The 72,089-nt window shown below is 34.1% G+C and overlaps 4 protein-coding genes and 1 pseudogene across 13 annotated transcripts in view; 3 read left to right on the top strand and 2 right to left on the bottom strand.

The window, feature by feature from the left end:
• The window catches only part of LOC113709204 (pterin-4-alpha-carbinolamine dehydratase 2, mitochondrial-like), a 6,955-nt gene extending 5,683 nt beyond the window's left edge, over positions 1-1,272 (bottom strand). For 3 of the 6 annotated variants that reach the window (XM_027231908.2, XM_072066396.1, XM_072066393.1), the window contains exon 1: positions 1,091-1,272. In XM_027231908.2, the coding sequence (XP_027087709.2) occupies positions 1,091-1,097 (7 nt within the window). In that variant the 5' untranslated portion in view covers positions 1,098-1,272. Of the gene's footprint in view, positions 86-1,090 lie in introns of all 6 variants that reach the window. The other 3 variants (XM_072066395.1, XM_027231907.2, XM_072066394.1) reach the window with 3 other exon arrangements.
• Positions 1,273-30,004: 28,732 nt separating this feature from the next.
• On the top strand, positions 30,005-34,455 carry LOC113710752 (coatomer subunit zeta-1). The gene is made up of 6 exons (XM_027233876.2): positions 30,005-30,144; positions 32,033-32,192; positions 32,615-32,762; positions 32,913-32,990; positions 33,933-34,017; positions 34,112-34,455. Exons 1-6 carry the CDS (start codon positions 30,142-30,144, stop codon positions 34,169-34,171), a joined length of 534 nt encoding a protein of 177 aa, XP_027089677.1. The 5' UTR covers positions 30,005-30,141; the 3' UTR covers positions 34,172-34,455.
• A 3,344-nt stretch (positions 34,456-37,799) lies between these two features.
• LOC113710181 (uncharacterized) lies at positions 37,800-42,615 on the top strand. The gene is made up of 3 exons (XM_027233034.2): positions 37,800-38,067; positions 39,125-39,926; positions 41,804-42,615. The coding sequence occupies exons 2-3, from the start codon at positions 39,580-39,582 to the stop codon at positions 42,279-42,281; spliced, it is 825 nt and encodes a 274-aa protein (XP_027088835.1). The 5' UTR covers positions 37,800-38,067; positions 39,125-39,579; the 3' UTR covers positions 42,282-42,615.
• Positions 42,616-42,847: 232 nt separating this feature from the next.
• On the top strand, positions 42,848-45,238 carry LOC113710106 (cell division cycle 20.2, cofactor of APC complex-like; annotated as a pseudogene).
• A 7,495-nt stretch (positions 45,239-52,733) lies between these two features.
• On the bottom strand, positions 52,734-67,650 carry LOC113710182 (uncharacterized). 5 transcript variants are annotated; one of them, XM_027233038.2, is made up of 8 exons: positions 67,452-67,650; positions 64,849-65,557; positions 58,836-59,024; positions 57,658-57,749; positions 56,052-56,111; positions 55,901-55,970; positions 53,849-54,052; positions 52,734-53,259 (listed from the first exon to the last, which is right to left on the bottom strand). In XM_027233038.2, exons 2-8 carry the CDS (start codon positions 65,554-65,556, stop codon positions 52,873-52,875), a joined length of 1,710 nt encoding a protein of 569 aa, XP_027088839.1. In that variant the 5' UTR covers position 65,557; positions 67,452-67,650; the 3' UTR covers positions 52,734-52,872. The 5 variants fall into 5 exon arrangements, with proteins under 5 accessions (XP_027088839.1, XP_027088836.1, XP_071921470.1 ...); XM_027233035.2 differs by having other exon boundaries at positions 64,849-65,779; positions 67,452-67,649; XM_072065369.1 differs by having other exon boundaries at positions 64,849-65,680; positions 67,452-67,649.
• Between the last annotated feature and the right edge of the window lie 4,439 nt (positions 67,651-72,089).

Raw genomic sequence — 72,089 nt, 5'->3', positions numbered from 1 at the left:
GAAGGTCCTAAAGCCATTATGTATGTGTTTAAAGGATGTAAGTTCCTCACGACCCTGAAGTTTCTGAGCTACTTGAATATTTGAGCTGTATATGAATGCACAGGTATCCCAGAATACATAATTATTCCATAAACTGGAGAGTTACACTTCACTTATTGGATGTTACTTGAAAGGAATATGAAGTGGAAATAGTTAAAGGTACAAAAGAATTGTTATATTGTCAGTCAGAAAAATAAGAAAACGCCAATCAAACGGAATTTAGGACTTCTAAATCAACTGAGAAGAAGTCAATATCAGTATACACAGAACCGATCGGATTTCTGGTTTTATGACCTTATCTTTTCTTTCAACTATTACTTGCTCAAAATAAAGAATTGATCAGAAATTGCAAAATTTACAGGACAACACTCAATTATAATTTGAAATCATAGAAAAAAAAAGAGTAAATAGCTCCAACTAAATTTGCAGCAAGTTGTACTTGAAGGTGATGCACTCAAGATCACCAACATTTTGCTAAGCTTCGAATCAAATGATTTTCCATGTGGAGTCTTAATTGATAATATTTTAGCTCTTAATCAGAGTTTTAAAGATTGGAATGTTTGCTGGGTTCCTAGATGTCTTAATCAGATTGCCCATCTTCTTGCTAAAAATGCTTTATCACCTGACGATTCATGTACATGGTTCAATGTAACTCCAAACTTTATTCTGCCTGCACTCCAGGCAGATTTATGTCCATTTTAATAAATTCATCCACTTTTCTAATCCAAAAAAAAAAAAGAGTAAATAGCTACCTAAAACCAACATAACTTCAGTCCGCTGAAAAAAAAAAATAAATACATTGTTTAAACCAATCACACAAGTACAAACACATTAAATGCTACAATTGCCCACATCTCTTTAAAGAGTAATATGTACCCATGATTAAAAAACACCAAAGAAAAATAAATAAATAGCCACAAAATTGAATTCAAATTTCAAAATTGGGAACGAATTAAAAACAACCTAACCCTACATTCTGAGGACAGGATTTTTGACTAATTTAAGAGGAACAAGAAAACGTGATTGAATGATGGGTTCTGCCTGAAATTACCGTCCATGGGGTCTGGTGAAGCTTTTGGGCAGACCTCTACGCGAAGCCTGAAGTAAATTTCAAGCAAATAATACTACAACTGTATTAACAAAACAGCAAAAACTTGCAATTTTGACGAGTTTGATATCTATAAAACAATTTATAGACATTGAAATAACTAGATGGAGAGAGGGGAGGAGAAATACGTGGGCCATGGAGAGAGAGAGGAGACGAGCTTGAAATTGAACAGGTGTTCGCAACATGGACTCGTGTCACTGTGGCTGGCACCGTGGCACGTAATCAGTAAAGCGGCAAAGAGACAGCTGCTACAGGGAAGATGACTTCGGAGCTGGGAGTCACAAAATACATAAATAAATAAATAAGTTTTATTATGTTTAGTGTTAATTGAAACTTGCACCCGTAAGCTTTATCAAGATTGTATATTACCCCCTAAATTTCTAAATTTAGCAATATACTGCCTTACACTATCAATTTTTTGCAACTTGCACAAATCAACTTGATTCGCTCTATCAATGAAGGAATATGACATCTTTATCCTTTTCCAACGGAGTAATATGACTATTTTATCCTTTCTTTTTTAAGATTTCAAAAGATATACTTTTTCTCTATATTATCTCAGGAAAAAAAATCGTATTGGATTATTATCCAATGCTATGGCAAACTCCCTTACTCTAATTCCGTTTTTCTTTGCGCCAATCTCTACCAATTTAAAAATAATCCTCAATCAGTGAATCTCCAAATTCTGAGAAAAGTTTGATGGCTTACAAAAAAATTACTACAATAATAAAAAAAATTCTTGTATCATGCTTTACGTGTTACAAGGTTCTGTCATTCGTGAGTAAAAATTCACAAAAATAATGGCTTGTGGATTTGGAACTGGGAAAAAGTCATCACGAACAATGAAGGTGGAGGGAAAAAGGGGATTGGGGACTAGGTGATATGAAACCCCGATCTAGACAACCAAAACACCATGGCTTAGGCAGCGGAAATTTGACCCAACTAATCCCTAGAAGTCACGAACAATTTTGATATTATCTCAACCCGTAACTACTCGAATTAACGAACCAAATTGGAGATAGTAGAACGCCACAATCAAGGAGATACTCGATTGATAAGTTCGGGTGAATAATTTGAGAAGATTCTCAAGTATTCAAAGGCAACTCTCTTGCCAAAGAGAAAGTGAAAACTCACTAATTGTATTTAATAATCAAAAACTGATCCCAAACAAAGAGGAAGTGGGGCTATTTATAGCCCTTACAAGCATTAACCCTAATCCAAAGGTTGACCAAACTACCCTACATACTTAAGAAAGATTTGGGCCTTACTTACTAACAATGGACCGCAATTAAACTATCTTAATTACCTAGACTTTTTAAAACGAGAAATAACCAAAATCAACGAGGAAAATCAAATAATCCAATTAAACTCAAGCATTCGTGCAATCAACTAGTCTTCACTTGAATCTTCCAATTCCCCATGTGCTTGAATGAGTCTTGGTCTTTATATTCTCATCATTCCCCTCCTCTTAAAAGCAATTTGCCCACAAATTGAAGCACGAATGGTGACAAAACGAGTTACATGCCTTCGACTCAATCTTGTTATGATGGCTACAGATGGCATCCAATGCAAAGCTCATGTGCTAAGTTGGAAAATAACCCTCGTCGAACCTTGAATCTCACAAACCATCTTCAATGTATGCTCAACTTTATTGTTTGTGGTCATGAGGTAAGGGTCCTCAAAGTGGTATGAAGTGTATCCCGTGAAATCGAACTCCGGCTCGAACACACTTGCAAGGCACCAAGGCGGATTTGGTGATGTTGGAGCTGCATGTGGACTAAGAGCAAGACGAAAATCATAATGGTCATTGAGGTACTTGTTCTTTAAACGAACCCTTGGTACACAACCATCCCTAAAAAATGGAGTGTTCCCTTCAAGATGAACTCGAATCAACTCCCCTTTGGTGTGGACTGATTTAAGTTGACATTGTTCCATGAATGGATACCAAGGGGGTTTAACTCTTGGAGTACCAACTCCATGGAGGCTTGCAACGTCTACAATTGATTTTGGAATGGAACACACCAAGATCAGCTCAACTTGCCTTTGCTTGATATGTATAAAAGAAGAAACACTAAACAAAGCAAAGGTAAGTTTGTTAAGAAAATAATAGGCCTTCACCGGGTTGCTCAAGATCAGCCCACTTTCTCTTTTTTCTTCCTTTTTACCACCCATCTCATTAGATTTTTCCATCTCTTTTTCTAGTTCAACAGCTGACCCTTTTATCTCATTACTTTCAACTTTCTCTGCAGGCACAATTCCCTCATCTAGCTTTTTCTCCATTCTATAACGCTCAAGCTCACTTTTCATGCATGCTAGATCAATACAAAGTTGGTCATAAGTAAGTGATACAAGTGCAAGATGACGACTATTAAATAAGAAGGAATACTTATTAGTATGTCCATCAATTTTAACTTCTCGCCTCGACATCCATGCTTTGCCCAACAACACATGTGTCACTTGAATTGGGACTACATCACACAACACCTCATCCACATATTTGCCGATTTGAATAGGTACAAGTGTGTGCTTAGTAACCCAAACATCCCCATGAGTGCTCGTCAACTTGTACGGTTGAAGATGATCAATGGTTGGAAGATTTAATTTCTCAACCATGATAGTACTTGCAAGATTGACTTCACAACTACCATCAATGGCCAAGCTACAAATTTTATCTTTGACACCGTAACGAGTATAAAACCAACCAAGCAACTGAGATTTGACGAGGTCCAATTGCTCATCTACACCACGTAATGCCACTTCTTTGACTCTCTTAGGATCAGGAAGACAATGTTGTGGGCTAGCTTTTATGCGTCTTATACTCGCCATGACGTATGAGGGAACCTGCAAAAAGTTAGCAACGAAATCGAAGATATTGCCTTTCACGCTCCCTTACGTGTATCCACTCGCACTCGTGTATATGGATGTCACTCTAATGGACTTATCAAATACCTTTACCTGTTGGGTTAGGTAGTTGAGAAATGCTGCTCAAGTCCAACAACCGTTACCAACCTTTCCACAAGTGTAATCACAAGAATGTAGAAGAAAATGTAGGAAAGTGTTCCTAGAATCTAGGAAGAGAATATAGGAGAGTTTCCTAAAGTGGATGAGAGAATATAGGAAAGGTCCTAAAAATGGATTAGAGAATTTTAGGAGAGTTTTCTAAAAAATGGATGAGAGAATTTAGGAAAGTTTTCAAAAAAATGGATGAGAGAATTTAGAAAAATTTCCTAAAAATGGATGAGAGAATATAGGAAAGTTTTCAAAAAATGGATGAGAGAGTTTAGGAAAGTTTCCTAAAAAGGTAGGAGAGAGAGTGTCCAAGTAAGTACAAAGAGTTATTCAAGTGCTTTACTTAATTTCCTAATTGATTTTGGAAACAAGTTAGTTTTTGGAAACCTTTTGAAAATCCTCTTTCTCTTGAACAACTTTTGGTAACCTTCTTGAAACAACCTTTGGTAATCTTCTTGAAACAACTTTTGGTAACTTCCAAATTCTACTCCAAGAAAGATTGCACAAATCAGATTTGGTTCCCTATTCAAAACAATTCGGTTGCCACTTTCTTTCCTTTCCTTTTTTTTTTCTTGCCAACCGATTCCTCTTTTCTTTCTTTTTCTTTTCATTTTTGTTTTCTATTTTTTTTTTCTTGACTACAACTATCAATCACGACACAAAACAAGGAAGTCCACAAATAATAACAACCAAGAACTCCAAGATCTTTCAAGAACGTTCAAGGAAGTTGTCAGGAACTTCAGAAATTTCAAGATTGTGGTCAAGAATTCAAGAAGCTCAAGATTATTGTAAGTTCTCTTCAAGATTCACAAAATTCCAACAAGTTTTGCCAAAATTCAGATTTGAAAACCAAGTAAACAAGTTGGATAACACAAACAACAAGGCTGGACAGATTTGTATTCGGATGAACAGTAACTATGAATAATAACGATGAACAGTATGATGAACAGTAACGATGAACAGTGTCGGTGAACAGTACGCTAAACAGTAATATTTTTTTTTTTTTTTGTTCTAAACAAACGAACAGATTGGAATAAACATATATGACTCGAAATAAACGAAAAACAAAACAAAACAAAAAAAGATATAACCTGGTGGTTGTCAACTAGCTCTGGTACCAACTGATGTGAAACCCCGATCTAGACAACCAAAACACCATGGCTTAGGCAGCGAAAATTTGACCCAACTAATCCCTAGAAGTCACGAACAATTTTGATATTATCTCAACCCGTAACTACTCGAATTAACGAACCAAATTGGAGATAGTAGAACGCCACAATCAAGGAGATACTCGATTGATAAGTTTGGGTGAATAACTTGAGAAGATTCTCAAGTATTCAAAGGCAACTCTCTTGCCAAAGAGAAAGTGAAAACTCACTAATTGTATTTAATAGTCAAAAACTGATCCCAAATAAAGAGGAAGTGGGACTATTTATAGCCCTTACAAGCATTAACCCTAATCCAAAGGTTGACCAAACTACCCTACATACTTAAGAAAGATTTGTGCCTTACTTACTAACAATGGGCCGCAATTAAACTATCTTAATTACCTAGACTTTTTAAAACGAGAAATAACCAAAATCAACGAGGAAAATCAAATAATCCAACTAAATTCAAGCATTCGTGCAATCAACTAGTCTTCACTTGAATCTTCCAATTCCCCATGTGCTTGAATGAGTCTTGGTCTTTATATTCTCATCACTAGGAGAGGCAAATTTCAAAGAGGTTGGATAGACCATGGGAATATGAGGATGTAGGGCTATAGAGGAAAAGGTTTCAAGAGGGAAAAACTAGTGATCTTTCTAGGATGCAGGTGACTGTTGTCCTTATCATGAACATGTGAACTATATTAGGAACTATGTTAGGATTATCTGATAAGTATAGCCATCTTGGATGACACATACCATTCAAGGTTATTTATGTCTTCTCAACTTTTAATACTTTGGAGAAATTAATTGAATTTCGGCTGATTTTAATTGTAGAATGAATTGATACTATGAGGTAGTATGTTGCTACAATTCAAAGTTTAGGGGTGTGATCTACAATCTAAGAAAGTTTCAAGTGGTAAAGTGCAATTAACCATTATATTTTTTAAAAATTCTTGGTAAAAAAGAGATTGACTGCATCATGTAATGTTTATTTTAGGCAAATGATATTTCCATGACAATTTTTTTTGTTAATTCAACAAGAAACAAATTTTAAAATAGTAATGATGACATTCAATAGTCTAAGCCTTTTAGTTCTACATGATTAGTATGCCACTTGATTTTTTTTTTAACTTTCCTGTACTTTATTTTGTTTAATTTAGCTGATTTTATGTATTTATTTTATTTATTTTGCAAAGTCTAAGCATGACACTACTTATTGCAGATGACATACTAAGTTAGTTACAATAAGTCTAATAATGTGATCTATTACCCTCGCATCATTGAAGGATTTAAGTTTCAAAACTTTGTGGTAAAGATTGAAACTCTAATAACTATTTTTTTTGGCAGAATGAAGCCCTAATTAATTGGAAATTGTCTACATCAAACTTACAAACTAATGAGAATTGTAGAATGAATTGATACTATGAGGTAGTATGTTGCTACAATTAAAAGTTTAGGGGTGTGATCTACAATCTAAGAAAGTTTCAAGTGGTAAAATGCAATTAACCATTATATTTTTAAAAAAATTCTTGGTAAAAAAGAGATTGATTGCATCATGTAATGTTTATTTTAGACAAATGATATTTCCACAACAATTTTTTTTTTGTTAATTCAACAAGAAACAAATTTTAAAATAATAATGATGACATTCAATAGTCTAAGCCTTTTAGTTCTACATGATTACTATGCCATTTGATTTATTTTTTTTAACTTTCCTGTACTTTATTTTGTTAATTTAGCTGATGTTATGTATTTATTTTATTTATTTTGCAAAGTATAAGCATGACTCTACTTATTGCAGATGACATACTAAGTTAATTACAATAAGTCTAATAATTTGATGTATTACCCTCGCATCATTGAAGGATTTAAGTTTCAAAACTTTGTGGTAAAGATTGAAAGTCTAATTACTATTTTTTTTTGGCAGAATGAAGCCCTAATTAGTTGGAAATTGCCTACATCAAACTTACAAACTAATAAGGCATGTATGGTTTTTTTTTTTTTTTATCAAACGGCAACATCTAATCTAGCCTACTTCTACTCCTATTACTATTCTAACCTACATTAGGGGGAAGGCCCAACGGGGTTTAGAGAAATCAACGGGAACTAAACTACCATCAGATTAGATGAGTGCGTTACGCACCTAGGGATGGCAACGAGGGGTGCCCGCCCCACGGGAGGAATAATGGGGTGGGGGATGGGGCCGGGACGGGGACAGGGACGGGGGGAATTTTTCTCTCCCGTTTTAAATGGGGCGCGTCCCCCGCTTCAACTTATTAATATAAATAAATGTAATATATTATATAATATAATAATAATAAATTTAGAATATTTGGCAACTAAACATAACATTTATCCTACTTCTATCCAAATTCTTAATTGATATTTGGCACAAATATGTTACGTGTTCTATGAGTATTCCCAACTATTATCTGTACAATCCAATTGAGTTTTTTAATTTTCTTAGTGTTTTATATCAACACTTTTCTTGTTTCATTTTTTTCACTTTTTTCAGATTCGTATTTTATTTTATTCTTTGAATTTAGTTTTGATCTATTGAATGAAAACTTCTAGAAAAAAAAACCAAATTATCACCCGCAGGTGAAGCGGGGCGGGGGTGGGGAGAACGGAGGCGGGGGGACAGGGGAGGGATCCCCCACCCCAAACCCGTCCCGTTGCCATCCCTATACGCACCCGTATGGATTTAGAAGAAGTCACATATAGTGGCACATTGATGGGATGCAAGATTTAAACCATTGACCTCCTATCCCACCAAAACTTAAAGTCTTTGGCGGTGACCAACAACCCAAAGGACCGTTAGTTATGTATGTTTTGTTGATGACCCAGGAAAATTAGGGTCTAGTTATAAAACAGTTTGGTGAAATGCATAGAAAACTTTTAGGATATGTTTGGATTGAGGTTTGGATAGATTTAATTTGAAACTTCTAGTATGTGTTTGGATGTAGGGAATTGGATAAATTTAATTTGAAGTCCTTTACCTAAATCCCCTTGGCAGTTTGAATAACTTTAGGACAATTTGGATTCGAAATTCACTCAAATTTTTTTAGTTCAAAGAACTGAATTTGAAATTCTCCTTCACATAAATCTATCTCTCCTTTCAAGAACCAATTTTCTTATATTTGTGAGCTGAAGAATAGGCCAAAAACTGACTTGATGCTGGTCATTGATGGTTGTAGCCTAGTATCATCAAGTTCCAGAAGAAGAAATTGGAGTAAGAGAAAGTGTTAAACAAGTTTTCAAATTTGGTTTAAGATCTATCTTTGTAATAATGGAGAACATGAAAAATGTATATTTTAATTTAACTCCTAAACTTTTTAGATATCTAGTTTTTATCCCCTATATTCTTAATAAATGAAAATTCCTTTTATAGCATTACAACTGATGCCAAAATGATATATTTGGATTAGTCATGAATTCTAAATTCCTTCATTTCAAATCCACTCATGTCAAATTTATTGTTGAAATCAAATCCGTCGATCCGAGCACACCTCTATAGAAATTTGGAATTTATTTTTGTATTGTTACTTAAATTTCGTCCCTCCATGATTGCCTAATTCTTGTTAGCTCTCTAAATATTGATCAACTAGGGATTAATACCTTAGTGATAAATACCTATAAATTAAAAATATCAAGTTCCACATATTTAACTCCATGATATTTGATGTTAGGTATTTTGATACTTCACAGTGAAAAAAAAGATGGCTAAGCAATATTAATCCAAAATTTTACTTTTGTGTACTTTTTAAAAAGGATAAATGCCTAATTAGATATTTTAGGCAATGTTTGGATGAAGAAAATGGAAGGAAAGGAAATGAGAGGACTCTAATGGAAAACAAAAGAAATGAGAGTAAAGGAAAGGAAGTTTCATCCATCTTGTTTGGATTAAATACGAAAGTAAAATAAAGAAAACATGGAAAATTTTATTTGGATTAGGCAAGGAAAGGAAAGGAACAGAAACTATTACATGTTAGTTAGATTTTATCCATAATTTAAAAAGTCTAATTTGTAAACACATAAGTTTTTAAAGAAATATCCAAATTTTCATTAATCTTGGTTTTATTTTCCTTCATTATGCTCACTTTTGGATAGAAAGTAGGCAAACAAAAAATAATTGGACTTTCTCCCCTCGCTTCCCTCCCTATCCTTCCCTTTCTCTCCTTAAAAATCAACCCAAATATAAAAAATTTTAGCCCTCCATTACCTTTCTTTTCCTTTCCTTCCTATTCCCCTAAAACAAAAAATGCCTTAAAGTTTTTTAAGGTTCAATCTAAATTCTGATATTTTACAGCTACCAGTATATTGAAGTTCTTTCACGTGTTAAATTGCTTGCTAATAATTAGTTAGTCTATGCTACATTTGGTGAAGGAATATGATTCTACTAGAGTAAAGTGTCCTTAATGTTGAAGGGTTTATAGTATCAATGTGTCAAACATGTTGCACCATGACCAGTTTGATACAATAGGAGAAATTCCAATCTATTACAAGTTTGATAAAAGTTTATTTGAAATTATCTTGAGTTCTAAGGATTTGAAGAGATAACTTGAAAAGGTTCTTGCAGGAGTTTTTGGCGCAATAGAAATAGGTCGCACTTTGAAGGTGCTATTAACTATTTGTAAGACTTTTAGAAATGCCATGCCTAGACCTCTAAGACAAATTGCAACTAGCTCTTCAATAGTAACTCATGGTTGAAATCCAAGCACGACTTTTTCAATGCTAATTTTCCACATGGTGCAAACTCCCATCATATCGGTTCATCAAGCACCAGGGTAGTTATATAGGATTATAATGGTGCATTTGTTGCTGGTCTTGCTAAACATATTTTGGAAAATTTAACTCTTGATGCCATTGAAGCTTACGCAGCCAAGTATGGCTATTCATTTCTTGCTAAAGATAAAACTTCAGTGTATTGTCATTGAAGGTGATGCTCCAAGGATCATTATTTCCCTTTGTGCTATCCACTCTTCATACAGATCGTTCAATTAATTGATACATAAGGAATTTTTCATTAAGAAAAAAACTTGGTTATTAAGGCACATGATACACTGTGGCACAAGTAATATTTTGTATACAAAAGTTCAAAATTTTGACTTAAAAATGTATTTAAAATTAAGGGATACTAGGATTATATCATGGTGGACCCAACACTTGCCTATCCTTTGCCCTCAGGGCATAAAATAGAAAAAGGCAACTTAAACGTATCACAAATTCGAATGAATAAGTTTCATTGCCAACGGCAAGATTTGTTGCTCAGTTTTATTTTTTAGCATTGGAAATTAAAACTTTAGCAAAAGGGCTTGTTGGAATAATCATCTTCGTATTGTACCCAAAAAAAAAAGATGGTCGAGATAATTGTGCAATAGTCAGTTTGTAATGAAAAATTAATTGAAAATCCAATTTTTTTGATAAAATATTATACTTTCATTATATCCGAACTAATGGCAGAAATTATATCAAACATACACAAATATGACATAGATATGAAGAATAATAAATAGATACTACATATCTAGAGAATTGATAAAAATTAGACAGCAAATGTCCAAAAGTACTCAAAAATCAATGTAATAGATATAACACTTGTAAACCTAACATCAGTATATGCTTCAATCGCTACATCTGCTAATTTACTATTTAAAGTTTTGATATTAATGTTGAGATTTTTCAAGATAGACCTAAAAAATCCCATACTTGACAACCAAATTTTAAAAACTTAGATCTAACAATAAAATAAAAAAACCTACCAAAAACTTTCATTAGGAATCCACAAGATTAATTTCTTTCTAGTAGATGTTAGGTCTTGACTTGCATATTAGATTTTCAAAAATACTATTACGCTTCATATTACCAACATTCAAAATGAATACGATATATCATTCAACTTCTTCATTGAAATTATCCATATTAATTCACTTTTTGATGTATATTATTATAGTGACATCCGTTTGGATTAGCTGTTTTTTAGGGTATTTTTGAAAAATTTTACTGTAGCAAAATTTTTATAGTATATTTTGGGATATTTTTAGAAAATATTTTGAGATATTTAAGAGTAGAAGAATTTTTAGAATATTTTTTGGAATATTTTTTAAATATTAAAAAAAATTAGACTACTTTTTAGAGTACCTTTTAAAGTACTTTTTAAAAATTTTAATAGTATTTGAAAAACTCAACAATCCAATCAAACAGGCTTAGTTGTTTAAAACTTGAAGTAATGTATGAGAAACATCCTACTTCAATCATTACATATTAGGATTGTGTAATTGATTTTGAAGTAGATATACTATTTGGTAGATATATCTTAACAGCATAAAAGTGTCTATGAATGAATAAACAATGAGGAACACTGACCATGAACTGGTTATAATATGATTTGAAGTTAGTCATGGACTATTTTGTCACTTAGTTTGGATTGGAGGCCAGGGCAGTTGGACTTGTTGTGTTTAGGGCTGTTGTCGAGTCGAGTGGAGCTCGAGTCGAGATAAAATAACTAAGCTCGAGCTCGTCGAGGTTTTAAAATTCGAGCTCGAGTTCGAGTTCGACATCAATTTATGGTACTCGAGCTCGAGTTCGAGCTCGAGTTTAATTAAATATAATAAATTCAAATCAAGCTCAATCGAGCTTATTCGAACTCAATCAAGCCTAATCAAGTTCAAATAATAAAAATTAATATTTTATATATAATTTTAAATAAAGGATATTATTGACATTTCACAATAATAAAAATTAAAATATATATTATAAAAAGTTCGATAGAGCTCGTCGAGCTCTCGAGTATCATATATCTAAGATCGAGCTCGACTCAATAACTCTAACAAGCAGTTCGAGCTCGAACTCGAGATCGAGTTTGGTCAACCGAGCTCGATCTCAAGCTGCTGACCAAGTAGCTCGCGAGCTCGAGCCGAGCTACTTGGTTCAGCTCCACCCCTAGTTGTGTTGTTGTCCAGTCAATGGCCTCGATTCGTCTGCGGCATGTTGATGGACCAGATCCACGAGAGTTGGGAGTAGCTGACACGACATCATTTTATGGCCAAAAAAGTAAAAGAAAAATTATCTAATTTCTGAACACTGTTGAAGTTTTCCATTAGGTATGAACAAAATTATTTATTAAACTTAAAAGCCCTGCACAAACGTCAATACAGTAGTTGTAGAAACCTAAAGAGACATCACCTCGATTCACCAAACCACACCGTTCCCAATTCAAAATCAAAACTAGAGCAATGAGAGAGAAAATAGAGGCGAACAAAAATAAAAGAAAAATAAGAAGAGGTTGCAACAGAAATAAATATCAACTACGAATCCATTGTTGTGACTATGTATGAGAAGGAATTAGAAACCAAAGAAGAAGAGCGTCTAAAAGTATCATTTTTTTGAAGAGAAGAATGAACCTATGATGATTACATTGCAGGTGTGTGTAGATTACATTAAGATAAGTCATGCATGGAGATTGGAATGGATGGTTGTTTTAATTTGCAATGTTTAATTGAAGATCTTGAATATTATTGTTATTAAGTTACAAAGTTGTTAGCAAGCTTTACTTTGCTACCATGATCTTGCTCCATTTGTAAATGATGTGAGAATCTATCAACCTATCAACTTTTGGGTATAAAATCGGTACAAACAGATTTACACAAAGGGCTAAGTAGAAAAAGTAAGAGATGCATAATGGTGATAATATTCGTAGTACACAATCATAGGAAGTCTAGAAAGAAAAGAAAGAGGAATTAAAATTGGCCATGACAATGTTTCCTTATCCATTTTTTATTTGTTTATTGTTAAAAAAAAAAGAAAAAAAAGGAACACTCTCGAGGCAAGATTGTTAGAAATAATTGGTTGGAGGCGTAGAGCAAAAAGAGATGAATGAGATGATTATTAAGGTAAGAAAGAGTGGTGGACAGAGGTGATGATGGTGGCTATGGTGGGTTTTTTTTTCTAAAATTCTAGGCCTTTTTGTATTTCTTCCGTGTGCATTTATGGGATTGAATGTTGTTTATCCTTTATAGCAATTCTTTTCCTCAAGAAATTAAGTGGTTTTTTTTCCCTAGAGAAAAATATTTTTTGATATTTTTAGTCCTTTGGTATTTGTTTGTCGAAATTTGACTCATGCCTACTCTGTTTTTATTTAAATTTATCTAATCTCTCAATATTTGTTTTTAATGATGCCTTTGGTTCTTTTTGTCTTTTGTTAATTTTCGTTTGATTCATTTGTCGTTACCTCGCAATAGTTTACTTTTAGGAATAATACACTATTTCATAATTAATTCGCTTGTTTGTTTCAAGGGGAAAAGCTCTTATCTGTTTGTTGCTATAAGGAGGGGGTATTGTTGCCATAATTTGGTTAGACATTGTAATTAACAAGGGGTGACTATAATATGGTCAAATCTTGAGGTCTGATCTACAATTTGGTCAAACCTCAGAGAAAGTAAATGTAAACCATTTTATATATAAGGATGCATCTCTATCTCTAACTACATAAAGCGCCGAAGGGTTGGCAACAGTGATTTCCACTGGTTATTTTGTAATTTGAGGGTTGATTTTGTCCTCATTTGTCTTTGTAGGTGTGATGGAACTCATTGTGGGGTCATCTCTGTTTCATGCTTGTCGGCCACAGGTTCTAAATTTTGGTCGCCTTATTCCAATTTTACCCTTTTACACTGGTTTCGTTGTTGTTTCTCTATAGATTTTGGCCTTTTTTTGTCTTTTTATTGCAAATAATATTTTTAGTGGTAGGCACGTTGCCTGCTGCATATGTCTACCCAGATTTCTTGGACCTCTCACGGTTTTTGCGAAATCTTTTCTGGTCTGCCGCCTTATTATGTTGGTCCACTATGTTTGGGTTTCGGACATAAGAAAAATGCCACTATATCCATCCATATATAGCAAAAAATATATATATATATATGATATGCAAACAAAATCAGCAACTTTGGCTGCCAAATTACTCTTCACAGGTTAAATAGTACCAGCAACAAACAATTAAAAAATTTATACAATTTACACATTACTAATCAATACTAAATATTACAAAAATCAACACAACCTAGAATAATACACCTCAAATTATACCATCATACACACTAAGAAATCCTTCAATTAATCCACTCTCACAAGTTTCACTAACATAAAATTAATTAGAACCAATAATCAAATCACAATTAGACAAAACATAAATATACTGTAAACAATAAAATACCAAAAAAACATAAAAAAAATGCAAAACAATTACTTACTTTACCAATAGAAAAACATATCAAAATCATAATCATTCAAAATAATATAAAATATGACAAATCCATACTACATTACAAAAATTATATTACAAATCTTTACACATGTTCCAATATAAAATACACGTACATATAATTAATAAACAAATGAAAAATATTGCCTATAACATACCAGCTCTTTATGCGTTTTTTGCATTAATTTGGCTGTTCGATTTGTCCATCTTTCTCCTATGGTCCAATATGTAGCCGTCAATGTCCTCTGCTCCCAATATGTTAAATACAAAAGAGAATCATTTAATTTATGTTAAATACATAAATGTTTATAACTAAAATTGAAAAAGTGTTACACTCATATTTTTAAGAAAAGGAAACTGATAGATTTTGTATTTAACATAAATTAAATGTGTGAAAGTAAAAAAGATATTGCCTATAACATACCAGCGCTTTATGGGTTTTTTGCATTACATGAACAAAATATTAGTTATTTACGGGCATTTTACTCTGAATTATTTAATTTGTGTAAAATACATAAATGTTTGTAACTAAAATTGGAAAAGTGTTACACTAATATTTTTACGAAAGGGAAACTCATAGGTTTTGTATTTAACATAAATTAAATATGTAAAAGTAAAAAAAGAAATTGCCCATAGCATACCGGCTCTTTACTGGTTTTCTCCATTACATGAACAAAGTACTAGCTATTTATGGACATTTTACTTTGAATCATTTAATTTATGTTAAAAACATAAATATTTGTAAGTAAAATTCAAAAAATATTACACTAAAATACTCAATTATTAAATTAAAGCTTTTGCGTTTTAAGATTGAGTAGTTACGTCGATAATATTTGTTAACTGCCCAATTATTAAATTAAAGCTAATTAAAGCTTTAGCGTTTAAGATTGATAATATTTGTATGTGCATGTTCGGCAAAATATATATATGGACACAAATTCTGTGTGTATCTAATATTATTAATTTAAAGCTTTTGTGTTTTAATATTAACTACTCTATTGTTAATTTAAAGCTTGTCGTCAAGCTCCAGTTACAAGTTAATTGTCTCCTTTTGCTGTTGTGCTCATATTCTATTTTCTCATCTTATTCCAATATGTGCATATCTAATAAATATAAATCAATTGTCCCGCTTTGTATTAGGTTCCATTAATACGATCAATTGTTTTTAAAAATATCGAATAATTTCCCTCTATTTCAAAAATGTTACTTCGATAATATTTGTTAACTACTCAATTATTAAATTAAAGCTCTTGCGTTTTAAGTTTGAATAGCATAACATAAATGTGTTTAGGACAAAGTGATAATTAGTTGTGTGCTTTTTTATATATGTGCATGTTCAGCAAAATATACATGTCAACAAAATATTGATTTTCTAAAAAATATATATATATCGAGACAAATTTTTTGTGTATCTAATATTATTAATTTAAAGCTTTTGCGTTTTAATATTAACTACTCAATTATTAATTTAAAGCTTTTGTGTTTTACGATATTTTTAGCAAAATATATAGCAATTCTTCTACGATGCCACCGCATGCTATCAAATTTTACGTGGTTGTTCCCTGGTGATTAAAGATTACGTGGCGCAAAATTTATCTTACGTGGTTACAGATTAGAAGTTACACATGTAGTTACAGTTCATGTCATGTACTCAAAAATAGAGATATGCTTGTTTCGTTCGGTTCTTTCACAAATTACATACTGTCATAGTGGACTTGCAATCATTAGTTAGATTTAATGCATGCACGTGCTTCCTTCTACCAAGCCACAAACTCTTTGTATAGTTGAAGACTATGTGTTCTGTCTACATTAACCTTTTCACGTCAGTTTCTTTGGTTTGGTTTTCTTTATCTACGGACTACCAACTATTATAATGCTTTAGAGATGTTTCTCTTTTCTCTTGCGCCTTTCTGTTAGCTCTTTATTTTCTATTGGCTTTTCCTGATCCCTGTTTCAAATTCTCAGCTTCGCGCCGGCTTCAGTAAGGTATGTCCTTGTTTTTCTTTTCTGCATTTCTTCATTGACCTTTTCCTTGTTTACTCTTAATCAATCTGCAGTTACTTATTTTCTTTCCTTGTGATTGAAGTTATGTTTCTATCATTTTCCCCTCCCTATTAATTACCTAAGAATATTTGTTTTGTTCCCATGATTTTTGCCAAAAAACTTACTACTTTGCACAGAATCATTTTTCTTTGTTGCAGCTTTTTAGTCTGCATTAACTCTGAATTTTCTTACGTTAGGTGACTCTATAAACTATTAGCAAATTGAAAAAAATCTCCTTACTTTTTCCATTTTTGTGTATTTTGCTCATGGTCACTGTGTATACTATCTCATATTTGCTTATTCTACAATCACTACTATAATATTCAACAAAACAATAACCCACTATTTCTAATTTCTTCTACTTTATTTTACATTATTCATCACTCAATAACACCATAATATGGGCACCCCACGACAGCCGCGGGGTCGAATGCCTAGTTATATGTTCAAACTTAATGCTTTTATACGTACAATAATGGAATATATACGTAATTGACCAAGTGGGTAATTGAAATACACTTAACTATCTAGATTTATTCCTACTTCCCTCTCTCTTTTTTGGCCAAACTTTCCAAGGTTGCTAACTCATTTTTGGTTGGTCGTTTGGTCATTATACCTACCTCTTCAATTTTTAAACTATTAACAAACAGTGTTGTATTTGTTACGAAATAATTAAAAATGCGAATGTCGCTTTGTATTACCAAGAGGATTAATTCATGATTTTATGGCTACATTATGTATAGAAGTTACAATTCATAAATCTATTCATATAGTGGAGAAACCGTTTCATAAGTTTCTTCATATTCTTGTAGTAGTGGGTGTTTAATATAATTTATGTACCTTTTATCTTGTAGTACCTATATATAGAGATACATTGACACACTTTGAGATGACTTTGGTATTTGTTGAAATATAAGAATATCATTCTCCATTTCTCTACTTCTTCAATTCCTATTATAGTATTTCATTTTATTAGTTTTATAATACGTTATCAGCACGAGTCTTTACTTTTGAACAAAAGGTGAAAATGGAGACTCTACCTTGAACAAAAGTGAAACAGGAAATTTTGCCAAAATTCTGCCTGCATTTCTTCAAGTAACTTCTAAGATAAATTTTTGATCCACAAACTTATTTCAATTTCTTATGACTAATATTTGAATTATCGCAAAATACAAGTACCTACTGTTGAGCAACCACTAAACGCAAACATATATTGTTTGACATCTTTGAGGTAATATTTCTCCTTTTAATTCTACTTATTTATCTTTATAATTATTTGTTATAAATACTTATATTCTGATGCATTGAGTTTTAGAAATGCTATTATAGAAAATCAATTATGTTTGAGGATTCACTTGTCCTTTGAAATACTTAAAGAAAAAGATTCGACCACCTGAAGATGGTCGTTCGTTAACAAAAATATTTTGCCTTTAGAAGATGGTTATTATTTCAAAAGCCTGGTATGATAAATTTACTTGTGGTTACAAGAACATAATTATACAATTTTCAGAATTACTTCTCAGTTGAAATTGTGTCGAGAAAATTTTACTCATAAAATATATTAAAAATGATACTCTCCATAATTGATTTCTCGAATATGCTCCTGTAGTAGCAATATTAAGAGAAATTTTGTACTTATTGCATGCTAATTCTAATCCATTCCCAGAAGTGAATGCGACTAAATTTCAATTTATTAGTTATGGTTGTTGCCATGACTATGATTTTGGTAAATATATATTTTACCATGACAAGAGAAAAAGTTACCACTTAAAGTGGGATAATAATGATAAGGACAAGAAAATAAGAATCCTGAAGATAAATGTCTCGAAGTACATTTGACGAATCAAAATTATAATATCATCTTCACATGGCCAATTTTTTTAAACACCCTAAAGGTGTATGATAATTGATTTAATTAGCTTTTCTTCCTGAAGAAGAAATAGATGTTAAACATTTGGGATCAAAAGATTATAGTAATGATATTTGTCTCATAAGAATTATGATGACAATAATATGTGCCTCGCTAATAAATGCTACTATATACACTATTTTCCAACAAAAGAGACAAACACAATCAGTGGTAGTGCTTAAGTGATTGAAAACTCCAGAAGAGCCACTGTTATATTTCTCCCCGTAGGAGAAAAGTTTATGATAAATAAAACACTGCTTTTTATCATGTCTCGAAAAATTTATTGAATTTGAATATCCGTCGAAATGGATATCAAATTGAGACAATAATAGAGATCATGTTTAGAAATCAAGTGAGATAAAGATTAATTATATTATAATAATCATTCGAGAGAGAAATGGTTATCGATATAGTTGTCTTTATTCTTATTTTGATTTATAATCATCAATTGCAGTAAATCAAAAGTTTACTGATCCTAATGTATATGTGATTTGACAAAAGTTAGAATATTTGAGAGTCGACAAGTATTTATACATACCCCCTTTATATTATATATGGCTCCAAAAGAAATTTAAAATTTATGTTGGGTATGAATCACCTTTCACGATTAAATATCGTAAAATATTGATGGGTGATCTATTGAATGATTTATTTATTCTGATGAGTTACGATTCCCGACATTAGGGGGAGGAAAAGATCAACCGATTTAGATTTATGATTCCCATCAACTTTTATAATATCAAGTATTACATTTCATCAGGTTCCAATTAAATTTTCTATGATTTCGTTCTCTTTAGGAGGGATCTCTTTAAGAGATTGAATTTTGTCATGACATTTAATCTCCGGAGATATTTGAAATCAATTTATACCTTATTTAGGTAGGCCGGCCTTAAATTTATTTGTAACACTTGTGCATGTCCTTCAGGGACATCAATTTTAATCAAGGTATTTCCTGCAGGAATAGTTGATTTAATGACTCTTCTGGAGTCGATAATATATCTGCAAATAAATAATTTCTTGAACTTCTAGTTCACATTATTTTATATGCCTCGTAAGTTGGTCGTTCTTCCAAAAGCCCGATATGATTGGCTTCACTTACGGCTGCATGATTTTAAATCTGTCAACGAATATAATTCTGCCCATATTTTTTTTTCGCCACATAATGATAATTGAGAAGTGATTCTGAACATAACTGAATTATATTCGTTGACAGATTTAAAATCTTGCAACCGTAAGTGAAGCCAATCATATCGGATTTTTGGAAGAACAACCAACTTTAGATGATTGAATCATTCTTTCAAATCTTGCCAAAGGACAAGAGGATATTTGACAGTAAGATACTCTATTTTTAATCTTTCATTTAAATGATGACGAAGGAAAATCATAACTTTGGCACGGTCTTGGTTTGAGAATTCATTTTTTTCAATAATAGTGTTACCAAGACCCATTGCCTCAAGATGGATTTCAACATCCAATACCCATGATAAATAATTTTTTCAGAAATATCAAGAGGTACGAACTCTTGTTTTATAGGATTAGTCATAAGAAATTAAAATAAGTTTTTGACTTAGAAATTTACCTCAAAAGTCACTTGAAGAAATACGGGCAGAATTTCGGCAAAATCTTGTGTTTCACTTTTGTTCAAAGTAGCACCTCCGTTTTCACCTGTTGCTCAAAAGTAGAGGCTCGTACTGATAACGTGTTATAAAACTAATAAAATGAAATACTACAATACGAATTGAAAAAGTAGAAAAATGGAGAATGATATTCTTATATTTCAACAAATACCAAAGTCATCTCAAAGGGTGTCGATGTACCTTTATATATAGGTACTACAAGATCAAAGATACATAAATTCTATTAAACACCCACTACTACAAGAATATGAAGAAACATATGAAACGGTTTCTCCACTACATGAATAAATTTATGGATTGTAACTTCTATACATAATGTAGCCATAAAATCATGAATTAATCCTCTTGAAAATACAAAGGGGCATCCACATTTTTAGTTATTTCATAACACTCCCCCTTGGATGTCCATTACACAAAAAATATGCATCGTTAAAATTTTACTAGGGAAAAATTCATCGGAACAAAAACCCTAGTAAAGAAAAAAGAGTACACTATTCCTGTGTATTAATTTCTCCCCCTAATATAAATATCATTTGAGATTTTTTAATCGTCACATTCCATTATGCTTCATCAATTGCACTGAGATATGGTACTTCAGGACCAAGTATCTCTCCATCTTCCTCTCGCGGTCTAAAAGAATCCTTATTAGGATCTGATGATCTGACAACCATTTGAGTACTTAATGTATGTGACTTATCCATATAAAATCGCTTTAATACCTTCCAGGTATAAGCAGTTTGGTGGACAAAAATTTCACTTTTCAAATGATCAATTTGTAAACTAAAGTAGAATTTTGTTTTTCCAAAATTCTTGATCTCAAAATCCTTTTTTCAAATATTCAACATTATTTTGAATCTCTTCAGGAGTTCCAATCAAATTTAGATCATCAACATATACAGCAACTATCACAAAATTTGATCCATTTTTCTTGATAAAAACACATGGCATATTGGATCATTGGTATAACCTTCTTTAGTTAGACATTCATTAAGGCAGTTATACCACATACGTCCAGATTGTTTGAGACCATACAAAAACCTTTGTAATTTAATAGAATAAATATCTTTAGGATTTGATTTGCATGCTTCAGGCATGTTGAATCCTTCGGAGATTCTCATATAAATATCATTTTTATGATTTCCATATAAATATGTAGTGACAACGTCCGTTAGACGCATATCTAATTTTTCATATATTGCAAAACTCACAAGATATCTAAATGTGATAGCATCCACTACAGGTGAATACGTTTCATCATAATCAAATTTAGGCCTTTGTGAAAATCCTTGGCCTACAAGTCTTGCTTTATACCTCACAATTTCATTTTTCTCATTTCTTTTTCTCACAAAAATTCATTTATATCTTACTGGCTTTACACTTTCAGGTATTTGGACTACAGGTCCAAAAACTTTTCTGTTAACCAGTGAGTCCAATTCAGATTAGATCGCATCTTTCCATTTTGGCCAATCATTTCTACGTCGACATTCATCAACTGATCTAGGCTCCTGATCCTCGTCCTCTGCCATAATATCAAGTACTACGTTATATGCAAAAATATCATCAATAATTATTTTTTTTGGTTCCAACTTTTTCTTAGAGTGACAAAATTTATTGAATTTTCTATAATTTCATTCTCTTCAAGAATTGGCTCTTTAGGAGTGACCTCTTCAGGAGGTTGAATTTTGTCACTAATTATTGATTCATCTACTTCTCTTTCTTTCGAAAATTTTTATTTTTGGAACCAAGAGGTCTTCCACGCTTCATGCATGCTTTAGACTCATTAGCACTTGTAATTTGTTCTTTAGGGATATCGATTTTAATCGGAACATTTTCAGCAAGAATATGTAATTTAGTAACTCTTTTGGAGTCATTAAATACATCCGGTAAATGATTTGTAATTTTTTGTAAACGTATAATCCTTTGAATTTCTAATTCACATTCTTTAGTACGAGAATCAAGGAAATTCAATGATATTTTTCAAATGATTTCCTTTTTCAGTTGATTTTTATCTCCCTCTAATGTCAGAAAATATGATTCATCACAATGACAATCTGTAAATCTCGCAGTAAATAAATCACCTGTCAATGGTTCCATATACTTAATAATTGAAGGTGATTCATAACCAATATATATCCCTAATCTTCTTTGGGGGCCCAATTTACGATGTTGGGACGGTGCAATTGGGACATACATCGCACAACTAAATATTCGTAAATGAGAAATATTTGGCTCATAACCAAAAGTTAATTGTAGGGTAGAATAAGCATGATAACTTGTCTGCCTAATTCTCACAAGTGTTGCTGCATGTAAAATAGCATGTCCCCAAGCAGATGAAGGAAGTTTAGACCTCATCAACAATGGTCTAGCAATTAATTGTAACCGTTTAATGAATGATTCGGTTAGACCATTTTGTGTGTGAACATAAACTACAGGATGTTCAACAGTTATTCCAATGGACGTACAATAATCGTCAAAAGCATGTGACGAATATTCACCAGCATTATCTAAACGAATTTTCTTTATTGGATAATCTGGAAATTGTGCTCGCAATTTAATTATTTGAGCAAGCAATCTCGCAAACGTCAGGTTGCGAGTAGATAATAAACATACATGTGACCATCTAATTGATGCATTAATTAGCACCATAAAATATCGAAATGATCCACATGGTGGATCTACAGGTCCACATATATCACCATGAATTCGTTCTAGAAATGTAGGAGATTCAGTCCCAACTTTAACTTGTGACGGTTTAATAATTAATTTTCCTTGAGAACAAGCAACACAAGAGAATTCATTGGCTTTTAATACTTTTTTATTTTTCAATGAGTGGCCATGTGAATTCTTAATTATTCGTATCATTATTATAGATCCGGGATGTTCGAGACGATCATGCCAAACCATAAAATCATTGGGATGAGTAGACTTCTGGTCTACTAGGTGATGAATTTCAATTGCACTAATTTATGTATAATATAAGCCAGAAGAAAAAGAAAGTAATTTTTCTAATACGCATTTCTGCATAGAAATGATACTTGTGATTAAAAAAATTCACCATTTGTCTCAGTCATTGTCTCGATATGATATCCATTTTTGCGGATATCTTTAAAATTTAATAAGTTTCTCTGAGACTTGGGAGAGAGTAGTGCATTATTTATGATAATTTTAGTCCCTTCAGGGTGAAATAGAGTGGCTCTTCCGGAACCTTCAATCAATTTTGCACTACCACTAATGATATCAACATTTGTCTCTCTCATTTTTAAACAAGAAAAATATTTTTTATTTTTCAATATGGTGTACGTAGTAGCATTATCAATGAGACAAATGTCATCATCACTATTATTTAATCCCAAATATTTGACATCCATTTCTTCTTCAGGAAGAAAATTTCAAACAAAAATAAATATTAATAAAGATGCAAAAATAAATATTCAATGGAAAGAAAATTATATGAAAGATATAAAACATCATAAAAATATCTAAATAATCATGGGACATTTGTTTACATCTTCAGGATGCTCAAAAAAAGGCAACATCGAAGTGTGTCATATCAGCATCATCACCATCATCATAGTCATTCTTTTGATCAATGAAATTTGTCTCAACGCCTTTGTCTTTCTTTTTCAATGATGCTTGATAGAGGTCAATAAGATGCTCAGCCGTACGACAGGTATGGGACCAATAACCTTCCATACCATACCGGTAGCATTTTTCTTCATAAACTTTCTTTTCTCCATTTTTCTAATCGTAGTTATTTTCCCTTTTTTGGAAAATATTTTGTTGTTTGCTACGATTATAATTTTCACGGGGTACAAATCTACTACGATCACGTCTACGGCCACGGCCTCCTCCATGACCACCTCTACTGCCACGTCCACGACCTCGACCAGAATTTTGAAATAGAGTCGCATTCGCTTCAGGGAATGGACTTGCACCAGTTGGTCGGGACTCATGATTTTTCAGCAATAATTCATTATTTTGTTCAACCAAAAGAAGACATGCGATAAGTTCAAAATATTTTTTAAATCCCTTCTCTCGATATTGCTGCTGCCGGAACATGTTAGAAACATGAAAAGTAGAAAATTTCTTTTCTAACATATCTTCATCAGTGACTTTTTCATCACATAATGATAATTGATAATTGATTCTGAATATGGCTGAATTATATTAGTTGACAGATTTAAAATCTTCAGATATATGGTACTGCAAAGAGAGAGTGTCCGGATCGCTACTACTTCATCACTCAGAGGATTGACAGTACCTTCAGCGCATATTTCTGGGAGCAGCATCATGCATCCGATGATGATAAAGGATTTCTCTTAAAGGAGGGGCATCATCTCGTGCTTTGGAGAAATTTCGAAGATGAAAATTTGCCACGGCGACATAACGGAGAACAAAATTTTTTGTGGCTGGAGAAAAAATAAAGCTGTTCTTGATTAAATTTGATTGCAGAAAGGACGAAAAAGAGTGGAAAAGACGCAATGTGCTTGATATGAACTCTCTCTATCAAATGTTCAAAGACACGCTTCCACAACCTCATCCGAGCCTTTTACGAGTGGAGTATGATTATTTTTGTAGTGTGAGAAATTTTCTGCGGCTAAAACTGAAGTACCATCCTTTCCTCTTGACGCATGAAGAGCGTGAGGAAATTGTCATTCGTGCTCATCGAAAGATGAAAAGGAGAATACGGACTTTAACAATTAATGTCGGAAATTGGACATCTCGGATTCAACATGCTAACCAACCTAGCATCTGTACTGCTGTCTTTTATTATCCTTTCATTTACCGGCAAAAAAAAGCAGTGAAACAAAAAACGCAACTAGGTTTAGTTACTGAACCAGTGGTGTATTACCCAAAAGATTACACTAATGACTTCTGGTCTTATGTAGATTATCTAAGAAATTTTAGTGCTCACATTGAGGATGCGGACACGCTCGATAACTATCGGCAAATAATACAAGACTCTTACAAAAATCAACCGAAAAAGGAAATCACTTGAAAAATATCATTGAATTTCCTTGATTCTCGTACTAAAGAATGTGAATTAGAAATTCAAAGGATTATACATTTGTAAAAAATTGTAAATCAATTACCAGGTGCATTTAATGACTCCAAAAGAGTTTCTAAATCACATATTCTTGCTGAAAATGCTCCGATTAAAATTGATATTCCTGACGAACAAATTACAAGTGCTAATGAGTCTAAAACACGTTTGAAGCGTGGGAGACCTCTTGGTTCCAAAGATAAAAATCCTCGAAAGAAAAGAGAAGTAGATGAATCAATAATTAGTGACAAAATTCAACCTCCTGAAGAGGTCGCTCTTAAAGAGCCAATTCTTGAAGAGAATGAAATTATAGAAAATGCAATAAATTTTGTCACTCCAAGAAAAAGTTGGAACCAAAAAGAAATAATTATTGATGATATTTTTGCATATAACATAGCACTTGAAATTATGGTAGAGGACGAGAATCAGGAGTCTAGATCGGTTGATGAATGTCGACGTAGAAATGATTGGCCAAAATGGAAAGATGCGATCCAATCTGAATTGGACTCATGGCTAAAAGAAAAGTTTTTGGACCTTTAGTCCAAACACCTGAATGTGTAAAGCCAGTAGGATATAAATGAATTTTTGTGAGAAAAAAAATGAGAAAAATGAAATTGTGAGGTATAAAGTAAGACTTGTAGCCCAAGGATTTTCACAAAGGCCTAGATTTGATTATGATGAAACGTATTCACCTGTAGTGGATGCTATCACATTTAGATATCTTGTAAGTTTTGCAGTACATGAAAAATTAGATATGCGTCTAATGGACATTGTTACTGCATATTTATATGAAAATCTTGAAAATGATATTTATATGAGAATTCCCGAAGGATTTAACATGCCTGAAGCATGCAAATCAACTCCTAAAGATATTTATTCTATTAAATTACAAAGGTCTTTGTATGGGATCAAATAATTTGGACGTATGTGGTATAACCGCCTCAATGAATATCTAACTAAAGATGGTTATACCAATGATCCAATATGTCTATGTGTTTTTATTAAGAAAAATGGATCAAATTTTGTGATAATTGCAGTATATGTTGATGATATAAATTTAATTGGAACTCCTGAAGAGATTCAAAATAGTGTTGAATATTTGAAAAAAGAATTTGAGATTAAAGATTTTGGAAAGACAAAATTCTGCCTTGGTTTACAGATTGAGCATTTGAAAGGTGAAATTTTTGTATACCAAACTGTTTATACCCGGAAGGTATTAAAGCGATTATATATGGATAAATTACATACATTAAGTACTCCAATGGTTGTCAGATCATTAGATCCTAATAAGGATCCTTTTAGACCACGAGAGGAAAATGAAGAGATACTTGGTCCTGAAGTACCATATCTCAGTGTAATTGGTGTACTAATGTATCTTGCTAATTGTACAAGACCTGATATATCATGTGCAGTAAATTTATTAGCAAGATTTAGTTTCTCGCCCACAAGACGACATTGGAATGGTATTAAACATATTTTTCGCTATCTCCAAGGAACAATTGATCTTGGTTTATTTTATTCAAATAAATTCAAACCTGAATTGGTTGGTTATGCTGATACTGGGTATTTATCCGACCCGCATAAAACAAGATCGCAGACTGGTTATTTATTTACATATGGAGGCACAACCATTTCTTGGCGATCTACAAAGCAATCACTAGCCGCCACTTCATTGAATCATGCTGAAATAATAGCAATTCATGAAGCCAGTCGAGAATGTGTTTGGTTAAGATCAATGACCCGCTATATCCGAAAAAGTTGTGGGTTATTTTCTGAAAAAGAAAATCCTCCAACTATATTATATGAAGACAATGCAGCTTGTATAACTCAATTGAAAGGAGGATATATTAAAGGAGATAGGATGAAACACATTTCACCAAAATTCTTTTTTACTCATGATTTGCAAAAGAATGGTGAAATTGATGTGCAACAAATCCGATCAGATAATAATCTGGCAGATTTATTTACCAAGGCATTACCAACTGCGACATTTGAGAAATTGGTGAAAAGTATTGGAATGCGACGATTAAAAGATCTCAAATGATGTTTGTATCAGGGGGAGAAATTAATACACAAGAATAGTGTACTCTTTTTCCTTCACTAAGGTTTTTGTCCCGATGGATTTTTCCCTAATAAAGTTTTAACGAGGTATATTCTTTGTGTAATGGACATCCAAGGGGGAGTGTTATGAAATAACTAAAAATGTGGATGTCCCTTTGTATTCCCAAGAGGATTAATTCATGATTTTATGGTTACATTATGTATAGAAGTTACAATCCATAAATCTATTCATGTAGTGGAGAAACCGTTTCATAGGTTTCTTCATATTCTTGTAGTAGTGAGTGTTTAATAGAATTTATGTACCTTTAATCTTGTAGTACATATATATAAAGGTACATTGACACCTTTTGAGATGACTTTGGTATTTGTTGAAATATAAGAATATCATTCTCCATTTCTCTACTTCTTCAATTCTTATTGTAGTATTTCATTTTATTAGTTTTATAACAGTATTCACTAATTGTGAATTTGGTACAACTTGCATCCTCTTGATAAGATATCATTTTTCCTTTTGCCATTTTAAAAATTTTACCTACATGCATAACTATATATTAATCATTCTCTATTGCAATGTTCCCCTTTGTTTTATTGCATTCTCTTGGTTTTTAATAATTCAAATTTCAAAAAAAAAAGAATTAGAGATTTATTAGGATGTATATGCGTATCAACTTTTTTAGCATTTATTGAATCTATATTAGAATCAAGTCCAACAATAGGAAATATAGAACAATTATACTCTAATTACAAAAGCAAGATAGATTTGTGTGTGCGCGAATTGATTTTTTTTCTTTTTGTTTAAAGGGTAACAATAACAACACAACCTATCTAGATTGTATGGCAAGCAATGACGGAGCCAAATACAGTTGAGGGGAGGGGAGGGGGGCAATTGCATCCCTTCTCAACTATGAGAAAATTTTATCTTATGTATCGAATTTTTTTAAAAAAAAATCGTTTAAAACGTCCCTTATATTTTGTAAAATAATTTTTTTCATCCCTTACTTTTAAAAGTGTAATTTTAAGTTCCTTATAAATTCACATTGATCAAATTTGGTCCCTATCTAGGTTTTCGACTAGTTTTTTGTCGGAATTTAACACGTGCCTTACACATGATCATTTTGAGGGGTAAAATTGTCAAACATATTTCACATAATCTGATCTATAGCTCCTCACATTTCACAAAATGAAGGGTGTGTTTGGATTGCAGATTTTCAAAGAAAATTGTCACGTTTTCCGTGGATACATTTTTCAATCACCTTTTTACCTCACATATATCAAATGGTTACAGTAATTTTTTCACAAAAAATCCAGAAAAATGCAATCCAAACAAAGCCGAATTTTTTCGTCCCTCAGATTTCGCAAAATAATTTTTTTCATCCTTCACATTTTGCAAAAGGAAAATTTCCATCTCTTATTGATCATGTATATGACAGTCTTTTCTTTTTTTTGAAAACTCATATATATATATATATATATATATATATATATATATCTCTATTTGATTTCACCTAAATAGTACAAATAGCATGTAATATATCACTATTTAATTTCACCTAAATAAACTAATTGTAGTTGTAGATGAAATCAAATACAGATATATTACATGCTATTCGTATTATTCAGATGAAATCAAATAGATATATACATTGGTTTAAAAAAAAGAAACTATTCATTCACATGACTAGTGAGAGATGAAAAATCCATTTTGTGAAATATGAGAGATGAAAAAATTCAATTTTGAAATGTGAGGGACGAAAAAATTATTTTGTAAAATATGAGGGACGAAAAAATTGAATTATATGAAATTTGATTTGACAATTTTACCCCTTAAAAATGATCATGTGCAAGACACATGCTGTATTCCGGCCTAAAACTAATCGAAAATCTAGGTAGATACCAAATTTGATCAATGTGAATTTGTAAGAGATGTAAAATTATATTTTTAAAAATGAGAGACGAAAAATATTATTTTGCAGAATGTGAGGCTAAAACTAATAGGAAATTTAGGTAGGGACCAAAATTGATCAATGTGAATTTGTAATGGATGTAAAATTATACTTTTAAAAGTGAGGGATGAAAAATATTATTTTGCAGAATGTGAGGCACGTTTCGAATGATTTTCCATTTTTAAAAACTTTTAAGTTTTTCCTTCATTTGCACCCCATAAAATATTTGAAATTCATATTTTTATCAACTTTGCCCTCCAATATTTTTGAAATTCTCTTTCTTATATATATATTGTCCCCTCTAAAATTTTTTAATATCAATTCCTTATTTATATTAGCCTCCCTCAATAAATTAAAAATTTTAATTCTTATGTTTCACAACAATGTTGGATCTAATTAAAGTTAGTTATTCTGTAAATCCAAGAACAAACTTGTTTGATGTTTCAAAACTACCACTAGATTATAGCACAACTTAGATGTGAAAGTATAATTGACATAACAAAAAAAAAATGCTTAACATAAGTGTCTTTCGATTGTAAGTTTACTACAAGTATATTTGATGTGGTGTTGAAATTGAAGCCCTGACTCTAGGGTTCTAGTTCCATCACTGATGACAAGTACTAATATGACGAAAGAAATAGTAACTTACAATTACAATTTTGAAATTACAATCGAAATCCTCTTTTCAAGCAGCCTTAACTTTGGTTGTTTCCAAAATCTACATACTAAAAATATGTGTGCCGAAAATGAGAAAGTCAATTTATTAGTGGGTTAAATTGATACAAGACTAACTTTTAAAGGGCCACAAGGAAAGGGATGCAGAACATATACCATGCTGACCATATGCTCACCGTCGAACCCTGTTCTGAAACCCAGACATCATTAACCCTTCCCTCCCGCAATCTTCGAAGGCAGTTTCTACCGGCGAAGACCGATCGCTTGAAATGGTTAGAACCGACAACTCTTTCTCTCTCACTGACTTACACAGTAGCATAAGAGTAACTAACTTTGCAGATATTGGTGCCCTTACTTTCTGATTCAGTTGTATTAGAGTAAGCACACTTTTCTTGATTTTGCACTGCAGACAAGGAATATGAATTATCGGAGTTTAGTGACATTTCTTATTATGATTTTTGATGACCCATTTGTCAGATCTAACGGTCTTTCGCCAATCAAAACTCTTGCTAGTCTAAAGGATGAAAAAGGGAACAAAAATAGGGGAATTTTTTGCTGCCCTGAAAAAAAAGAAAGTGAATGCAATGTGGGGGAAAAAGATAGATTCAATTTGATCTTGATTTTATTCTGGAGCTTAGGTTTCTTGAAGTTATAGTTACAAGCTTTCAGAGCAGGCGCTTGTTTTCTTGCCACTGCATATTTGTTACATGATCTATTATGATATATTTTTTAAAGTTTCCTGGTGAAAATTTACACTTATTTGAACTGAAATTTGACAAAATTTTGTGGTCTGATTGAACAACCGATATACTACGTCTAAATGTTTGCAATATGTATGGTGGTTTTGTCCTGTCGAACATATTGTAACGAAGATCGGTTCTACAAATGTTATTGGGTAATATTTATGAAATGTGTAGGACAACGCCACACATATTTTAGTCTCGAAGCAAATTATGGGGAGGCGGTGCACTAATTTATAAAATTATGTAGGGAAGTACTTATGAAATGTTTAGGACAATGGTGCACTAATTTGAACCTTGAAGTAGATTATGTGAAGGTGACGCATTACAGATTTTATAGTCTGAAGCGATACAAAAAACATGGATTTGGCAAACAAGAAAAGATCTTTATGCTCAGAACATAAGCTGAAGGAGGTCCATGTGTATTATATGTACTCTATAGACATGTATTTCGTTAAATTCATCTCCAACTTACATTTTGCATGTGGTGAATTCGGTGCTTCTTGGTTGAGGAAGTTATTCATAATGCTGACCCAAGCCCCAAAAATTGGTTAGCACAATGATCTCTAATATGTGAAATCAGGATAATTATGTATGTGCTTGTGGTAAATTACAACTAATAATCAGACGGTGTTAGTTAGGATTACAGAACATAAAGAAGATTTATTTGCATCAGTAATACTATCTGCAGATAATAAGGATTCAGTGTTAACCATCTTAAATCTGTTTTCATAACGATTTCTTTTAACTCCTAGAGAAAGAAATATTGTACATATATAAATCCAAAATTCTAGAGAAGTTTCAGCTTCAAAAGACTGCAATTATCAGTTGGAGAAATTGGGTTCATGAATTTAACTAATTAAACAATTTGCACTAAGAATGCTTACCATACCATGATTAATGAAGAAAGGCAGCTATAACTGCTGCTGACCTTGTCTTGTCCTTGGACCTAAAAGCTTTTTACCTCTATGTCAATCATGATAAAGTTTTTACCTCATTTGTTAGAAGAGAATGAAGTTTGGGGTGGGGTGCTTATGTAATGCATATGTCATATTCAAGTTGCCTAAGTGTCATTGAAAAGTATGTTGGGTCAATAAATACAATGATGGTATTGGATGGAAGTAAATTTATCAGAAGCAATCTATATAGGAATCCCACTGTCAAGGAATGAACTTTTTTTTAATTGTCACTTGAATAAGAATGTATTCTTTATAGCTGCCATTCAAGGGATGACCTTTTTTAATGGCTTAAATCGGAAAATATGCGTTTATAACTACCTGTTGTGTTTAAATGATTTGCACAAGTCTAGAATTGATGGAAAGCTATTAATGTTCATGCAATACCTGATATTAGGTTTCTGGATTCTGGGTGATGCTGGTGATTTTAGTTGATTAACTATCTGAGAGGTTCTTATTTGTAGGAAACCTGCCCTTTGGTTAAGAACATTCTGCTATTGGATTCTGAAGGGAAACGTGTGGCTGTTAAGTACTGTTCAGATGATTGGCCTACAAATTCTGCAAAGGAAGCTTTTGAGAAAGCCATATTTAACAAGACTCAAAAGACAAATGCCCGGACAGAAGGTAATGTTCCTGCTAACTTTTGAATATGTTCACAGCATGCTAGTCAGTTATCAATTTGAGATCCATGGTAATTATAACTGAATATACAAAATAAATCTGTTAAGTCTGTGTGGTACTGCATATCTTGGCTTCTTGGTATCTAGCATATGGATGTAATTTTGTGTATTCAGCTAGACAAAGCTCCTGATTTTACTGGGATCTTTCATAGTTCCTTGATCTGCTAAGGATGATATTTTGTCCCTTTTAACCTGTGTACCAATATGGTCCATGATGTGTATAATTCTATTAGGTCTTCATAAATTTTTCTATTTTGCAGTGTATGTCCAGAAAAAACAATATACTTTAGACTGGTAATAAGTTGTTGTATGGAGGATTGAAAACTAATAATACTTTATAGCTGATTCTGTGGTTTTAATCTGCAGCTGAGGTAACAATGTTTGAAAATTACATTGCTGTTTACAAATTTGTACAAGATCTTCACTTCTACGTTACTGGGGGTGAAGATGAAAATGAGCTCATCTTAGCTTCTGCTCTTCAAGGTTTCTTTGATGCTGTGGGTCTTCTACTCAGGTAGTATGTGGAAGCAATGTTTCATCTATAAACTTATCTCTTTTATTCTTTTTTTCCCACAATGTTTCATCTATAAACTTATCTCTCTTATTCCTTTTTTCCCCCTTCAATTGTATTTCCTAACCTAGTTTGATTTCCTTCTGGTTTCAGAGGCAATGTGGATAAGAAGGAGGCTCTTGAAAATTTGGATCTCATTCTTCTATGTCTGGATGAAATTGTAGATGGCGGGTATGCAAAAGATCTTTTTCTTTTGGAACTTCTTCAATTTATGCTATCTTAATTGCAGTCTGTGCACTGTGAATTTACTGAGTTATTTGTACGTGTAAATTTGATTTTTTTTCCCCATTTGTTTTGGTTGGGGATGGGCATAGTTGAAATTCGGTGTAGTTATTCTTTCATTCGACTGAAACCTTAGGCATACAACTTCTGCGTGTTGGAATTTATAAGTCTTTATTTTCTCGCTTAAACTCAATTAAGTTAAAATCAATAAGGCCTATAGTTCTTAGTAAGCTTTTTAGCAGAGCATAATCTCTTTGAAACTGAAAGGACTTTTAAATGAGCACTGAAATGGTGTTGACAGTTTGAATGATCAGTTCAGATTGATTTTGTTCTTTTGTTATGCATTTGTTGCATGTAGTTGGAGTTATCTTGCTGATTCTACCTTGTACAGCTGGTCTTGGCAGTTGAGTGATCAGTTGCAATTGATTGTGATTTAGTGTTGTTCTTTTAGTGTGGATTTGTTGAATGAAGTTGGACTTGTCTGACTGATTCTACCTTGTTGTCCTCATCATGATTATGGTTAGAAGAATACCTTTTAGTAGTCAATTCATTAGAATAGCGTTTATGTATAGTACTCATAAGTTCCTGCAGATATTGAAATGCCTCGTTTGGAAACACTCCAATTATTGATGACACTGGACAGAGAACTCTTACTCGAATCCTGGCTTCCCACGCCCCAATGGTCTGCTAATTGTGTAAAAGTCATGTAGAGTTTTAATATTGAAGGTTGAGCGGGATTGAAAATGTAAATGGTAGTGGTTGGAATTTTGATTCACTGTAGGAGTATGTTCCTGCTATGAGGCATAAAATGCATAAAAACTTGCATGAACTGAGTTAAAAGGTAATTTCATCCACTTCTTGCCCTCCTAATTGTTTGTATGAATATTGTAGTATAATTCTTGAAACGGATGCAAATGTTATTGCTGGGAAAGTTGCAAGCAACAGTATTGATGCGGGAGCACCTTTATCTGAGCAGGTAGTTTCGGATTGCTGGTTTTCTATCACCTAAGTTGTTGTGCGGACAATCTATTACTGCTGTGTACTTAATTTGTGAACATATTCCTTCACAGACGATAGGTCAAGCATTGGCTACTGCTCGGGAACATTTGACAAGATCCCTTCTGAAGTGAATGCCTTGAGCTTAAGTTTTGGAGGAAAAGGAGACATTTATGCTGTTCTCGTTTTAAAGCATCAAAATGTCTTTATTTAGTAGTAGGCATGTCTGTTTTCGGTCAATGTATCTGTCAGCTGCTGATTTATCTGCAGTATATGGGGAATTTAAGTTTGAAAATTATATGACATTGTGAACAATTACTCTTGGCTCTTAGGTGACATCTGGGGTAAAATGGTGCCAGGAGGCTTTGTTAACCTGTTATTTGTGCAATGGCAAAAGAAATTTTCTTCTTGTCTTTCATGTTTTTTGTGTGATTCATTTTTGGCTGTAGCCTGATACATATACTACTATTTATTTGTCTTAGCTTGTGTCTTTTTTTTTTTTTTTTTTTCGGTTCATAGTTTTTTCGCTCTTCTTGCCGCTTGTCCGATATCTTATGGTATAACCACTGCAGCCTGCATGTAGCCAATTTCTTATGGCACGCTTAGTTTATCTTCAGTCTATATATCTGGCTTGGGAGCCTCTAATTTACCTTTGACAGGTCTTTTTTTTTGCCCCTCTTGATAGTATAATAATTATTTAGGTAAATAACATTTTTTTTTTCTTTCAGAGCCAGGTTTCGATCCTGGGAACCCCCAAAGCCAGGTTTAGGTAAATAACATATAGAACCCCCAAAGGAAAAAATCGTCCCCAACTTTTGTCGTTTTATGCCAATCTTATATTGATTTTGCTATTGCTATTAAGATTTTATGCCAAATCGCCAATCTATAAGATTGTAATAAAAATCGTCAAATCGCCAATCTTATAATAATAATTAAAATTTATAAGATTCGGCGATCCTAATTATTATTTTTTTTCCCTAAACACTCCTTCCCTGTACTTTTAGTCTTCCTATGTCGACCATATATCAAATTATCCTCATTATTTTAAACATTATATGTGCAAAAAAAAAAGAAGATAATAAATCTAAATCTATAAAAAGAATGGCTAATCTAATAATTGTTTTGCATTCAAACGCCTTCTTGGGCACATTTTTAATCTTCATATACCAACTTTTAATTAAATTTCTTTTGTTATTCTAACAATTATGTAAGGAAAAGAATACATCTAGAAGATGCCAAAAATAGAAAATAATACCATTCTACCAATTATTGTTGTACTTAACACTGCATTTCAACAATTTTTTTAGTTCTCTTATGCAAATATATGTGAGAAATCGATTTGGTAAAATTTTCAAGATATGACAATACAAAAGGGTAAAGTTGGAAAAAAGCTACATCTCCATCTCTCTCTCTCTCTTTAAATGATTATTTTAAGAATATTTTTATGATGTAGAGGTGAGTTTGTTACAAAAAATATGGTTCTAAAAGAGGTCAAGGATTATTTTTCAAAATTCAAAGGCGCTAAGTGCTATTAGGCAAAGCCTTTGGAGAGGTTTCCAAAATTATCCCCTTTCATTATGCCTGTGGACGCCTCGGTCTGCCCAGCCTCTATTAGTTGCGTTCACTCTCTTTCAACAACAGGCACCTCGTCTTGAACATTCCCAGACAAGGTGATTGACGAGATTACTCTGAAGGGGGCGCTTCACTTCGTCTACCTCTTTGCCCAAGACTACTGATTTCTCGGTTGTTTAGGTGATTTATAATTGACGAAGTAATTTGACCGTCAGCCACCATACTGCTCAGACCTACACTTAACACTGCCGCCCTAGGTATAAATGTGAGAACTCTGTTGATTAAAGAGGACAATTTATATAAGGAGAAGTTTTAGTTTTAAAATTTTCAATCAGATTTTATGGCAATTTTAGTAAAAGAATCCAAAAGGTCTAAGCTAACATTTAATAAAAGATTAAGTTTATTAAATAAGTACAAAGCTTAAGGTGACAATCATGTATAACACTAATTAGTCTTGGCAAGTTTAGTAATTGATATGAAGGCCAAACGTGGCAATTATTTTTATGCCAAAATAGTATTGACAAATTTAGCGAGTGCTTCGTGCTTACTAAGTCCCAAGGCGACAATCAATTTTAAGGATGACTACTATTGGGCGATATTAGTAAAACAATTACCAAAGTCTAAAGTGACAATAAATTTCATGGGTAATTATTTTGTATTAGCGTATTAGTCAAACAATTAGGAAAACCTAGGGCGAAATCAATTTTAAGCACATTTGGGTGCATTTGATAAAACTGAAGTCTGAATCTATTAAGTTATTGAATTATTAAGTATTAAATCTAATACATTTGAGTGCATATCGCATTCAGTGGTAAGTAAGTAACTTATCACTTAATTTTGGGAGCAAGTTTTGCCTAGAAAATTCAGTGTCGCTTAATTAATTCAGATGTTCAATTTTTGGTTATTAAACGGTCTGAATAAGTTAAGATCTGAATCTATTAAGTTTAAGTGCTGAATTGAGTTATCAAACAGGATGACAACATTAATCAAACTATTAGAAATCTCTAATGTGGCACTTAATTTTGATGCTTATTAGTTTTAGCAATATCAGTCAAATAATTAATAAAGGCTGAGGGGGCAATCAATTTTCATCATAACAAGGATTGATAATCAATCAAATTAAAAAAAAAAAGGGCATAAGGTGACAACCAATTTTACAACTAATTAGTATTGGCAATTTTAATACAAGAATTGAACGGTCTAAGCTGCAAATTAATTGGAATGATAATTATTTATTGAAGTTCTATGTTTTAAATAAAGAGTAAATCTTATATACACTGACAATGTATATACTATCACGGTTGAATGCAAGGCACATGTACAAAATTTGGGTTTCAAATTCAAAATTAGATTATTTGTTATGCATCCAATAGTAAAAGTGTATACACTGTCGGTGTATAGAATATTAATTCTTAAATAAATAGGTTTGATGGTAATTTTAATAGGATTTGCAGTGATTCTATAAAACTTGAAACCTTTTCAGACTTATTTTGGTTGTTGCAAAATTTCATCATTTGCTTTTGTGGCCTTATAATACTTATTTAATTAAAAGCCCAACTACAAAAAGAGATTGAAAATTATCACATTTCTAAATCATAGATACAAACAGGAGCAGAGGCATGAACTGTCAGTAATATCAGTAATAACCATCCGAAACGGTGTAAAGATTTTGAATGAATTGTAATTGAAATTGAATTGGTTGTACATTCTTACAATAGATACACAATTATTATATGAGACCTACACAAATAGTAGTAGAATATTACATCTTTGATGTAAAAAATGTACGATCTATTTAATATGAATTACAATCCGTTCAAAAATCTCTACACTGCTCCAAACGTCCGAGCGCGGATCCATTTAAACATAAAAATCTCTAAAATCAAATATTCAATCATCTTTGAGTTTAATTCTCCACCGTTTAAATCATATGTCGCTTAATTTAGAATTTTCTTTCAATTAAGTGAGAGCTGAATTTATCAAAAAAAAATTAGAAAAGATAGTAGCCCACAGACTGAAATCTCTGTTCCATGTGTACGTTATAAAAGAGTGATGATAAACAATCATTTTCGTAAAAGTTTTTTCGCAAAAGTTTTGACGAAAATTCTTATGATGGCTCCTAGTCCTAAAGTGAGTGCATGCCAGCTTTTTGTGACTCCTTTTTTATATTGTACTTCTAAAACGCACTGTACATTATTACTGCATCATCGCAGACCCGTGTTCCCCTGCCCGCTCTTGTTTCCCTTTCAAGTTTCAACGCTATAAAATATAAATACCATGCTCCTCCATTTCCGGTCAGTTCTTTCTTGCTGCCCGTCCCTTTCCTTCACTCTCCCTTAAACAGTCAAACCAGAAAATCTTTCTTCTTCTTTTTTCTTTTTTTGGTTTCCCTCTTTTTCTTTCTTTTACACCTTTTACCCCTTGATTTCCGAGCCATGAGTCTCTTCGGCCTTTGCAGGTAAGCATGAACAGACGTGCATAAATTTCTCTTTTTTATGACCAATTTACTTTGAAATGTTTTTGCTTCAAAATTGATCATCACGTTTTTCTTGTGTGTGTTTTTGGTGTGTGATTCTTGATTTTCAGATCTATTGATATGGGATTTTTTGAATTTCTTGAGATGGTTTTTGAGGAATATTATTCTGGGTTTTATGCATTTTGATTGATGACAGTGCATTTGCGTTGTAATATCAGGAATTAGTATCTAGAAGATGTAAGTTCTTGATTAGGCTGTTTCAGCTGTGAATGATGGAGAAGAGCTGAACAAACTAATTAAATAATGTATCTTAAATAATGTAACTCTATTTCGATATAAAATGCTTTTGCATAAATAATGTATCTTAATTTGGTGGTTTGAGCGGTGAATGTTTAAGAAGAGCTGAAGCAGCTGTCTAAGAGAAACTGTATTTGGAAAGTCTTGAAAGCATGTCTATAAGTTGACTGAAAATATACAAAATGCTTTTTGCATGTATTTGTATAGGTGGAATAGTGGTGGTCCCAGGAATTCGAAAGGATCCTGTAGTGGATGATTATGATAGCCTTCCTAATGCAATTGGCTACAGTGAAAGATTCTCTTAACAAGAATTTAAATTTATTATTTTAAATTCTTTCTTTTAACAGAAAGAATTTAACCTTTCTGTTCATTTTCTTTTCTTTTATTGGTTATTCTGTGCTTGGTTTAATGGGTTTTTGGTGTTTTTATGATTTGTTTCAGCCTTTGATGAAAAAAATGGATCTCGGCTGCGTTAATGTCGTAGTCTTGACCACTTTTTTAATGGTGGAATGTGGTTCTTTAGTTGTTTTTAAGCATCCATTATTGATTGTACAAGTAGAATCTTACTGTAGAATGGAACGAGAGACTTTTAAAACAGCAATAGGAGGAGTTTGATGAGAACCATTACTGACTATTTATTGTAGATTTTCTCTATTAGGCCTTTGGAAAAGTTGCTTGAGCACAGCAATTATTTTCAAGAAGTACTTAACGAAAATAACGGATTTTTTCTTTGTTGGAATAGATGATTTGCTGTTTCCAAGTAGAGGAAAGAGATTAAGTGAAGTATTGCATCCAGAAGCATCCCTTGCAGTTTCTTTTGTTTGTCTTTACAGAAAAGAAGATGTGGGAAAGTCCCGTTTGAGTTGTTATTAGCTGTCTCTGATTCTGAGGGGAATTATTGGATAGTTATACTGTTCTCATATAGAAGGAAGGAGATGATGTAGTTGTCATTAGAAAAAGATATTGATTCTGGACTGTCAAGATTCTGCTTCAAGGTAATTAAACGTTCATCAAGAAGGGTCAATTTGGGAGCTAGTATGAGTTAAGAAATAGCGCAGCTATTTGAGAAGTTCTTTCTTGATTTTTGGCAACTTGCAGTCTCTGTTCAGGGTTGAGAGTAGTTATCAGAAAAGGGTAATCTTCTGTTTGGCATAAACAAGAAGTGAACCTTCATCATTTGGTTGTGTCATTGGAAAGATGGGTTCATTTCCTGGGCATGTTCTTCCAGGAACACTATTTCTTGTTGTAGGGATATGGCATACATGGTGTTCTATTGTACGATACGCATTGAGCCCCAAATCTTTCCGAGTCAGAGCATGGAATCCCGTTCCGGGAATTGATGGGAAACTCAAACATTTGGAACTATATGTCATAACGATTGGATCTTTTATTGATATGTGTATAGAGCTGCTTTATTCTCCCCACCTCAAGTGGTTTGTTAATGGAATGCTGAACCCCAGTCACATGAATAATTTTGAGCACGGTGGAATGCTTCTCATGTTTTTTGTCTTCGGCTTGATTGCATTGCTTTCTGAGAAAACAAGGTAAGTCATTCTTTGCAGCATCTTCCACCTTTAGTCATAGATTTTTTATCAGCATGTCTTTTATGTTTTAGTATTTATATTCGTTGTTTCTTTTCTTTTTCATTTTGACGTAAAGAAAGCTCCATCTTGCTGGGTGCCTGGATCAAATCCACTATGGTATGCTATCGTGAATTATTGACTTTTCATCAGCCAATTTAAGGAGAACTTAGGATTTGAAGTTTTTTGGTCTTTTAATATACACTTTTATCTTCTGAGGGATGTGGAATTTACAAAAGCAATTGAGGACAATTTTTTAGGGTGGCCAATAAGTGGGGAAAGTAAACTTTCCAGAATGATATGCTTTGTGTGGTGAAGTGGAGGATATATGCTGAAAGGAGATGAAACTGAATAGCTTTCTATTGAATGTTTCAGAATATGATGATATTTTATGCAATACTTTTGCTTTCACATGTGCTCTCTTCCACGCTCGTGTGGCTTTCAAATTATGACATGTTCAATTTTGTGGACAGTCTATTGTTTTGAAAAACTTGCCTTCTTGTTTAGATAAGATGCAACCCATCGAAAACCGATAGAACATATTACATGTTTACATTGCCACATCAAATTGTTAGTTTTATTCCAGGATAGTAATCACTGCTTTATTTTTTGAAATTTGCTGATTGATATTTTTAGTGTGCTGATTAACTTCTTATTACTGTTTAACTAACTTACATAGAGGTCCATAATAGCTGATATCTTTTGTCTTTGGAATTTTTTTGGTTTCCTTAAAAGTTATTTTTGTATGAGAAATGTGAACTGTGAGTTCTACAAATTATTAGCACGCACTTAATTAGAATAGAAGTTACAATATGCTATTCTAAAGGATATTGCTACCATTTAACATAGGCCATCTGGTTGAAATTATCTTGTACATAGAAAAGGATCTTTTACTCATCCAGAAAGCTAAGGATGATGAGTCTACAATTTTAGATCTCGTTGCTATATAATTGTCAAATTATGAAGATGTTCAACCTATTACTACATGTTGTCTTTTATTCTTATTATTTTTACTTATCCAGAACATACCTTTGTGTTAGGGCTGTTCCTTTTATTCTTATTGGTATTTTTTGGAAAGCATATCATGTGTCTGATAGATTCGTATGTTTCGAGAAGCTAACTTATGGAGTTTGACAGTGTGACTTATAGAGAATGTGTTCTGGCAACTTCTTGAGGCTTTAATTTGCTAAAGAACATTAAAGTTGTACGCACATGGTCATTGAATTTTTTGAGCACTTATATCTATGTTATAACTTACAGAATGATTGCTTTATATTCTGGTCTTCTATTTGTGATGGTATGCCTTTTTTCTTGTCCTTTATAGGCAACAACATATTCAAATTGAGAATGCTTCATTTGCTGCTAAAGTATTGATGTTCAAAGAGTTGACTGTACTCTTTGCTACTGAATTCTTCATTATAACGTACCTTGAAATTTTGTTTTCCAGTTTGTAAACTTGAATGCCTATTTGAGAATGTAGACCAAGGATTGCTCTGGTGCTTGTCTGTTTTTGCTGATTGTTACACATGTTGCCACACATGTTGCCGTTAGTTTTATAGAATCATGGGTAGAAGCTGTATAGTTGCTGATTTTCTTCCTTCGGGTACTTTTAACTGATGAGTTGGGTCATCAGTTTAATCCATATTGGTACTAAAAGCTACTTGTATGTAAAGAAAGTTCAGTTTTATTTGCTATATGGTCGTTGTGGACATGAATTTGGCAAACCAAGTGCCCTGTGCTACGACCTAATCCTTGTTATTATGGTGTTGAGATCTTTTTTTCTAGTTTTTTTTTTCTTTTTTTCGTGTTGAAATAGCTTAATGTATCGTCTATTCCTGCAGCTATCTCCCGTTGCCAGATGGAGCTTTGAGCTTGATTGCTTCCACTGCATTTTGTGCCGAGTACTTCTTGTTCTACTTTCACTCAACTACCCATCAGGGACTTGAGGGATATTACCACCTTATCCTCGTTATCCTCATAGGCCTGTGCATTTTCTCTACGATTGCTGGAGCCCTCATGCCAACCAGCTTTCCTGTTGATTTGTTTAATGGCATTGTCGTTACTCTTCAAGGCCTGTGGTTCTACCAAACAGCATTCACTCTGTATGGTCCAATGATGCCAAACGGCTGCTGGCTCAAGGAAGACAAGATTGCATGCCATTCAAAGGAAAGTGAGATCCGGGGCGAGCTGCTTGCTAACTTCCAGCTATTTTCTCAAGTTCTAGGAGTTCTAGTTGCCACTGTAGGAGCTTATTATTTTGCATACCCAGCAAATGGTCACACTGAGCTCAGGAGTTCACAAACACTTGAGGATGGATAAGATGGGCTTTCAAATTGTAAATCAATTTTGTATTCTACTCTATTTTTCCAGACTTCTGTCCCACAAGGAGACGCATAGAGAGATATATACCGTTAACAGTTCTGATCTTCATTATTGCTTGAAAGGATTACGAATCTGTTCAGCAAACATTAGTTGATTGTATTCAGGTTTAGATTAAGATGAAATTAGATCTAGGTGTTTGTAGGTACAAATAGAATAGTGTTAGACTTTCATGAACTACAAGATTGTGTAAAAGGTTGAAGCAGCCTGTTTCGTGCGATTTGAACATACTTAGCATATGTCTGAAAGAAAGATTTTGACATTTCTTTTCCTACAGCCTTTTCAAATCGATGTTTTGTGCGATTGGAAGTGGAATCCTATTCTCTCTTCATAATTAAGATTTATAGCAGAGTCAATCTGTTAATGGTTTTTTTTATCTCAATTTGCAGTTAGGACCTCAAGTTTTCCAAAGCCTGACTAAGCCTTTTTCTGCTTTGTTAAGATGAAAAGCAAATAAAAGTGTGTGAAAACAAGACCCTGTGAAGGTATTTGCATTTAGGTCGCCAATGTTCAAAAGCCTGTGTAAGCATTTTTCTGTTTCGTTAGGATGAAATGGAAATAAGAAGTAAATGAAAAATATTGAAAAAACAGTGCAACAGGGAAAAGGGAAAAAAATAATGAAGTGGAGAAAAGCTTTCAAGAACCACGTCTTTTACCCAAAAAACCTGTCAAGAGGAGGAGGATCCCTCAAGTGAGGCCTCTTTTTTTTTTATTTTTTTTTAAAATAAATGGTGGATTTGACTGCTTGGTTATTTAAAACATTATCTAATTTGCAATGGACTGCTTTTTTTTTTTTTTTTTAAAGGTAGCAGAAAGGACCTTGGATGCTCCTAAGATTACTGATGATTGTTATCTGAATTTGTTGGACTGGAGCACCAGCAACGTGATTGCTATTGGCCTTGGGAATTCTATCTATTTATGGGATGTAGATCCTGGATCTGCTATTCATCTTGTGGGAGAACGTGGATGACTTGGGACCGGTGACAAGCGTTAGCTGGGCACCAGATGGGAAGCATCTTGCTGTTGGCTTGAACAATTCACATATTAAAATATGGGACTCTGAGTCTGGCCAGTTGGTAAGTCTCTTTTTCTGCAGCAATTTTTGCTGCAATCTTTAACTTTCTGTATTTGGCTGAACTGCTAAGCAAAGTGTTCAACTTAAGATTTTTGTTTGCACAAGTATATATATGATAATACTTTCAGGCTGAGTATAGTTTTCCAACCTTTGGCCTTGAATATATTCAGGGTTTAAGCTTTTGATTGATGGTTTGACTTGGACTAAGCAGGTGCATTCCTGTCGCACAGAAGCTGTATTCCTTACTTTTTTCTTGATTCAACCTTTAGATGTAAACTTCATATGGTACATTTAGCTGGTATTTGCAGGTCTATATAGGCTCATATAGTTTGTGCAGCTGTATATATCCAAGTTTTGTGTATGCTTTGTGTTGACCGATTTTGCTTAGTTTCTTTGTCCTGGATTTACTTTGCACTCGCCAGTAACGAAATAATGTTATCTATGTGATTCTATGGAAGCATTTTGTGGCAGTACTAGTTAATATTACAGCTGAATTAGGTAGTCGTGCTTCTAAACATGAAAAGCAAAATCATCAGAAGGTCAAGTTCTTTCTTGGTCCTTTGAGTCAAATTCTCTTGCATTAAGCTTCCTTTGCTGAATTATTAGGCTCAATGCCTTTTTTTTTTTGTAGTTTTTCTTCATATTTGATTCTTCATGTGTATTATTCTGTGTTTCCTCTTGGGTACAGGTGAGGCTATTGCGTGAAGGACACAGAGCCGATCGGAATAATTATGTTTTGACAACAGGAGGAATGGACATTATAATCATAAGCAATGATGTCAGAGTTGGATCCCTTATTATTGTTACTTACAGAGGGCATAGTCAATAGGTTTGTGGGTTGAAATGGTCTTCTTCAGGGCAGCAATTAGCAAGTTGGGGGAACGATAATTTGCTCTATATGTGGAGCATATCAATGGCTTCTCCTTCTCCTTCATCTTCTGGTTCTCGAAATCCATGGATCCACTGCTTTGAAGACCATACAGCTGCAGTACCTGGCATCCATTTCAAAGTAACCTGCTATGGTGATACTCCATAGCATCTGGTGGCGGCATTTCAAAGCATCTGGTGGCAGCATTAGTGATACTCCATAATGTCCTGGAATTTCAACACTGGGGCATGCTTGAACTCAGTGAAGGTTCACAGGTCACTTGTTTGCTTTGGAACAGATATGAACGCGAGATTTAGAGCTCTCATGGGATGAATGATAACCAACTCACTCTTTGGAAGTGTCCTTTCATGACTAGGATTGCTGAGCTCGAGGGTCATACATCTAGAGTGCTCTCTGTGGCTTAGGTGTCTATGGTTTTGCCGAAAAAATTGAAAATACATTCCATGTACTAGTTACTGTTATCTGTACTGAACAATGTTTTCCATGCAATTAAATTACATTATCCTTCTTGTCATTTTCTGCATCTTACTGATTATTGCTTGTTTTACATGATTCAGAGTCCATATGTATACATTGTTGCAAGTGCAGCTGCAGATGAAGCTCTAAGATTCTGGAAAGTATTTGGATCTGCTGAAGTGGCTCAGCCTAAACGCAAAACAATGATGGACCAATTTCCTGACATGGCGTGCATCAGATAGTTGTAGTTGCCATATGGTGGAATAGAGTAGAATTTTGTATATAACAATTTTGTATAGGCAATTTTCCCTCACCATGCCTGCATCACATACTTCTAGCTGCTAAATATTGTGACACTGGACTTTGAATAGTGGGGAAAAGTTCCATTGATGCAGCAAGGTGAAATTGTCTGCAATCCTATCAAAGTTATGGGTTCTTTCCTACTCAAACTTTGCTGGATGGCATGCTTTGGGGAAACCAGTTGGTAATGATACCTTCTGTTTTCGTTTTTCTCTTTTTGAATTGAAGCAGCGATATCAGACTACTACTATTAGCCATGATCAGTTCAAATGATTTTGGTTTCATGTTTACTTTTTTCACCTCTAACCTTTTATAAGATTCATCTTTTACAACAATCAATTTTTAACAGGAGTGTATCTAATTAAAGAAGTGGGCTTTCTTTGCCATTCTTTTATTTTTTGGGTGAAAAAATTCTTTTCTATTTTTCGTCCTTCGATAAATTGGTGGTGAACATGGGTCATCTTTAAATCTGTGTGGGCAGGGATCGGCCTCTCCCAAACAGATGTAGACGTCTCGGTAAGGTCACCTTGCCAACAGCAGCAAACAAACAAGGTTACAGAGTGGGGTTCTGCCCCCAGTGTAACTCCGATGTTCGGGAGTGAAGTAATAGTAAGTTTGAAACAGACTCAGTTAACTTTAAAGAATGAAGTGGGGAGTATTTATAAGATGAATGATAGTACGGCCCATTGGTATCCGAGCCTCCTAGAATACCCGACCTATTCCTATAGGGTGAATAAGTCTGTAAAAAATCATATCAAATGATTTTTGTCACATCAATCTTATTAGTCACATCTAGACTGCTATTCCTATAGGGTGGATGAGATAAATCTATTAAAAATCATATCAAATAACTTTTGTCCCATTAATCTTGTCACGTCACATTTAAACTGCTGAGAGTTCAGACTAGGGATGGCAATGGGGACGGGTGCCCGCGGGAGGCTCTCGGAGCGGGGGTTGGGGCGAGGGGTGGGGCGGGGGCGGGGGGGAATTATTTCCCCCCGCTTAGAAACGGGGCGTGGGGCGGGGGAGTATACCCCCGCCCCATCCCCCGCCCCGCCACCCGCAAAACAAAAAAAAAATATAAATATATATAATATGTAAGTTAATTAGTTATAAATTTATGATAATGATATTATTAGTTAGATGTATTATATAATGTATATTAGTTTATGTAATATAATTGATATTATCAATTATATGAATAATTATGCATGTCTACTAATAGAATTTATTAATTAGTTATATTAAATTTACTAATACATTTATACTAAATTTCTAATTACACTTAATAGAATAACACTTTTTTCTCAAAAAAAAGCACAAACACAATAAAGAATTAGTGATTGCATTTGTACTAAAAGTGAAAACTTGACTATTTTAGTTATATTTATTTCATCATATTGGATTGTATTCAAATAACTTCTGTTTGATTGTTTTTATGAGTTTCAATTGTAAAATTACAATGAATAATAATTTGGTGATGTGTTGATATTTTAGTACTTGATTATTTATTAAAATTTAATTATAATAAAATTATATAATAAAATTTTATTAACCCCGCGGGGACAAGACGGGGCGGGGGCGGGGCGGGGCGGGGCGGGACGGGGGGAGCAGGAAACGGGGGACGGGGGGAACTAATAGGCAACGGGGCGGGACCCCCGCCCCAGCCCCGCCCCGTTGCCATCCCTAGTTCAGACTTCCCGAGTTAAGTAAAGAAAAGAGCCAAGGATGATGCTCCTCGGGAACCTAGAGCCGAGAAGGGTGCTCCGAGGTCCCACAAAATCACTTTTTGCATTTTTTAGTTTCCTCCTTTGATTTATTTCTATCAATGTTATAGACTTGTTTTATTAGATGCTGTCTTATTCTCCTAGATTATTGGTATTTTATATTTCTTCTTTAAGAACAAAATTTATACTTAAAAACAAGCGTGTCAAAAAAACAAGTAGAAAATATCAATGGAAGGGAACTTATTTTGACGGGAATCAATTCATTTAGGAGGAGAAAAGCAATTTGGTTTGGCTTTGGAACAATTCGACGTTTGAGCAAGAAAAACATAGACGTAAATACTGTAAGGAATCAAATAAGTATACGCAGCGGAAATTTAAAATTTTTGATTTCTCAAAGAACCTTATAACCTTGACAATTACATATAACATAAGAGGGTGTTCAAGTGAATTACCTCAATCAAGGTAATGCACGCGAACAGTCTGACAAATCTGAAGTAGAGGAAGGTGAGACGTCCACGAAGCTGTTCAAGCGTCCGGCCTCTAACGGTGATCCACACGAACTCCTCTTGCCAAAAACCTCCAAGGCTGAATTTTTCTCATTAGAACTAGTGCTAGCTAGTTTTATGATGAACCCACACATAATAGAGTAGAGAAAATAAACTCAAATTCAAAACTAGGGTTTTTGGCCAAAATAGGAAAAACATTTTTCCCTTCCTATTTTTCCCGAATTTTAAAAACATTTTTTCTTTTATTTTTCTGCTAAAACACTCTAAAAATGTGTCTATTCTTTATGAGAGAATAAAAGTCTTTTATAGACGATAGGTTGAATAAATCTACGTGGAGATAGAAGTCATATTTCATAAAGAAAACGAATTTCCTTTTTCTTAAAGAAACAAATTTCCTTTTTCTAATAGAACTATTGTATTGGAGGACTCAACCATAATTGCATTATTAGTCCCTTAAGTTTAATTTGTCTCTCAAATTCAACTATAAGTTATTAACCTTATCTTTTACAAGTCCTTACTTGAAATTCATTTAGTCTGGCAAGAAAAGAGTCCTTAATGTGTGTGACCCATTAGGTTCTCCAGTACATTGGCAATAAGAATTTGCTATAGATAAATTAAAACTCTTTTAATTTATCATTCATTTATCTAATCAATTAACTCATTCTTATAGATCAAATTTAGCATCTAACAATGCGTCTTGACCACCCAAGTACTTAAGAAAAGTCAAGTGGATGACTTCAGCTTTCAATGGATGTTTACCATGCAATTAATATCCTTTTACCAATTTTATCTCAACATTAATCATGGAATATATATATATTTATTGTGCCAATTCTATAATATGATTAATACATATTTCTTGTATTAAAATATAATTTCAAAAGAACAACTATTTAGAAATACCTTTCTAAAATTCACTCTCTTAGTACTAAGATTTTATGAGTTGTATTTCTACAAGTGGCCATTAAAGAGATAATTCCTCTTCCATAAGAGGTGGTAAATCGTTGAAACTTATTCACAATCTATCCATACTTCAAGAATATACCCAACATATTAATGATATGAGCATTCCCTTTTACGGGAACAATCATATAACAAATGAAATATATCCATCCATACTCAAGGCACCATGATAACTTCAAGTCCAAGGATCACTTGCATAAAACACCATTTAGAGATATATCCTTTTTGGCACAAAAGGTAATCTTTATGTAGATCAATTTAGTGAATTTGATCATGTCATCAAGCACCCATATACTAACTTAGGTGTCACTACACCATAGTAGACGAGATTTACTACTTCTCGATAGAAGTGGTTTAGTATATGACAATCTAACTGTATTAACAATGTCCCATTATTGTTAATACTGTGACTAGAGATATTTAAGAATAAACTTATTAAATCTAATGAATCTCATCATCATAACACTTATGATTCCATTGATTAAATTTATTCTAAGAACTTTATCATACAAGTATGAATATACAAGCAATCAATATGATAAAAAATCATTTATTAGAGTACAAATAGTTCAAGTACATATGAATTTCCCTATAAGCGATCGTCTTTAGGGCACATATACTAACAAATACTTGATTATGAATAAGGTCTTTGTTTAAGGTCTTAAAACATGGGCAATTCTCAACCATTTCGATCTCCATTTTTCTTTCGTCCTCGTTATCCTTTAAAAGAGGTACTTATTAGAAAGACTTGCAGTTTTGGTTCCAAACATTTAGTACATTAGCAGTTCCAACCCCTAAAGTTTAGGCAAAAGCAAATGTCATCCGAAATGTTTCAATATTTATCATATTTACTCCCATCCACTAATTTCTGCCAATTATTATCGGAATCCGGTTACTACTATCATGTATAGGCAACTAATTTTTTTTCAATAGTACAATGAGATATTGTAAAGTCACTAAAGATATCTAGACTAAACTCAGATATTTTTGAAAAAATAAATGTCTGTTCTTGTGAATCTACTTGAAAATTTTAATATGGAACTATATTAAAAAACTAATAGTGTGTATTGTAAGTTAACGATATCTTCAAATAATAGTTAACAAATAGACGTGTGTATTGATATCTCAAGCTCGTGGTTCTTGTACTATTTATTTATCTATGTTGTATAATTCTTTATTTTGATTTAGGTTTTACCCATGCTTGTTGTCTTATCCCTCTCGAGACTTTGCCACGATGCTTAAAATAGTTTTTATAGTCTAACCAATGTCCAACATGCGCCGTAGATCTTGAAGTGAGTCCATGTCAGCGACTTCTCTACTTTTTTTTTCCCCATTTGTCTTCAAATGAGCCAACGTCAGCCATTTGTCTCCGTATGAATACCTAATATTATCTTTTACTAGGTCGAACTAGGGTTGTAATCGAATTGAACTTCTCGCGAGCAACTCAGTAAAAAATTTGAAATCGAGTGTAAGTTGAATGCGAGTAGTTCGATAATTATTCAAATCAAGTTCGAATATTGGTTTTTCAAATTCGGAGGCTCGTCGATCCTTACCGAACACAAAGTAATTAATTAAAAATGATATATTTAGATATTACAATTTTATTCTTTTAGGATTGGGAATTGTATAAATTACCAAAATTACTCTTTTAGTCGAATTAGGTACTTGAACTCGATCGTATTTGCAAAAAAACCGTGTATAATCGAGTCGATCTCAAGTTTTTGAACCATTCTTTAAGTTCGATTTCAAACTCCATTTCTACTGCTTGCTCAAGCAGTACCTCTCTACTGTCGAATCCAGTTCGAGTATAGCAATGTTCGCACTCGATTCTACTTGATTACATTCCTAAGTCGAACATCCTCAAGAAAACCACCTTAATTAAGGAAAAAAAGTCTCAGTGCCCTCCAACTATTAGTCAGGTGAACTTTTGGTCCCTCCAACAATTAAGAATAAACTTTTAGCCCCTAATCTATTGAAAGTACAAAATGTTGGACCTTCTGTAAAGTTCAACAGTTAAAATCGATGAAATCCAGCACCACGTGAGATGCACACCAAAACACGAAGGGTATTTTAGTCTATCCAGCAGTCTTCTACTTAGTAAAAGAAGGCTTCTTTCCAAACAAAGAGCTATAGGAAGAAAATGTCCATTGCAGCCGAAGAGCTTCTACTCAAGTTTTTTGTTGCATGTGGTTGAAATGGAAAAGCTTTAAAACTTATTCCATATATAAAACAATTTCTTTTTTTTTTAAGGAAATATATAAAACAATTTCCAAAGACAAAAAAAAGTTACTCTTCAAATCAGGTAAAATTTACGTCTATCACAATTTGATCCAATTAAAGCACCACTTAGTGCCTTCAAGCAAAGACAAAAAGGAAATTTCAAGTAATTCTAGTCCGCACATTTTACTGTAAGTCCACAAACTTAGGCAACTAATTACTTCGTCTTCAAATGATACAGAAGGGAGAAGAGTTAAAACTTGCTGATTGATTGAAATCTAAACCAAAACAGATACCACCATAGTAATCAAAATGCACACTATTTGAACTGTCAATTGACTCCAACAAGACAAAGTTCCTAGCCTCAATCGAGCCACATCTACTATAGGGAGCATCAAGAATGCACACAGCGCAGCCGATTACAGACCCAACTGCTGATGCCAACATCCCTAGTCTCAAAACATGCGAAATGGGAGATCTTCTGCAATTTGCCAACCATCGACAAAGATCTATCCAATGGTTTAAGAGAGCTGTGCACTAATGATGATAGTCAGCAAATTGCAGAAGCTTCGAACCTCTTGTAGTAGAGAGAGAGTGTGGTAAAAGACAACAATTAGATCAAACCGATTTTTACTTCCTTTTTATTAGGTGGAAGACAGCTCGTGGACTAAAAAGCTACCCCCTCCGTCCCACTTTGATAGTCCTGATTTTTTTTTTTTCACACAATTTAAGAAAAATTAGTTAATTTTGTTGGAACAATCAACTTAGGTAACTATTTTTCTAAAATACCCTCACATTAATTAGATTACAACTTTATGGAAACTTGAATTGATGGTAAAAAAAAATCAACTCTAATTAAATGAAGTACGTTTATAGTAACAATAATCTATATTGAATAAAGATATTTTAGGAAAATTAAAATACAACTACATTCTTCAATTGAAAAATGGACTACAATTTGGAATAGACAAAAAAAGAAAACAGGACTATTAAAGTAGAACGGAAGGAGTATATTAACTGCTGAACTTAACAAAAGATCCAATATTTTGCACTTTCGATAGATCGGAGATAAAAAATTTACTCTTAATTGTTGATAAATCAAAAGTTCACTTGACTACTAATTGGAAGCCACTCGGACTTTTTTCCCCCTTGATTAACACACACGTTGATCTCCTAAAATGCGAAACTGAGTACTTAACCATTACGTCGAAATATATTATATACATAAAACCATAGTTATTAAATCCGGCCCGGCCCGGCGGTCGAACCGGTCAAACCGGTGAACCGGCCATTAGGCCGGGCCGAGTCTTAAATTAGATCGTTTGAGCAACGGGACCGTTGACTAGTCAACAACCCGGCGGTCGGACCGGGCTAAATCGGAAACCCGGCCGGTTTTGGTGGAAAAATTTTATTGCCTTTGTTGAAACTCGAACTTTGGACCTCCACCAATCACTAACGCATGCTTACCACTAGGCTGCTCCGAAACTTGTTAATAAAAGGTCTTTATTATAATATATATATATATATATATGTTTTTTCAATTTTATCTTTTTTTTCTCTAAAATAAATTTATTTGAAATCTTTTAACAAAATTAGTACCCTCCAAACTCTATAATTTATAAAATGAATTTCAAAAATAACACATTACATAATTCATTTCAAAGACAAATATTAATTTAATAATTTTTTACACTTAAAATTCATAAATAAGCTACATTATTACACTAAATATAGATAAAATTTTACACTTGAAGTTTGGTGTTTACTAAATAACTTTATATTTAATTGATTCTTATATGAATTAATTATTTTATAGCAAATTAAATTAAATGAGCTTTTGCTATGGCATTATTTATTACAATTTATATCATATATCTTATATCAAAAATTATGAAATATAATATTTAAATATATTTAGTGACTCACCGGTTCAACCACTCACTCACCGGTTGAACCAGTAACCCGTTGACCCACCCCCTTCGCCGGGTTCTTTCCCTGGTTGGGTTTAATAACTATGCATAAAACAGAAGACAGATAAAGCAACATTTGAAGCCTTTCCAATCGAGGTTCAACCTATAATGCACTCCAAATAATTCCAGATCCAAACTCTCAAAAGCTTCCGGGATCAATGGAGTAGATCTACTCCTAGTTTACCATAACAATATCCACGCGTAATGGCATCACAAAAGTCAAAACAACAAAAAGAAGAAATATGGGACTCTAAAAGACGATTTGACCATACAGGTTAATTACACGATGTCAGAAATATGCCTGATTTTTATCAGCTCAAATCGTTTCTTTCATTTTAAGTCCAACAAGTCGATTCGTACAAAAGAGAAATAAGGCAAGTTCTACTCTAAACTTCAAATTACTGATAGTTGATACATCTCATTTCCCGTTAGCTGATGAGAAGATAATCTGCTTCCTGTACGAACTTGTCAGCTGCTGTTGGGGGCAGATTATGTCGAGATACTGGTTTATGGACCTGGGCATGAGTCTCTGCTTCATGCTGGAACATCTTTACCATCTCTTGCAATTCCAATTTCTTAATCTCAACCTTCTCCTCGCTGATGGGATTTTTTAACCCAAAATAGAGCAATCCAATCACTATTAGCACAATACCTAAGAAAACAAGTACGCCCGAAAACAGCCCAAATGCATATGGCGTGTTCGCAGCTCCAGGAATCCCATCAACATTGATTCCAAACAAGCCAGTGATAATGGTAAGCACAAGGCCACATCCACCAAAAACAGTCAAATTATGCGTGACTCTAAGGCTTCTATCCTGACGGTCAATGAAAATAGACGAAGTTCCCATGTCAAAATTTCTAAAACTATTTCCCATGTTAGGGAAATAAATGAAAAGGATAGAAAAATGGCAGGTGATTGACTATTATATCGTTCCTATCAAACAGTTAAAATAGAAGAGTTGTTTCAAATATCTATTATCAATATTAGCTAGCCAAATAAAATATGTCAAGTCTAAGAGCTATAACTGAAAATTTGGTCATTTGGAACTTACTAAGAACGGAAAAAAAGGAAAAACAAAAACAAAAAAGAACATGAGATAGCTTAGAAAGCCTAACAGTTTTCTCTGTTGATCTAATGTAGAACGTTCCATTAAAAGAGCAATTGACTTAACCATTGTTATGTCAAAAAATACATTTATTTTTCGGAGGATGGTCTTCAAGCAGACGAAGCCATGGAAAGGAATTTAGATGAAGACTAAGTTTGAAATCCATACTTCTAAAAGGAACTAAAGGGATGTAAAGATTTCGAGGAACACTTAAAATCCACTGTTAGATACGACGTCATAGGCTAGTTGTATTCACAATATCTTGTACTAGAAACTAGTGCACAAGCCATGAACATACCTGCAACCATGCACGAATAGTGCTCTGCATGACATCTTGGATGGTAAACAAGCGGCCTCGAACTGCTTCTTGCTCTTCAATCATCTCCCTTGTACTCTTTCTAATTCCTTCTAGCAGACTTCTAGCTGTATTTCCTCTCAAATGCTGGAGAAGTTCAAACACAATCTCCTCTCTTGCATGAAGTGACCATTTCACCCTGATGACCTGGAATTCTGGAAGATGTAACCAATGACAGAAAAAATAATATGTCGCTGCTAATCTAATTCTAATATGACAAGCTTGTTGCCTTTCAGACCTGGGCGTGGGGGAGAAAAAGTAATAAGCAGAAAAAAATGACCCTTTTTGAGCTACAGCATGGAGCTTTACTGTTCCAACAATAAGACCAAACACCAAAGAAAGTTCAAAGACACGAACCGAACCAACAAAGATGAAGATATATACATAAAGACAAAACAACTGTTTTAATAGAGTCATGAGTTCATGACAATAACATCTACAATATATAGAAAGCCAGAGAAGGAGGTTAAGTATTAATTTTCCCATCAATTTTCAAACTTTTAAACCTCACAACTAAAGGTAAAATGGTACTGCCGTCGTCTCTTTTTCAAAGCCATAACTAGTATCTTTTTCTTATCAATCTCTTTATTTAATTTGTACACGCATAGCCTGTGCCTCCCCCCTAGAGTCTATAAAGTATGTCACAGATGCTTTCCCTCTTAAGTTAGTAGTTACAATCAGAATAATAAATTTCAAATTAGATCATTCATCACTTTTAGAAAAGAACTAGAGCCAGAAGGCAAAGACGCTCATTCCTCTCAATGCCCTTCTCCAGAAATACAAGTAATTCAAGAGATACATATACGCTATAGGGTTTGCTGTATTGCAGTCAATAATGATAACAAAAATGCATACAATTTTTATAGTACATAGATATATATATATATATATATAGAACCCTTTTTAGGGAAATGATATTAGCACTCCAAGCATAGCCTCTGGCACTCCATCTTTGACTTTTATAAGTTGAAAAAACATTTTTATCCTTTTTCTTCTACTTCTTTGATCTATTGCTTCCCTGCACCCAGTCCTAAAATGAATTCTTTTGCCTCGTCACTTCTTCAAGTACCCAAACCTCCTTGAATTCTTCTCTGTTGTAATATCTTCTTCTGATTAACAGAATTTACGCAAAACCCACATCCCAATCCAGAAAATTCAAATTCCCTAAACCAAAACATTTCAGTAGCCCCATCCAATATTTAGCCAAAAGAATCTCGATGTTCATTGCCCAAATCAAATCCACCAGTAGGAAATAAATTAATTTCACCCACTCCATTGAATTGGACAAACTAGCTCATTTTTTATGAGTATAGCTCAGGGTCTTTTTTTTCGTTTTTTTCAATTATGCAATGGGTTTGGCTAATGAGTAGCAATTTTTCTATCGTCTTGTAGGCCTTGGAAATTCATGGGGCAGGGAAGAAAGACACGGTAATCTATACTACACCAATATCAATGTCAATGATTTGGATTAACTCTCCATGATTGGGATGTGCTTTGCGTAGGAACATAAGTGTCTAGGTAAAGTTTGGTGTGGCTTTAGTTGGGAAAAGATGATGGGAGACGGAGGGTAAAAGATATGCTAGTTTGTAGGTGAGAGGAAGATGGTGCAATTGGAAGTGTCTGGAGCCAATGATGGTGAGGACTTCTGATGCAGTCATTTGAAGGTGGAGTTCTAGGGGCAAATTTGTCTTAAAAAATTTAAAAGGCAATGTTGGAGTGCCAATATCACTTGCCACCTTTTATTTTAACAGAAAAACATCTTTACATATAGATAGAGACATGCACATATGCACATGGCAATACAAGTCTAATAACTTTTTGAACTGCATAATAAGACATCTTCTTTCCTAGCTCTTACAGTTTAATCTGGCTGTTAAACAGGATTCTTCTGCTTCATTTTTCAGTGCTCAAATATGATATGCCATTTGTTTCCCCCACCCGGTATATGACGGAAAGAAATAGCACTCTATACCTTTAGCAGATTTACTGGTATACCTGTGTTGATAACTTTCTGATTTCTTGGTTCAGAATTATGCCGAAAAGATTCAAATCCTCATGGTTCCTCCTGATTACAGGACAATTGTTTTTCTTAGAAAAAAAGCAAGCAAAAGAGTACCAAAAATATTCAAGAGCAAGAAATTAATACCTGTTCATAAATTTCAATTCCACTTCATCAGCCACACCAAATATCGATTTTCGGAACAATCTAACAATAGACAAACAAATATTCCATATTAACATTTCCAAAAACTAATTGGGTAAGAGTTATGTGGTTGTGCATCATGCTAAAACATAGATGGCTACTTTTCTCAAGAGTTGAAGATTAATTTCAGTGGTGTGAAGATGGACAAGTGGAGGTCTTTGAAAGAAGGTAGCTGCTAAAGTTCACAAAATTCTATTACTTCTTTTGCCTAGAATTACAGGGGATGATTTCCAGCAGGAAAGAAAAGCAGCAGCACCAAAATCAACAAGAATTAAAGATTAACAACGACAGAGAATGAAAGGCTTGGCAAGAATAATTTAACAGAAAAGCTAATTACTTCACAATTGCAGTTGTTGGTAGCTGGTCAAAGGACAGTAGTTAACTACTTACTTTTACCAAATTGGTGTGTTATTTAACTCATGAAATCATCAAATCACCATCAAGCAAATAGGTACTCAGTGGAATCATCAGCTAACAGCATTTTTAGTTATTTAAACCATCAGGCTCTAACATAAGAACCTGGCAGAAATTTGTGAGAGCGAGTAGGAAAAGCAATATTTAAATTAAGCAGCTAGATGGTAATTATTCTGTTGTAATTACTCATCACACCAGTATGGTTGCAACTGTATCTCTGTGTGTGTGTGTGGGTACATATGTGTGTGTGTATGTATATTTTTTAGCTTCAGAATCTTAGAAATTCACCATCAATCTTGGCACCGTCAATTTAATGGTCAGTTTACTGCATGCATGGTAAAGGGGCCACTGTAAAGCCTGATTGGGGAGTCAAAGATCTAGCTTTCCTGCTTCCTGCAGCTATAACTATGTCAGGACCAAATATTTAAACTACTAGACATTCTAGACATTATATAGCACTTTCTCACTCCTCTACCCTGCAAACTCAAAATAACAACTGTAAAACCTTGTCTTCATCACTCATCAGCACTTTGTATTGAATCTATCAGCCAAACTACCCCTTTTTCTCTTAAATTAAAAAAGTGATCACCAACCTTGATAAGATGAAAAACAATATATATATATATAGCGTGCTTCAAGAAGGAGATCGGATTTGACTTAAACTGCTGCCACTTTATTGTCTTTTCATCTTTTTCTCCTAGATTTCATCACATGACAAGATAAGGATGCTTGGGGTTCTAGACTCTTATTACGTCCCTTATTATTGAAGCAATTCAATGTACCAAGAGTTCCATTATACCACAAAGCAAAACTGCAGAAATAAAACCATCAACTACAAGCTTGCAAGTGTATTTATAAATTTCATTAATTTAAACTTATGTGGCTGAGAGCCCTCACAGCCCAGGCACAACGATGCAATTATCAGGGGCGATTTGCCCACTTAAACTACTTTCCTGGTTGATTGAATCCTCTCTTATGCGCACTCATGTGTCCAACTTCATGTTCAGGAAAAAGAAGGAATAAAGACTGACATCTAGAATTCCCTTTATAATCATGCATCTACAGAATGTCATCTAGAAATCCACCGAGAGTAGCAGCTCTAACAGGATAGTACACTATGAAAAGATCAACTAACCTGTCATCCCATCGAGCAAGACGGCAAGCTAAATGTGCAATAACTTCATGTACTGTTTTTGGAGCATTGTAACCACCAGCTACAAGTAGCTCCTATAAATGGAAAAGTATAATCCCGTTCAAGATAAAAGATGCTGAACTACCAAAATGTCCCAAGAAGTGGCAAAGACACTAACAGTTGTAAAGCAAATATTGTACCACGAAGGTTCATAAGTGAGTTCAACTAGGACCTACAAGTAGTTCATAGAGTGCATCCTAAAGCTATATTTCTGGGTCTCACATGCTGATATTGAATTCCGGTATGTCTCTAGGTGTCTAATTCATCAACCATCTAAAATGGCTACGGGACAATTCTAAAGAATCGGATACAGATACGTGGGTTCAGCGGACATTCTAGTAAATATGAGAATAATATTACACTTCAACCATTCAGCAGACAAACAACAGTACTTTAATCAATACACAGTTGCTGGTAGCTGATGATTGGAGAACTTAATTGATTTCTGAAGCCATAGAACACTAGCAAATCCACCGAATTATCGTTTTGTCGCTTATCATCATTGTAAAGTAAAAATACACTAGTGCAGCAAGGCATACTCCATAAGTCAAGCACCCAATTTAAGGGCAATGGTGATATGGGTGTTCAGTGCAGGTAAATGAAGAGACTTGAGTAACATAGGCAGTGCTGTGAAGTGTCAAGAACATATTCCACACTAGTACCAGTGCTGTGAAGTGTCGACAAGGGTTTGGTGGGGGTTATAATGGTCCGAATAACATAGGCCAGAAGCTTGTGGAAAATCCAATTTAAGCCAATCGTGATACCTTTCCTGCAAGAAATGGGAAGCAAGTTATACCCCCCACACCTCCTGACAGGGAAGCAAGTTATGCCCCCCACACCTCCTGACAGGGGACATTATAGCAGAAGACACCTATACTATGTCGGGTCAAATGTTAGGGTCCCTCCAAGTGTGTTGGAATTGTTGTTAAGAACATAGATATGCAACCAAACCTTGAATAAGAGGACTCGAACATCTCAACCATTTAGGAGTTTATGGCTTTTCTGTACACAAAAAAACTAAAGAATATTTGGCATAGTGCTGTAGTGGATTTATAATCAAAATCAACTAATATTAGGATAGAAAGATCACTTAAAAGACTCTTGAGGTAAAACAAATATACCTGAACTTCTGTGATGCCCAAAACATTGATTCTTGATGCAGAACCTTTCACGTGCAGAGCAGAAATCAGAAAGTTATGTGTTTGCCAAGAACGAAGAACTATGGGTATATCATCTTCATCAACATATGGATCTCCTGCTGATTGCCCCAAGAGCTCAAACAATAGGCCCCCAGCCACCCTAACTGGTACCTATAGAAGTTTAAAATTTAATTAGGTTTCCATGCATTCTGGGAAAAAAGTTATTCTTATTAAACTTCTTAATCTTTTCCATCATACAAAAATCATCCAACACTTATCTAAACTTGGCCTTTTTTCCATTGTTGGACATGGGAAAGGAAACAGCTCAAAGTAAAAGCTGAAGAATCAAAATTCCTTTCACTTAACACCAAGAGAATTCAAGGAATTAACATGTTTGACCAATCATATTACTTTTTTCATAGTATGCCCCTGGACTAATTCTTCATGGTATGAAGGTAAATCTTGCACCTTGTCTAGCAATTTTGTCCTGTGTGTTGAACATGAAGCATCATCATTGTTTTGTTAAATAATTTTGCTAAGAGAATATAAGTATTCTTGTGAATAACAAATTAGTAAGGGTATTCTTGTAAATAGTTTGTTAGGTTTGTACTCCTATAAATACTAGTTGGTCACTAATAATACTGTGACTAGATATTTTCCTTCCAAAATACCTGTTCTCATGGTATCAAAGCAAAAGTCCTAGGGTTAGGGTTAAACATCTAGCAAAAGTCTTGTTCACGCAATATTGGTCATCGCGTGTTGTTCACGTGATACTGTACATGACTGTTCACGCGTTACTGTTCATCACGAATTTTGACTTCTTTTTTGTTTGAAGTGCTATTCGCTATGATTGAAAGTTTTGATAATGCGGTTACCACTGACCAAGTTGAATCAGTTCTTCAGCACATGGGTCCCAGAAGACTTTTACTATATCCGAGAAAGATTATGTTAAATTCCTACAGTACCAAACTACAAATCACGCATCTCTGCCCTCTATTTCTTTAGCACAAAAAGGTAATGACTCATGGATTATTGACTCCGGGACTACTGATCATATGTCAGGTACCTCTAAAAATTTTTCTAATTTTCAAGAGTCTATTTCCTTCCCTCATGTTACTTTAACTGATGGATCTACCACTAAAGTTAAAGGACTAGGCACTGTAGAAATTAACCCATCTCTTCCGCTGTCTTCTGTTCTTTACGTACCCAATTTACCCTTTAATCTAATGTCTGTTAGTAAACTCACTAAATCTCTACAGTGTTCAGTTACTTTTTCTCCTGATTTTGTTGTCATTCAGCATTTGAAGACAAAGAGGACGATTGGTGGAGGGCGTGAGCATAATGGTCTTTATTTTCTCAACTCCAATGGTCCGATTGCATGTCCTGCTACTGTTTCTCCTCTTGAAATTCACTGTCGTTTAGGTCATCCGTCTTTACAAAATTTGAAAAAGTTGATTCCTACTTTGAGTCAGTTGTCTTTGTTAGAATGTGAGTCTTGTCAGTTAGGAAAGCATCATCGTGTTTCTTTTGCTCCTCGAGTCAATAAACGGGTTTCTAAACCCTTTTTGTTAGTTCATTTTGATGTTTGCGGTCCTTCGAGTCACTTCAAAATTAGGTTTTAAATATTTTGTAATTTTTGTTGATGATTTTTCAAGAGTAACATGGTTTTATTTAATGAAAGATCATTCAGAACTATATTCCATTTTTTGTGCATTTGTTACAGAAATAAAGAATCAATTTGGTGTGCCTGTACGTATATTTCATAGTGATAATGCGAAAGAATATTTTTCCACTCCTTTTAATACCTTTATGACTAAATCCGGTATTATTCATCAGTTCTCTTGTCCTTACACCACAACAGAATGAAGTTGCTGAAAGAAAAATTGGACATTTAATCGAGATTGCTCGGACACTTTTGTTACACATGAATGTGCCCAAACAATTTTGGAGTGATGCAGTTCTAACTGCATGTTATTTAATTAATCGCATGCCATCTAATATCCTTAGAGGCCAATTACCTCACTTCATTCTTTTTCCTCATGAACCTGTGTTTAAATCACCTCCTCGTATTTTTGGATGTGTGTGTTTTGTTCATCAGCTTGCTCCCGGGGTGGATAAATTAGATCCTCGTGCTATTAAGTTTATTTTCTCGGGATACGCACAAGCGCAAAAAGGGTATAGATGTTACAGTCTAGTTTTAAATCGATTTTTTACTTGTGCTGATGTTACTTTCTTTGAATCAACTCCATATTTTATAAGACGCGGTATGCCTTGTGAGTTAGACCAGTATCCCTATTTTTTCTCTCCTGTTTTACCAGTTCCTTCCTCTTTATTACCTAAATTATCTAGTCCACCAGATTCCATAGCTCGATTATCTCGTCCTAATCTTCAAGTTTATTCTCATCGTTCCATGGTTGAGAAAGTTCCTGATATGCTATGCACTTCACCAATTAACTCTCAATCTTCAAATCCAGGTATGACGCCCTCCTCTGAGTTAGATCTTCCTATTGCTTTATGCAAAAGTAAGAGGCGTTGTACTTCTTATCTTATTTCTAATTTGTTTCTTATTCTCGTCTCTCTATGTCATATTCTTTTTTTGTTGCTTCCCTTGATTCTGTCTCCATTCCTAAGTCTATTACCCATGCTCTTAATCATTCTGGTTGGAGATTAGCTATGCAAGAAGAGATGTCTGCTTTGGAACAAAATGGTACTTGGGACCTTGTCCCTCTTCCTTCTGGTAAGCCTGTTGTTGGTTGTAAATGGGTGTATACTATAAAAGTGCAATCTAATGGTTCTATTGATAGATTGAAGGCTCGTCTGGTAGCTAAAGGATTTGCTCAGGTGTATGGAATAGACTACTTAGAAATATTTTCTCCTGTTGCAAAGATTACCTCGGTTCGTCTTCTTATCTCTTTGGCAGCAATTTATAATTGGTCATTGCATCAGTTGGATGTGAAAAATGCATTTCTACATGGAGATTTGGAAGAAGAGGTATATATAGAACAACCTCCTGGCTTTGTTTTTTAGGGGAAGAATTCGCGGTTGGTTTGTCGTTTGAAAAAATCCTATATGGATTAAAACAGTCTCCGAGAGCTTGGTTCGGCTAGTTTAGTAGTGATGTCATGGAGTTCGGTCTGACAAGATGTGGAGTAGATCACTCTGTATTTTATCGGCATTCTAATGCTGGTAAAATTTTATTAGTTGTTTATGTGGATGATATTTTGATTACAGGTGATGATGTTGTGGGGATCCAGAAACTTAAATCCAATCTGCAGGCAAACTTTCAAACAAAGGATTTAGATCATCTACAGTATTTTCTGGGTATTGAGATAGTTCGGTCTAAATATGAAATTTATTTATGTCACAGGAAATATGTACTCGATATGCTTAGTGAAGTTGGAATGTTAGGTTGCCGACCTGTGGATACTCCTATGAATCCTAATGTGAAATTAGTAGGAGATCAAGGTGCATTATTAGATGATCCTAGACAATATCGAAGACTTGTGGGTAAATTAAATTATCTCACTGTAATGAGACCTGACATTTCGTTTGCAGTGAGTGTTGTGAGTCAATTTCTTAATACCCCTCGTACTAGTCATTGGGATGCTGTTATACGGATTCTCAGATATCTTAAGAGTGCTCCTGGAAAAGGGTTATTGTATCAAAATCATAGACACACTGATATTGAAGGATATAGTGAATCAAATTGGGCTGGTTCTGCCTAAGATCGAAGATCGACCACAGGATATTGTGTGTTTGTTGATGGTAATTTAGTGTCGTGGAAGAGTAAGAAGCAAACAGTTGTCTCCAGATCAAGTGCAGAATCTGAATACCGCGCTATGGCTCACACTGTGTGTGAGTTAGTTTGGTTGAAGAGCATGTTACTTGAACTTGGATTTGAGCATAAACAGCCTATGAATTTAGTGTGTGATAATCAGGCAGCTGTTCATATTGCGTCTAATCCAGTGTTTCATGAAAGGACAACATATTGAAGTTGATTGTCATTTCATTCGAGAGAAATTGCTTGACGGAGTCATCAAGACATCTCATGTACCGTCTGTAGATCAATTGGCTGACTTATTTACCAAGAGTTTAGGGGGCTCTAGGGTGAAATACATTTGTAATAAGTTGGATGCTTATGATATATATGCTCCAACTTAAGGAGGAGTGATAAGAGAATATAAGTATTCTTGTGGATAATAAATTAGTAAGGGTATTCTTGTAAATAGTTTGTTAGGTTTGTACTCCTATAAATACTAGTTGATCACTCATAATACTGTGACTAGATGTATTCTTTCCAAAATACCTGTTCTCAAATTTAAACAGTAAAAGCTCTCCCAATAGCCAACCACTCAGAGCTTTTGTTGGTGAGTATTTTTCTTCTCAATGAGACAAGAAGGATGACAAAGTTTGCTTCAAGAGCAAAGCTGCGAATTGAATAAGTAAGACTCATGTCTAGACGATACAAGATGACATGCGTCATGAGACATGAAGGATGAGAAATTTTGCTTCATGTGCAAAGCTACAAATTTTATGGCTAATATTCATGTCTTGACAACAGGTAAGAATAAGAGGTAGTTGATATGCTTGGTAACAAGTAGGTCTGTCAGAATATTAAATCAAGTTAATGAAGGAAATGTTGTAGATTAGGCAAGGGAAAGCACTTGTGGCATCATATTTTGTTTTTTGTACCTAGGTACTGCAACACATAATAAGACTTTCTTGTAAATGGGATACAACATCCATGAGTACTTCATTATTGAGATATTTTCCATCGTCATGGACTTTATACTTTTAAATTAGCTTCCAGGTGTAATCTTGACATATTAGCAAAGGGAATGGATTGCAGCTGCTGATAATATTTTCTTTAGAATAGGAAGATTCTCATCTTGTGCTGCTAGAGCAGTCTTTTCCATAAACTCCCTCCTTTCTATGTACCAAACGATCTTGTGATCTAACTTGTCTGCGTCAGACATGGGCAGTATACTGATGATGACTAGAAACTCAACTCACTAGACAAAAACCTAGTATTTTCTAAAGAATCTGCATTTTTCCTTGTGTGGATTCAATAATGGAATGCTTCAGCTATTAGCTTATGTAGCAAATCAGTAGCCTATCCAAAAACACCACAACATCTTCATACATGAACAAGCCCATTGAAGGGAAATAAGGCAGTGCACCGTGATTCCAAAGTGTGACCATTGCAATCAAGTGTGCTGGTCAAGTAGCTTAATAGTCTTCCAGCCCCAGACTAATATGTGCAGAGTTTTTCCTCCCCCCCCCCCTTTTCTCTCTCTTTGTTACCAAATATTGTGCATTCCCTAACTACAGATCATTAGGCCAATTGATCAAGCTTTATCGAGATAACATCAATAAATTTCAACTACAACATCTTATGCTAGTTCAGCATCAACTCATGTACTCATCTACTTACCATCACCATCAGTTGCATTTCCATGTTCCTCACTACTATTACAAATATATTCCTCCCTATAACATCAGCAAATAAAAGTATCATGTCAAAATCATCCAAGATTGTAGTCTGCAGAGAAACTGAAAAAAGGAGAAGAATAGAGTAGCAGTCAAATTCCTAGTGGAGCACTAAAAACTTGGTCGCATTAAATTTTCATGGATTAAATGCACTAAATTTTCATGGATTACGTGTCTTAAATTGAGAAAATGAGTTAGAGGACCCTATTCAACAGTTTATATTTTACTGGCATGGTTTGATAAATAAGTTTCACAGTCAATTAGTTAAACAACCAAAACAGCATGTCTGACATATGGTAATTTATATTAACCATACAATCATTACCAGTTACTTATAGTGCTCAAAAATATTGGCCAAATCACAAAACTTCATACGACAGCATACAAGTTGTGTTTTGTTGATATCAGTTCATTTCCCCATAGATATTGGATAAAGTATGCAATCAGGCAGCAAAGCAGGATCATTAAGAAGTAAAATAACTTGCATGCTAAATAATTTTTCTACCTCATAAAGGAGATGCTTCATCCGGTCACTTATTAGTCGATTTTCATCTCTTAATGCAACAGAAATTGCAGGATGCAGCCACTGGGCACTTTTGAGCCATGCATCTACACATGGATGCCCTGCAGCAACATGACACCACCATGTGGGCCCAGCTTGACGCTCCCAGTAAGGAGCAGCTAAATCAGCAACTGTGAGGTCCTCTTCATCATCCATCAAATCAACTTGCTGTTCAGACCATCCAGCATCAATTTGCACAGTTTGAACAAGTTCAGAAATTCTAGCCCATCCAATTGGAATCCAATGACTACCTTCAAACCTTTCCACAGAATGCAAACAGTCTGATTGCAAGTTTGGTCTATCTGCATCACTATCCAAAGCACCATTCCCGGAAGCACCAATCTCATGAAGAGTTGCTGGATCTTTGGAATTTATCATGCTTTTTCTCTGAGAAGGAGGTTCAACCCCTCCATGAGTAGGCATGGGTGTAGTGACATTCCCAGTGTCTACTTGAGGGATTGACAAGATCTTGGAACAAGATTTTGACCGTACTGATCTCCTACGCCCCCGCACAAATTCAAAAGCACAAATAAGTCCATCCGTCCAAAGCTCACTCCCTGGCATGACATCCTTATTGTAGCGGGTTTTGTGGCCTTCTGGCCTCTTTGTTGAGCTGCCCAGGGAGGAATGGTCTTCACTCATTCCATTCATACTGTATTCCATAGAAATCAGATATCGAGTTTAAGCGAGAAACTCCACAAAACTGCCAGCACTGGGATGGTGAGGGATCAGAAGATGTAAAAGAGCTATCACCCAGCCTATATGGAGACAAGCTCTAAGATGTGGGCAAGTAATTTAAAAACAGCCACATAAAGGACACTTGTGAGAACGACTTATAGTGAAACTTGGCAGGATAATGGCATTTCACCATAGCCTATAGAAAAAGGTAAAAAACAAAAAAAAAAAATTATGCATTAACAGCCTTGAAAATCATCAATGGAATTTTAACTTCGTTTATCAGTTTTCCAGGAGTTCACAATAAAGAGCACAAACAACAGACAAAGTAATGGGATGCCCAGAGACAGGACCATGAAGTAGGCAATGAGTGCTGCTAACATCTAGGTCGTTTTGTTTGTTTTGATGTCGAATAATTGCCCAGCATCAGATTCAATGCTGTACATTCAATCCTCTACAAATTCAAGCATTTTATCTTTGTTTATTATCTGACTTTAATGAAACATACAGGAGATCAAACTCTCAAGCTCCACGCTTATCATGGCTCAGTTGAGTCAACCATATCAACACTTGCAAAACATTCTCAACGGTGCAAACTTAACAGGTAATCACAATCAAGCCCAGGGAATAAATGCTTTTGACAAGCTACCAAATGAGATGTAGCATCCACAGATAGATAATTCACTGGTTCTGTAAACCAATAAAAGCCAAGGACTTGAACCTAGTAAGCTAATATCAATCCACTCATTGCTAATCAGAAGCAAGAGGTACTGCACGCCCAAAATTTTCCCCTACAGGTATCATGCATTGGGATCATCACTCTCCAAAGGCATAAACCCTCTAAGATAATCCAAAATTTGAAGAAATACCTTTCATCTCAGCTCGTGCATGCAGTTCTCATGAAAACAAATCTCTATACTTGTACTCAAAGAAAACAAAAAGAAAATTCCAGTTGAGACTTCCTCAGTGACAGAACGAAATCCAAATGCACCGAATTATCATATTTACTCTAAACTAGAGTGAAAAATGAAACCCAAAGGACATCTATCACACAACTAAAAGCTACTCAACGTAATTTTCTTACCAAATCCTACTTTATCAAAAAGTTGATTTCTTGTTTTACCTTTTGTTTAGACCATATGCAACACCACCCCTATCAGCTAAATTAACAATATCCAACTAGTAAACATTCGACTCAACAATTTTCTATTCAACCATTGTCTCGTTATCTAGGGCAATCTCTATTCAGTTACTTGTTGAGGTAAATATTTATTTAAATAATATACAGTGTCTAGTAATTTTCTTCTCTTTGTTGTTATTTGGCCATGAAACAGCACAGGTAAAGCCTCCACAACTCGAAGAAAGTTGCTCGGTTTGTCCATCATTCCCCCTCTTCAAATTATCCTCAAATGTCTCCTTTTCTTCCCCAGGATTTCTTTGCTTCATGAATTAGCTCTTTAATTTTATACCAGTAAACAGATTCCACCCAAAAAAAAATTTAAAACCCACATTTCTATTTATTCAATCATTCGAATTTCGTTAACTTCAGCAGCTTTCATTCAGTTTCCATAGCTACATATCCTATTGAATGATAAAAAGAAGGGGGCAAAAAAAAAAAGAATAACAATATAAATTTAAAAACAATCATATTGCTATTTATTTACTTCATATAACCTAAAATATCGTGAACAAACAGAACCCCAAAATAATCAAAACCTCAGATCAATCCCTTTCAATGAATTAGGCAGGAAAAAAAAACGACGCCGCATGCAGATACACGCGGGCAAGTGTGCGTCTGTGTGTGATGTTACATACATATTTGAAAGAAATTTCCCAAGTTAATAAAATTCCGCAGAAAAGGAATTAATTACCAGAGAATTAGAGGTCTGAAGATGGACGGAAGAGCAGAAAGGCAGTGAGCATAATTCTAGAAAAAGATTGAAAGAGCCGAAACACACACACACACACACACGTATTGTTTATGAGTGTGAGTCAAGAATGCTTTCTCCCCGTTTTGCTTTTTGAATATATTTTGTCATTTTGTAATTGTTGCTGGGTAAAAAGTGAGGTACAAGCATGTAAAGGCCAAGTAATGTGCACCTCTATCAATTTTATTTTTGTCAAATTAATAAATAAATTTTTTTTAAAAAAAAGAAGTTTTAGTTTGGAAATGAATATTTTCCAATTTTATTTTTTCAAAAAAAAAGGCTTTAGTTTGGAAATAAATCTTTTCCATTTTATTTCTATCATGGGAATGTTTAAATTAAAGTTCAAATGGATCAATTGCTTTTATGTATTTTTATACACAAATGGATTTCAAAAAAAAAAAGAAAAGAAAAAAATTGAATGTGTATGAGGTCGGCTTATTTCTCAAAATAATCCCAAAAATTAAATTTGCTTAAAAATGGGGGTATTTGGAATGTTTTTCTAATATTAACATCATCGAAACATTCAAATGCAGTGACCATTTTGTTTTTGATTTTTTTCATGTGTCAACATGGTATTCGACACAATTTTTTTTAATAGAATGTGTCTATCAGACTTAATTTTTTTAAAAAAAAATTTAATATATCTGTCACTGCACAAGCTTATGCAGCGACAGAAAATTTTATTTAAAAAAATGTTGTTAAATGCATTTTATAAAAATAATAATTTAAGACATATTTTAAAATTATGTGTCCGTCGTCACACAAGGTTGTGTAGCGACAAATACTTGTTTGCCTAAAAAAAAAAAAACATCATGGGCAGCCACTGATTACTCCATCAATGGCTAGCCTTGGTCGATAGGACCCTTAAAAAAAATTAGAACCGCTAGATCAACAGCTTTATAGCTTTTTTTTTTTTTTTTTTTTTTTTTTGTCGACATAGGATGTCCGGGTCAATCCTTATTGGGTCCGACTAATCCCCTACAACCCAGGCCTTGACACCCCAACCCAACCCAAGTACGATAAATACGCGGAGGAATCCAACAGCGCAGAGATTCGAACCTGGGACCTAGAGGTTTACCAGGGGAGGTGCCGCCGCTGGACCATTCACGGGGCTGCTTTATAACTATTGGATGACCGAAAAGTTCTATAAATAGCTCCCTGTTCGATGATCCACTTGCATAATGATTACTCCATCAACGGCTAGCCTTGGTCGACGGGACCCTTAAAAAAAATTAGAACCGTTGGATCAACAGCTTTATTGGTGTTGGATGACCCAAAAAATTCTACAAATGGCTCCCCATTTGATGATCCACTCGGACCATCCTCATTTTTTAGAAATTCTTCTCTTCCTTGTCTTTCTATTTCTGTCCTCTCTTTGTACCTATTTCAGTATCTCTACCTCTCCGCTCTCCATTGCCTTTCACTTTTAGGTGTGCCTTTCACTTTTTGTTATTCTGCTGAGTGAATTATTAAAATATTATTACTTTTATTATCTAATAAATTAAGTATAACAATATTATTAAATATTTCATCACAGTCAGTCAGTCTTTCACTTTCCATAGTTAGTCAGCGCATTTTCGAAGTTTCTTGCCTGGAGTAGCATATTTACAGCTTTAAAAGTGAGTATTTATTTCAGTTACACTAACATGTAGTATATCCTTGCCTATCAAAATAATAAATAAATTTTAATTTTGTAGATAATCATGATTATGCTACTTACGTGAATTTGTAAACATGATAATTATATTAGTTTTGTGGATAAATGATTATGTCACTTACATGAATTTTTAGTTTGTGGATAAGTTAATAAATAATTTTTAGTTTTGTGGATAATCATGCTTATGTCGAATTTGTAAACATGATTATTATGTTAGTTTTGTGAATAAATAATTTTTAAACATGTTTATTATGTTATTTTTGTCGATAAATGTGAATAAATAATTTCTAAACATGTTTATTATGATATTTTGTGGATAAATGATTATGACACTTACATGAATTTTTAGTTTGTGGATACATTAATAAATAATTTTTAGTTTTGTGGATAATCTTGATTATGTTATTATAGGAATAATGACATGCTCTAGTATAAATTATTTATAAATCGTGATTTGGTAATTGTGATCCTATTGATATATCTGTATAATGGTTGTACATTGCTATAGAGGAGAACACTATAGTTTTAGAAGGGACGTATCAATATATTGAAATTAAATGTGTCAACAACTTGTTGAAGAATGAAAACAATTTAACATTATCCTGTGGATATTTATTTATTTCGTACAATTACAAATGTTAAAAGATGTACCGAAAAATAATTGTTACATTAGAAGGAAAATGTCAGCAGACATCGCATTTGTAGTTCAATTTTATTGCGAAGGAAAAATAGTATCAACCAGTGGATAATTTCCATACAATCCTCCGTAGTGCAACAAAACTATATTAATGAAAGAACGAATAGGTTATGATGAGTTGGTCGATAGATTATACACTTACATGGGCCTAGATCGGGATGCTTTCAAGTTGCATCTGTGGTTCAGGAATTCCATAGGTATAGCTGCTTTTGCTGAGTTGCAATTAAAGTCTAACTATGGCATTGACATGCTGTACCACACGAAATCATTATCACTTGAAATGGCATGTGAGATCTATGTGGAGAGATGGGCATGCGTGGGAATTTGATCCAAGGGAAGCTGGAAGCATGCACGGGGCACGAAGTGTTTGAGAGATGGGCTCCAGTTCTACGGCCGACTTTCCTAAAATGGAGATGCTTGTAATGAGTCCTCCAACCACCATACTCGAAAGTGAGGGCATAGACGTCGAACTTGACTCCGAACCTAAATCGGAGGAGGATGACTCTAGTGCAGATGTCTTCAAGTATGATGGTTCCAATCGAGCAGATGCGAATCCAGTTGACGAGGCATGTCCTAGTGCATCCTGCCACTTCATTTTGAACTATATCTCTAATAAAGTGAAGGTGTCGATGCCGTGATGGATTTTGATCCCACGTACAGAGGAAATGTGAAGAAGTTAAATGTGTGGGATGAACACACCAATTGGGTATGGTGTTTGAAATAATGAAGTATGTGCAACGAGTCATTAAGTTTTGATCAATCAAGTACAACATGGAATATAAAGTGAGGGAAAGCAACCATATACCTGGTTTGTTTGTTGCAAGTCCCGCAACGCCTCGCCACCCTGTAATTGACAGTTGAGAGCAACTTTGTGGTATACCACAACATGTAGAAGATTGTAACTCTTGTGAGGGAGCATAGCTTTGTTCGTGTCTCCAACTACAACGACCACAGTCAGCTGAGTTCCAGCATCATTGCTATTTACATTATAAACCATATCGACAGCAGTCCATTTTTCTTGATCAAAGAAATTCAGATGGCAATTAAGCGTGAGTTTTACACCGATATGTCCTACAAAAAGGCTTAGTATGCCCACGACACGTCATTGATATCATGTATAGCAATTGGCCTCCATAGCTCAACTCCCAATATATATGCAGGAATTAGTTACGGCAAATCCAAGCACGATTGTGCCACTGGCCATTTGGTCCAGTGGTCATCACCATTAAAGGTGATGCTGGAGGTCAGGGGTTCAATCCCTGCCTCCCACAAATTTGTCACAATTTGTGACGGTCTTAATTGACCTTCATCGATAGAGTCTGTACTCACATCGAACCCCCTCCCCTTCCCCTTAGACTAGGCTAGATTAGGTTATAGGACATCTATCGTTTCGAAAAATAAAAAATAAAAAAATCCAAGCACGATTTTCGTTTGGGAACACTATCCACGTGAGGATGATGTACTCATCAGTTAGCATATTCAGACTTCGACGCATAACGGAAACAACCCCCTCGTCTATACCCCAACTCCCCCTATTGAAACTTTCTGCACACCTCCATGTATTCCTACATTCAATTATGACTTTATTACTAGAACTACTCCCATACCCATGCTTGGCTACACGGCAGGTGAGGACTCTTCCCTGGTAGTTTCTCTTCCCATACCCGAATGACTGTAGTTTCTATAAAATCTACCACACAAGTAGAGGTGGCAAAATGGGCGGGATGAGCGGGATTTGCTTAGGTTTGAGATGGAACTGAGTCATATGGGTTTGGGTCCAACCTTACCCATATGTGTTTTGGGACTAACTTGGGCGGGATCATTTTGGGATGAGTTTAGATTGATCCCGCCCAATACCCAAATTCATTTTCTACATATTTTTTTTCCTTTAATTCATTTTTTATTTTTATATAATTTTAATATTTTTGATTTATTAAATTTCTTTTAGTTTTATTAAATAAACATGCAAGTGCTTTATACTCAAGATTCCCACCAAAAATTGGATTAACAAATAAAGGAAAAGATAGATATACAGCCATATTCCAACATATATCAAGATGGCCAAGGTCCTTAGGATGTTGAATATTTATCCTTATCATTGTCCAAGGATGACAGGTCTAAACTAACTGAAATGCTGGAAATTCTTGTGGATAATGACTAGAAAGACTACTAGATTATATTCGCTGGTATGACTATAAAAATTGTTAAAGATAATTTTTGAATCTAA

This window comes from Coffea arabica, chromosome 9e (assembly GCF_036785885.1).
Source record: "Coffea arabica cultivar ET-39 chromosome 9e, Coffea Arabica ET-39 HiFi, whole genome shotgun sequence".
In the NCBI taxonomy this organism is placed as follows: Eukaryota; Viridiplantae; Streptophyta; class Magnoliopsida; order Gentianales; family Rubiaceae; genus Coffea; species Coffea arabica.
Note: the sequence above shows the minus strand (reverse complement) of the source record. Positions and strands in the feature narration are given on the sequence as shown.

Bases quoted from the DNA above. Each gene is read 5' to 3' on its own strand.
- LOC113710752 (XM_027233876.2), top strand. The intron at 32,193-32,614 runs GTAATGTTCCTG...TTTAATCTGCAG, and splicing joins GACAAATGCCCGGACAGAAG to CTGAGGTAACAATGTTTGAA. The intron at 34,018-34,111 runs GTAGTTTCGGAT...ATTCCTTCACAG, and splicing joins GAGCACCTTTATCTGAGCAG to ACGATAGGTCAAGCATTGGC.
- LOC113710181 (XM_027233034.2), top strand. From the start codon at position 39,580: ATGGGTTCATTTCCTGGGCATGTTCTTCCAGGAACACTATTTCTTGTT. The intron at 39,927-41,803 runs GTAAGTCATTCT...CTATTCCTGCAG, and splicing joins TTGCTTTCTGAGAAAACAAG to CTATCTCCCGTTGCCAGATG.
- LOC113710182 (XM_027233035.2), bottom strand. From the start codon at position 65,568: ATGGAATACAGTATGAATGGAATGAGTGAAGACCATTCCTCCCTGGGC. The intron at 59,025-64,848 runs GTAGAAAAATTA...AAACTTCTATAG, and splicing joins TGAAGCATCTCCTTTATGAG to GTACCAGTTAGGGTGGCTGG. The intron at 56,112-57,657 runs GTTAGTTGATCT...GTCTATTGTTAG, and splicing joins CTTGCTCGATGGGATGACAG to ATTGTTCCGAAAATCGATAT.